Here is a 72089-nt window from a genome sequence, read left to right on the forward strand (position 1 = left end):
TGATGCATATGCTTTACCAGTTTCAATTCCTTTTCTGGCATCAAGTTTTCGTTGCCAAACGTAATCCATAAATGGTCTTGAATTTTTAGCTAGGGCATGACAGTTGCTAAACAGTGTATTCAGGGTTTTGAAAGCTTTTGCATTCAGTTTTTCCATCGATTGCTCCGCTGGAGATTCCCGAGGTCTCATTTCCTTCGCTTTGTGAAATTCCACGGCCCTAGTATGACCAAATGACAGATGATGGGTTTAAAGAGACAACTGACACTGATGACTGAGAGTGATGACAATGTGATGGTTGACAATGACAGTTGACACAGGGATAATTGACAGTGACAACTGACACTGATGACTGAGAGTGATGCCTGACACAGGCATGACTGACAATGATGACTGACCATTAAAAATGGCACTTTCAGACTTACACAGGAATGATTGACAATGATGACTGACTGTCACAATCGACACACTGACAATTGACACCATGATTGACAGTGATGAATGCAATTGACAATCAACACTGTGATGACTGACAAGAATAAGGAGATTGAGGATTTCAGCAAGAAACCTATGACATACTACATAGTACTGTAGTTGTTTCCTTCAATGTAAGCAATACCTCAATGTTCAGACTCAAGTAGAAGTTCTGTCATCTGTCAATACCTTGCAGAATTAACCCATCCCTGAAACTGATAAATTTAAGGATATTATACTACTCCACTTTAGATTAGGATGTTATAATTCCTGGATACACATAACTGATTGTTACAGGTCAAATGTATATTAACACATATCTCACAAAACTGATTGTCCCTAAGATAAACTAAGTAATATATTATACTTCTAATACATGAGTACATGAATTCATGTTTTAAAAAAATAATCCAGAAATGTGTCTTCCATCTTTCACTAGTTCTGATTGCAATAGATCACGTAGATTTATTCTGATAAATGATGGGAAACTGTGCCGTACAGAAAATATATTACAACCAAACAATATATGGAGTGTGGTATTTGAAAGTCACATAAAAATTGCTGAATTTATAACTTCCATGGTAAATTATATATTTTTTTATTAAAAAAATAATAATTTAGCCAATGACATAAAAAACATTTTTCAAATGAAAAATATCTGTCACTTTTATAAAAGTCAAGCAGGCTGGGGACGAGCAACAAAGATACATCATGCCACACTTATATTGATTTATCCGACAGGTGGTTATTGATGACCATAAGCTGACAGCAAATATTATTACTTTCCTCATTGCTGACGCTACGGTAGTGTTTCTACAGAGTCACGCTTGACAAAATATGTGCTGATTGTGTTGCCGTAACAGCCAATCAACTGGCAACCTGTTATGAATACACTGGTATCATGCTGTATCAACCAGCTACAGCACTGAGATCAAACTGTTTTACGCCTCTTTTAGCAATATTCCAGCAATATCACGGCAGGGGACACCAGAAATGGGCTTCACACATTGTACCCATGTCAGGAATCGAACCCGGGTCTTTGGCATCACAAGCGAATGCCTTAACCACCAGGCTACCCCACCGCCCCTGAGATCAAAGACTGACTGAGTTTGGTTTCACGCCGCTTTTAGCAATATTCCAGCAATATCACGGCGGGGGACTGAGATCAAAGAAATGATTGAGCAAAGACTGAATAAGTAACATGTTACGCAGGTTTTAACAATATTCCAGCAATATTTTAGCAGAGGAGTAACAATTGGGCTTCACAAATTGTACCCATCTGGGGAATTGAACCAAGGTTTTCAGCATGACAAATATGCGCTTTAACCACTTGGTTACCCCAGTGCTCCGATGGAGTGAGAGAGAATATGGTTTTATGCCACTTTTAGCAATATTCCAGCAATATGATGTGGGGGACAGCAGAAATGGGCTCTTCAGCATCACGAGTGGATGCTTTAACCATATGGCTATCCGACTGAGCTAAGACAGCAGTTTGGTCAGAGAACTCATGTTGCCCCTTCATGTAATGATTACATTCCTGGGCCTCTATCCATACATATCTGCAGCAATACAACCTTGAACTATGAACTGTACTGGGGTCCCCAGCCTTTCTAATGATGCAACAGCATAGTAAAAAGCAGTATTTGAGATTACTTTCTTAATGTTGGGCATAAGGAGAGTGGAAAATGATGACACATGATGGCCACAATCCAGTGCAGTTGCACTGAAAGCATATCATAACTGACAAGTTGAGTCTCCCCAGGACAAGATCACTCCAACATTCAAAGAGGGAACAATTATAATTATGATTAGTGGGTTCACACAGGTAACAATTACCTGTCTGGGGACATCAGTGGGTTTGCACAGGTAACAAATACCTGTCTGGGGATATTAGTGGGTTCACACAGGTGACAAATACCTGTCTGTGGATATTAGTGGGTTCAGACAGGTAACAAATGCCTATCTGGGGATATTAGTGGGTTCACACAGGTGACAAATACCTGTCTGGGGATATTAATCAGTTCACACAGGTAACAAATACCTGTCTGTGGATATTAATCGGTTCAGACAGGCAACAAATACCTGTCTGTGGATATTAATCGGTCCACACAGGTAACAAGTACCTGTCTGGGGATATTAGTGGGATTACACAGGTAACAAGTACCTGTCTGGGGATATTAGTGGGATTACACAGGTAACAAGTACCTGTCTGAGGATATTAGTGGGATTACACAGGTAACAATTACCTGTCTGAGGATATTTGTGTGTTCACACAGGTGACAAGTCCCTGTCTGGGGATATTTGTGTGTTCACACAGGTAACAAGTACCTGTCTGGGGATATTAGTGGGATTACACAGGTAACAATTACCTGTCTGAGGATATTTGTGTGTTCACACAGGTGACAAGTCCCTGTCTGGGGATATTTGTGTGTTCACACAGGTGACAAGTACCTGTCTGGGGATATTAGTGGGATCACACAGGTAACAAGTACCTGTCTGGGGATATTAGTGGGATCACACAGGTAACAAGTACCTGTCTGGGGATATTAGTGGGATCACACAGGTGACAAGTACCTGTCTGGGGATATTAGTGGGATCACACAGGTAACAAGTACCTGTCTGGGGATATTAGTGGGATTACACAGGTAACAAGTACCTGTCTGGGGATATTAGTGGGATCACACAGGTGACAAGCGGAGAAACATTCCAGAGTTCATGACTGCCAAACTCGTTACCAACATAAATAGCATTATGAAAAATGGGTCCAGCAATCACATTTCCACCCCAACAAAGACAACAATGTATCTGTTTCGGTTGTTTTATTTCACCAGTCCCAGTAACAGTGGTCCCCAAACAAGGCCTGACGTAATGCACGACTGGCCCTTGTGGTAATCAATGATGAACATGAGACTTCCTCTCCTACAGGAAAAAACACAGGGAACACTCCTGAACACATACATTTCTGTAAAACTCATCAAGCTTGCACATTCCATTCAGAACCCTCAGATGTCCCTGTAGACTAACGGTTAGTCTCTGAATAAATAATTTGATAGAAACTAAAAAAATCCTTTTAAATTAAACAGAAGCCCCATTGAGATGGGAGATTCAGAACCTGAGGACATCTAGACTTGCTTCATTTACAGCTTCAGTATTGCAGAAAGGGTTGGGCGGATGAGAAAGTAATGTGGTTGAGGGACTGTGAGACAGACTAAGGTCCCTGTAACCAGTCATTAAGATGTAGCAGACCAACACACATGATTACACCACAAACACATCACCCAAGATTTATGATCACCATCATTCTGACAAATCTGAAGTTCTACAGGCTAGCTATTCTCGAAATGTTCGTAGCCCTATGAACTTCTTAAGCCCATTCTTAACACATTGGTTACAATCAAAGTTAAGAATTCTTAGGGCTACAAACGTTTCGTGAATAAGGGCCCAGCTCTGTATTTAGTGACTAGCTCCCATACAGCCAAATGTTATGTTCAACAAAGTCAACAGCACCTACTTCAAGCAATGTCTAAACTTGATAATGACGCTACTGATTTCAACTGAGATTTCTATTGATATTGCTGTTAGGATTCTGAAATCTTGACAAGGTAACAATTATATTTCCCAACTATACTTTATTCTTCATATTTAGTTTGAATTACTTTGCCCAAAAGAAAAATAACATTTAACGCATGGTGGTAGATAAACATACTCTGTTCCTGTTTAAACGGTTTTCAAGTTGGTTCAGTTAATCTATGTTTTTTGCCGTATTTTTTCAAGATTAATTTTCCCCACTCAAAAAACAAAATCCTAATGCTTTTATTGGCCAAAAATGTAAACTTACAGAAAAAGTTTTTTTCAGATTGTCTTTTGCCCCATATACACTTCATAAATTGACAAAAGTAAAATACTGTGAGTATTTAGAAGGAATATTACTTTGACTAGTGATTCCCCCCCATCCCCCCACCCCCACGCCTTTAGGTTTTCTGAGGGCAAAAAATCCATAAAACAAGAAATTAAATTGGTCTGGCCTAATGAATGAAAAACGGGCATGTTTCAACTTTCATATCGTACAGTGGTTATCAAGTGTCAGTAAGTATTCAGGGTATCGACCTCATATTGGTCCAGCTAAACTGCAGTCAGCAGGTTCATCGCCATTATTGGTAGGTATTCAAGTGTAGCCATGGTTACAGTTTGCAATGATGAGTAACATGGTAACAGACTGCACCATCTGTCACTATGAAGTCAGAGACAACTCTGGGAGCGGGATTATAGGAGATGACAAGACAGTATCGACTGTAAGTCAACACAGAAGACTATTTCAAGTAAACTGCTATCAACAACCTAAGAAATATATCCATTTGGCACTTTGTTAGAATCCTTAAAATAATTTGTACAGAAGTTGAAAATTTGCGTTCCAATACCAGTACAGTCACATAGGGCAAAATTACAGACCAATACATACTGACATTATTCCAAAGTAAAAACATTAACATAAAAACTATATTTTATTCTTACGAAGAGCAAATTGATGATTATGGTTTGGCCAATGTGTCGTCATATTAGCAGCAGTATCTTGGGAAATATTATAAATGAATACAAACTATTACCTTCATGTTTCCTGCCAGTACTTTCACTGACAGAAAATAACACCCGGTATTAGTCATATTTTAGTGTCAAACATGTATGCTATTATACAAGTGTATATGACATGACCTACATTAAATACAAATCCAATACCTTCAATAAGTTTATTAATTCTGAATTGTGAAGCAGCTGCTCTCCAGATTGCCCCAATAATCCACTGAGCCCTACAACCAAACAATGAACCTGAACAATATAAGCCAGATACATTTTGTTACACTGCCAAACATTCTGACTCATAAGACTTCCAATTTGCCCAAAGCTGTGACTATAATTAATTTTTAAACCACTATTTTGTGTTTCATAAAATCAATACATATGTTTTGGAGACATTAAAATTGAATAATGTTCAGGGAATTGACGAATTTATCAGAAACACATTTCTCAAATCTGGATCTCTGGACCTGATTAGTATCTTATAAACACCAAGTAGTTTTTGACAGTGACAATCTTTAGAAATACATCCAACAAATGACAGAAACTCAATGAAATATGAAATTCTCATATTCCAGCAGGAGATTAATAAATAGTGTGTTACCATGGTTACAGAAACCATTTTCAAAATGCCCTGAATTATCCATGCCATTTTCATCGCACAAATTAATAAACAAAGATTAACGATTAATCATGGACAAACAAAATATTTAAGAAAATAAGTGACACAATGCAACAACACTATCCAGTCTGTCCAGCCTGTAAAAATATAACAACCATTCGTCAGTTACACACTTTCTGCTTTTCGCCACTTCCGTAAGTAGTTAACAATGCCCAGAGCTCCTCCGATGCCAAAACGGACAAAGTTGTCACTGACCAGAGGTCCGAGGGCAAAAAGCCCTGGTTCATAGACGGATTCGTATGTGAAGGGGTTAATCTGAAATGGGTTGTGTTTACTGTCAATTTGCCAGTTTTGAACCACCCCCAAATTGCGCCCTCCGTTTGGCAAGAATGACAGGTCTGACCTCGACCCAATCATTACAACAACAATCGAGGTATCAAACGAGGAAATCGTGTCACCCTGTACTGACTGTATCAGAACTTTCTTGTCATACTTAATTTCCACAACCTTGTGTTTGGAATATGGTTTGTATAACTCAGTCTCTGTTTTGCCACGCATCATGGAGTGCACACGGTGATACTCAGGATACATGGGCACCGGCAGTTTCCTGAAGATCAGAGACGGATCATTCGGTCCACGACGGAACACATGAATCACCGGGATATTGTACTCAGTTGCCATGAGAATAGTGTCCGCTGCACTTAAACCGGCACCAATCACCAACACAGGGTCACACGATCCAGTCAGTTCCCCTGATTTCATGATCTTCTCGAAGTCTGGTAGGGAATGGACCACATGGGGCAAGGTCTCCCCTGTAATTGCAAGACGGTTTGGAATGTCGTATGTCCCAGTGGCCAGTATCACGTAATGAGACACAAAGCAAAACTCCTCCCTGATCGTGTTGCCATTGTCGAAGTCACAGTCTTCAGCAATTAGTCTGTAGCCTCGAACCTCCCACAAGTAACCATGATTCTTCTTGACGTTCTTACAACACGGTTCCACCTCCCCACTCTCACTGTCGGCACAGGCTCGAACCTGGAACACCTTCTGAACAGATGTTACAGTGTGATAGTCATAGAAATGGCGTTGCAGATTCTTTTCCTTCACGAACCGGAGTAATAATCTTTCACGTCTCCGACCGTGGCTCTCCCTGAGTGATTACCCGTATGTATAGATGAACTCTTGCGATTGGCCAGCCACTCTCGGAAGGGAACTGTGGGTAACTCCATCCAGTTGTTCTGGCTCACTGTTTGCATGCTGCCATCCATTCGCTGGAGGATAGAAATTATCTGAGTTAAAACTTTTCAAACATTTCAATGACACTCATTGAACACAAGGCAGAAAAATTCTAATAACAAACAGAAGAGTGAAACTGGTCTGTTATCTTAACAAGTTAGTTAGTTCTTCAACGTCGGACTCAGCAGTATTTCAGCTATATGGCTGATTCACAAGTTAGTGAATAATATCATTATCTTCTGGATGTACATGACTTAAACAAGTTAAAGAATGCATATCCACAAATTGAGGACTTGACAGATTAACTATGGTTACAATAGAAACTGTTTGATCCTAAAATTTTTGGAATATTATACATGGATGAATTTTTTTATAATAGATCTAAGCGTACCTGCCATGATCCCCCTGGACGGGTCTTGCCGAGAACTGCATGGGGTATTTCATACTGTTCTTCATGCTTCCAGTCCAAGACAGTGGAGTTATCTGCCCCTAGATCTGCTTCTGGGTGAGACAGGGCATCAAAGAGTAAGGCCACTGGGTTAGGGGATCTGCCCTCGAGACCCTCAGACAGAAACTCCAGGTCCTGAAACACACAGAATGATGATAACACAGAAAAAATAAAGAGCAAGTGATTCTGTGCCATTTGACTGAAACTATACCAACACACCCTAAAAAAGATGATGCCTACAAATACACAACTGTTTCTTGATTGGTTGATGAGATTATGGGCAGGGCTTTGATGAGAGAATGGGCAGGGCTTGATTTGCATCACCGTGCTAAAGGATGTCACAGATTTCACAACATTGTCTACAGTTTGGGCATATTAATGATCAAATGAAAAGTCTGTGAAGTTATTAGCTTTGATAAATCTATAAGTACTGATTTCCAGTACGACTGCAGTTGTAAACTGGAAAAATGATGCACACACTTTTGTAAATCCAGCACACAGATATTCACCTCGTCAATGCTTAAATATACAAGAGCAATACTACCACAGCTGTTGTAATTGAGTGAGTGAGTGAGTTTAGTTTTACACCACACTCAGCAATATTCTACCTGTATGGCGACAGTCTATAAATAATCAAGTTTGGACCAGACGATCCAGTGATCAACAGCATGAGCATCGATCCGCGCAATTGGGAACCGATGACATGTGTCAACCAAGTCAGCGGGCCTGACCACCCGATCCCATTAGTCGCCTCTTACGACAAGCATGGGTTACTGAAGATCAATTCTACCCCAGATCTTCACGGGTTCTGTTGTAATTGAGCCTAGAGACGAGCCACTATACCTGATCTACAATGGAGATGTCCTTAGCTTTCTGAAGCTTTCTGGTAAGAATGTCATTTGGATGTATTGCACCGTTGAAGAAAGGCCGGTTCCCCCGAGAGCATGAAGGACAGACTGATGGCTGACGGGCCATTTCCTGAAAGAAAGAAAAGATTATGAGTGAAACCATACACTGATGTGAGCACCAACTACGACGAGCCATGTGATTCTGATGCTGTGAACAAACACCTGAATGTCTCCTGCACGTGTTCTGATCCTTGCTTACTCTTTCCAGTAAACACTTCCACATACATAATCCCATTTTCACTCAAAATATTCATTCTCACTTGCATTTTTTTAGTTTTTTGCTTCAGCTGCTGCACATATTCCAACCTTCATTTTCGTTGGAATTTTTTCCACTTTCTGACGCGGTTATATAATATCAGCTCAAAGGGAAAAAGACACCACCAGTGACTAAGCATAAAGTGAGGATGCAACCTGAGTAGGACATGACCTGACATTGTTGCAGTCAGTTGAATTTAACTCTGACTATGGTCTCAACCTTGTCCAGCACAGCAGGGCAACAAGTGCCAACTAAATACCACGTATACAGCATTGCAAGGATACAAGTATAAGGTATACACCATGTATACAGCATTGCAAGGATACAAGTATAAGGTATACACTATGTATACAGCATTGCAAGGATACAAGTATAAGGTATACAACATTTCAAGGAAACTAGTGCAAGGTATACACCATGTATACAGCATTGCAAGGATACAAGTATAAGGTATACACCATGTATACAGCATTGCAAGGATACAAGTATAAGGTATACACCATGTATACAGCATTGCAAGGATACAAGTATAAGGTATACACCATGTATACAGCATTGCAAGGATACAAGTATAAGGTATACACCATGTATACAGCATTGCAAGGATACAAGTATAAGGTATACACCATGTATACAACATTGCAAGGATACAAGTATAAGGTATACACCATGTATACAGCATTTCAAGGATACAAGTATAAGGTATACACTATGTATACAGCATTTCAAGGATACAAGAGTATAAGGTATGCACTATGTATACAGCATTTCAAGGATACAAGTATAAGGTATACACCATGTATACAGCATTGCAAGGATACAAGTATAAGGTATACACCATGTATACAACATTGCAAGGATACAAGTATAAGGTATACACCATGTATACAGCATTGCAAGGATACAAGTATAAGGTATACACCACGTATACAACATTTCAAGGAAACTAGTGCACATATATGCACGTGACAATTCACATTCAGCATTACCGAGTGGCCCCTAGAACAACCATATAGAGCATGGCCTTTATAGGTGGGGAATATATACCAGTAACACGCCTATGTTCATAGTTCTAAAAAACAGGTGGAGTATACACTTGACAAAAACACGGCCATGGAAATAAACATCTCCTTATGAATTCCTCTCTCATATGACTAAGCACATTTTTGCACAGCATTCTTGCACTACCTGTAGTGAATAACTAGAACATTCTTGATGACTCAGTACAAATACAACCGAACACATTTACATCCACCCTCCTTCCCTTTAACCCGAGATAACCAATGTTCGCCGTGCATCATTAAACAGGACACTGCGATACGTCAGACCACAGCAGATGACGAGTGGTACCAAATGTATAGCGCAACTGAATGAGCGTTCCAGTGGATGGGTTTCATCAAAGCTCATGTTTTTTTCCCATAGCAGGGCCTCTGACCTATAAAGCTAAGTATGTACTTTTATGATATCACATGCAGATATCAACCTGCCTTGTCATACTATAGAACACTGCCATGATTAAAAACACTTACTCACATGCCAATTACAGACCATGCAATTCCATGTACAGCTATTTCAAATGACATTTGTTTCAAGGACAAAGAAAGATGGTAAATTTACATTTTTTCATTTTTGCATTGCTGAGTCAGAATGACTTGCATCTGCAGCGTTACTCAGCGTTCCACTCAACCCTGTAAGGTCATTAAACACACCCCAAAGTTACATGTCGGGTAATCAAGCATGTATCTCTGTCATTCACTCACTACAATTACTTCCACAAGGAAAGGAGATACCTTCCACAGGGATGGGCATCTCAAACTTTATATGTCTATTATTGAAACCTCTGCACCAACTAGCCAGGCAATACTTTCTTGTCATTGTTATATCAGCTAGGGTGGAGACAAAAATTAGAAAAAGACAAATACACTTGTTTAGGTCAATGTTTTTTTGTTTGGCAGTTTGATCACTGGATTGTCTGGTCCAGACTCGATTATTTACAGACGACTACCATATAGCTGGAATATTGCTGAGTGTGGCGTAAAACTAAACTCACTCCCTCATTTGGCAGTTTAGGGGTGTGCTTTCAGTTGGCTAAACAATCACTACAGCTCTAGAAAGTTGACTATTTTTACAGCAAATACAATACCAGAAATACCGGGATTTATCCATGCATCCAAACTGGTGTCCTCAGCAAGTTATATGGGGAAAATATTATCATTACACTCAAATTGGTCAGTAAAAAAAACAAATAACCCGTACAAAGCTATAACAAGATTTGGAAAATTTGTAATTCCAATTTGGACATATTTGTTGACCTTCACAGCAGACTAGTCATTCCTGGTATGCATGTTAACTTCACACAGTCCTGTGTATGACATTATGTTGGTTTGGTCAAGACTCGATTATTGACAGGTCATTGTCGTATCGGCATTTAACCACAAACAAACTTAAGATATTCCCAATACTGCCACACCATTATGTCTAACTCCTGCAGCCCGTAGGAAGAATGTTGAGTTAGTCCTAGTTCAGATGAGTAACGTTCTTGATGTATATAGCAAATACACACTGATGAAGAGGCATTCCATCAACCGACCAGTCTGCAACAGATTGTTGCCCTTAAGCTGCCCATTTTCCCATGTTTACATGCAAATAATTTACTAGACTGTGGAAGTGGCAACACACTTTCTCTGTTGCCATAGAAACCCTAATTACAGTGTAATATTCCAATCCATTACCACAACAGCTGGTGGAGGTTTTCTTTCATGTTGTTTCCAATTCTCTTAGATCTAATGTGGAAACATAACATTGTTTTTGTGCCTCTGCTGCTGACATAGGCTAGGTTCCACAGCTCCTAATCCATCTGAAGATCTGGGTTACTGGTAGGTCCATACTGGATTATTTACAGCAGTATTCAACAAACAAACAAACAAACAAAATTGAAACTCCATTGTTCTGTCTGGTACTAACAGTCTACAATGAATGAACATGCAAATAAATGTAAAACAACTTTACTGATGGTGACATGTTCCCCTGGAGTGGAATACTACACCCAGTGTAACACTGACTGTTCATTCAGTGAAGCCAGTCATACCTGCTTTTGTGATATATGCAGTAAATAAACACTGATAGCTCACTTCCCACATGTCGAGCTGCATGTCACACAGAATGGGAAGTGTGGAATGGCAAACACTGATCTGTTTATTGCATCATAAAGCTCAGTGCACAGCTTCTGCCTTTATATTATCCCAGGTATCAGCTGGCCATATTATCCCATGCTATATTACCCTTAAAGAGTACATGGCTATGCAACCCACAATATTTTTCCATATCAGTTATCAGATTAGTATATTACTCAATGTTAGGTGGTCCAGGCTATACTAACCCAGGCCATGTTATCCCAAGCTAGGTGGTACAGACTATACTAACCCAGGCCATGTTATCCCAAGCTAGGTGGTACAGGCTATACTAACCCAGGCCATGTTATCCCATGTTAGGTGGTACAGGCTATACTAACCCAGGCCATGTTATCCCAAGCTAGGTGGTACAGACTATACTAACCCAGGCCATATTATCCCATGCTAGGTGGTACAGGCTATACTAACCCAGGCCATGTTATCCCATGTTAGGTGGTACAGGCTATACAAACCCAGGCCATGTTATCCCATGCTAGGTAGGTGGTACAGGCTATACTAACCCAGGCCATGTTATCCCAAGCTAGGTGGTACAGGCTATACTAACCCAGGCCATGTTATCCCATGTTAGGTGGTACAGGCTATACTAACCCAGGCCATGTTATCCCATGTTAGGTGGTACAGGCTATACTAACCCAGGCCATGTTATCCCATGCTAGGTGGTACAGGCTATACTAACCCAGGCCATGTTATCCCATGCTAGGTGGTACAGGCTATACTAACCCAGGCCATGTTATCCCATGTTAGGTGGTACAGGCTATACAAACCCAGGCCATGTTATCCCAAGCTAGGTGGTACAGGCTATACTAACCCAGGCCATATTATCCCATGCTAGGTGGTACAGGCTATACTAACCCAGGCCATGTTATCCCATGCTAGGTGGTACAGGCTATACTAACCCAAGCCACGTTATCCCATGCCAGGTGGTACAGGCTATACTAACCCAGGCCATGTTATCCCATGCTAGGTGGTACAGGCTATACTAACCCAGGCCATATTATCCCATGCTAGGTGGTACAGGCTATACTAACCCAGGCCATATTATCCCATGCTAGGTGGTACAGACTATACTAACCCAGGCCATGTTATCCCATGTTAGGTGGTACAGGCTATACTAACCCAGGCCATGTTATCCCATGTTAGGTGGTACAGGCTATACTAACCCAGGCCATGTTATCCCAAGCTAGGTGGTACAGGCTATACTAACCCAGGCCATATTATCCCAAGCTAGGTGGTACAGACTATACTAACCCAGGCCATATTATCCCATGTTAGGTGGTACAGGCTATACTAACCCAGGCCATGTTATCCCATGTTAGGTGGTACAGGCTATACTAACCCAGGCCATGTTATCCCAAGCTAGGTGGTACAGGCTATACTAACCCAGGCCATATTATCCCATGCTAGGTGGTACAGGCTATACTTAACCCAGGCCATGTTATCCCAAGCTAGGTGGTACAGGCTATACTAACCCAGGCCATATTATCCCATGCTAGGTGGTACAGGCTATACTAACCCAGGCCATGTTATCCCATGCTAGGTGGTACAGGCTATACTAACCCAGGCCATGTTATCCCATGCTAGGTGGTACAGGCTATACTAACCCAGGCCATGTTATCCCAAGCTAGGTGGTACAGGCTATACTAACCCAGGCCATGTTATCCCATGTTAGGTGGTACAGGCTATACTAACCCAGGCCATGTTATCCCAAGCTAGGTGGTACAGGCTATACAAACCCAGGCCATGTTATCCCAAGCTAGGTGGTACAGGCTATACAAACCCAGGCCATGTTATCCCAAGCTAGGTGGTACAGACTATACTAACCCAGGCCATATTATCCCATGCTAGGTGGTACAGGCTATACTAACCCAGGCCATATTATCCCATGCTAGGTGGTACAGGCTATACTAACCAAGCCATATTATCCCATGTTTGGTGGTACAGGCTATACTAACCCCAGGCCATATTATCCCCATGTTTGGTGGTACCCAGGGCTATACTAACCCAAGCCATATTATCCCATGTTTGGTGGTACAGACTATACTAACCCAAGCCATATTGTCCCATGTTTGGTGGTACAGGATATATCTAACCCAAGGCCATGTTATCCCATGCTAGGTGGTACAGACTATACTAACCCAGGCCATATCATCCCATGCTAGGTGGTACAGGCTATACCAACCCATGCCATGTTATCCCATGCTAGGTGGTACAGGCTATACTAACCCAAGCCACGTTATCCCATGCCAGGTGGGTACTAACCCAGGCCATGTTATCCCATGCTAGGTGGTACAGGCTATACTAACCCAGGCCATATTATCCCATGCTAGGTGGTACAGGCTATACTAACCCAGGCCATATTATCCCATGCTAGGTGGTACAGGCTATACTAACCCAGGCCATGTTATCCCATGCTAGGTGGTACAGGCTATACTAACCCAGGCCATATTATCCCATGCTAGGTGGTACAGGCTATACTAACCCAGGCCATATTATCCCATGCTAGGTGGTACAGGCTATACTAACCCAGGCCATGTTATCCCAAGCTAGGTGGTACAGGCTATACTAACCCAGACAATATTAGCCCATGCTATGTGGTACAGGCTATCCTAATCCAGGCCATACTATTCCATCCCTTATCTAAAATCTAGATCCACAAATTCCATGAAACTGTTCACATTGAAGATGTACTAACTACACATAACCAGAGACCATATAACAGATCTTTTATATGGTCTCTGACATAGCCTAACCTTTAAGACATCTTGTTGACCGTAGGAAATAGTAGCTCCATATTAGGCCTGCTTATTTGAATCTACATAGGTCTGAACAGAGTACAATGTCAACACAAAAACACCGGTATAAAACTAAGCCTGTCATAAATCCAAGTCAACATGAACTAGTTAGATATCACCTCAAGCAATGCATGACAATTCCCTTGTTGTATGATCTACCTACCAAAACATTTACAAATGTGAAATAAAACTACTTCTGTTAACCACGTTTACACATATTTTAAGTAAAATGTGCTAACAAACTTCATACTTTTAATTGAAACATTATTTTATTTCCACTTCAACAACAACTTTAAAACTGTAAGAAGGCTTAACAAAAAGAGAGACGTTTCTAATTTTATATTCAACTGGTTTTGGAAACCATGTCATAAAAATCACTGGCCTTTTAGAAGCGCTGATTTGGTTTTGCAAACACATTACAATTTGTTTATTTAGTGTTTAATATTGCACTCTGTATTACAACAGTTAACTAAACATTATCAAGTCTGAACCAGATAATGTTGTGATTGACATAATAAGTGAAAGTCCATACCATCAGCATACACAGACACCAAACCTGACCACTGAATCCATTAAGCCTCTCTACAGACAAACATTGGTCCCCAGTGAAGCTCAGAACACCTACCAGGCCCACTCTTAATCTGTACCAGGATAACCACATGATCATTTCTAAACACAAAAATATATCCCTAGGACACAGTGAAGAGTTTGAATATCCATTGTGTTAAATCCATTATATTAATCCATTGTAAGCCCCCAAAATGGTTGGAAACTACTTTCAACAAGTTAAAAAGAACTATATGTTCACTGTTTGTCTATAAATGCAAAAAATGTCCAGACTTCCCCCACCACCCCCCATCCTAGAAAAATATACATTTGTTCGACTATACACACCTGAATTGGAAAAGAAATGCACATATCCTTGGCTTGAAAACTACACAGTGATGAACCTCATAACTACTGCATGAAAAAGTAAATAGTATGGGCCTTATGGCAGGAAGTGTTTATCATCGTCTCACTGATCATAGGCTTGCCCTGAAAATCAATATCATCAGAAATCAATACTGCAGTGTGTACGTACCAACAATGACGACATCCGTGTGGACAGCCCCATTGACACAGCAAGGCGAGGATGAGGTCATCTTGGTGCACGACTACCCACAATGCAGCAGCAGCAGCAGCAAAACCTCACCACGCAGCACCTACACTGTGGGCCCAACTGCAGCTGAAACAACCCAAACTGGCATAAGCTTTTGGAGAAAGTTCTAATGAGCACAGCACAAACTAATCAAACATTACAACTACAAGCGATGAGGATCCAATTACGTGACCCACCTTAAGATGAGTTGCAATTTTAATGGGGGTTTTGAAAGTGGGACACACTGTTAGCGATGAAAATACAAAGCAAACGTAAAATATTTATCAAATTACAAAGTATGTTTACAGTAGCTTTCCAACATAGCTGTAGTGTTACTAAAACCTTTTAAGAGATATAGGTGATAACTAGGTAATATAACAAGGTGATAACTAGGTAATATAACTAGGGTAATATAACTAGGTGATAACTAGGTAATATAACTAGGCGATAAAAAAAGATGAAGATCTTTCAAAGACAGAAAAGTTTTAAAACACATTACATCCTTCCAGTAGGAAAATGGTTTCCCACACCAAAACCAAAACAACTTTGCATGTCTCAGATTTTGACAAGATAACCTGCATCACTACCTGGCAAAAAATGACAGCCATGTTTCACAACAACCTCTATGATGACCATAACATACCCTTATGAAGGTCCCGTCATCCCCACTTCACATGGAAACATTGGCGACAAGACCGCTTGTAAAGTTTCAAGCCCATTAAGGTAGTCATAATGGCTTCAACCAACAATAACATGCATGTTTTATATATAAAAAAAATACATTGACCATGACCTTTGATCAACATGTTTTCCAAACAGGACTTCATTATTTCAAATGGTGGAACAACAAACTGAAACTTTATGACAGGTCAACAACATTTTGTTGCCAATATTTTGTGACCTTGACCAGTGATTGGTTTCAATTAATCAATATGTATGGTAAGCTAATCCACATGAATGGTACATAACCTCATTTGTTACACAAATATGTCTTGATGTTTTACCCTCTACCAGTGCTGTAGGCCATGGTGGCTACTCTTACATGAACACACATGAACATATCGTTGTGTTCCAGACATCGCTGACCGACTTTACTCACAGACATCCATGGAAGAAACGATAAACCCTTCCAAGGAGGAGCAATAAAATCTGGATCACTTTGAAAAGACGTATATCACTATTGGCCAAGGGGTCATGGATATAGGTCAAACTATTCACCGGATATCTCAATCATATTTTACCCACTGACAGTTGCTACCTTGTTTCATTTACTGCTTGTCTGTTTGTTGCGCTCAGTAATATTCCAGCTGTATGACTGTGGCCTAAAAATAATCAAGTCATGACCAAGTCCAGCGACTAAAATCATCACAGGTAGATGGATGAGGCTTTGTGTTTGTTTGTTTGCTATTTCACCCTTCAGGACCATACAATCCAGTGAGTCATTTTCTAAAAACATTCATGCCAGTGTAGTATTAGGACATGTTTTCAGACAAGTAACCAAGTCCAACCAGCCATTCTATTTCATCACCTCTTCCAACCAGAATACAGTATTGGGGACCTATCGTACCTGTTGTAACCAAGAATACCTACAGATATACATACTGTAGTAAATAAGTGAAAATGCCATGATTTAATGCACAAGAGGCCAAAGACGGTTAAATGGGTCCAACAGAACTAATATCTTTACAAATTGTCCCAAGTTTCTACATTTGATTAACAAAAATTGGTTAGCTTTTTCCTCTTCAGGTTGTTATTGCAGGTAAGTACAGAGAAAAACCATGTGGTTCTGTATTGTTTTTTGTTTGATTTAGAAACTGCGCAAATTGCATTGGCATATTCAATGTCAAATGAAAGTCACTCACCATTTCATGGAACTTGCACAATGAATTCACTTGGATCAAAATCTGATTTTCTTTTAAGTTTCTAGATTATTCTCTAATTACCAATATTTTGGTTGTCCATATTTGGTTCGAACATACCAAGAACTTAAAAACACTGAACAGTATGCCAAATTAAAATACCTTGCATGTATAGAATATAAATAGCACATAAACAGGGCTACAGATAAGGGGCGTACAGGCGTAATGCACGCCTAAAAATCAATGAAGTACGACATAATGTAAGACTTCAAGCGTATCATGTACGCACATAAATACCTTTGTACGACTAACATATCTGAAGTTTAATAGCTGAATATGTGTTGAATATTATAAATCACAAACCACAACACCAACTCGCTCACACAAAAACATGTCAGTACTCCTTCAAAATTCTCAGTACACCTCCACTTGCAATATTAGGTGTAAGTACAGCCACACCCCAAAAAGTTATCTGGAGCCCTGTATAAATGTATTTATAGTATAACTCACGTTTGCATTTAATTATAGAAACAGTATGTGTGTACATTTTAATCATAAAAGTATATATTTTAAATAAACATAAAAAGTGACCTAAGAATATGTTTAATTCAAAATCTGCCTTTTTAGAGTAATTTTAGACCAGCTGCATACTTGGCATGTTGGATGCGTGCCTAACAAGGTTGACATTATGACCAGGTCAGTCAGGTTATCAGACCCAGCTGTCGTCACGCTGACACATCCCACATAAGATGTCTGTCTTAGATATGAGAACAAGGACAGGTAGCAGTGTGGGAGTGGATGACGTGGTCAGTATTCCCGACACTGGGTGACTGGAGCATGTACTGACATGTATAAACAAACATGTACTTACATTTAAGGAACTCCAATACAGCTAGCGACTGTCCATATACTAACACAGGTTATAATCGTCGATATACTTGCACAGGTAATAATTGTCTATATACTAACCCTGCTAACAGCTGTACATACACTAACACTGCTAACAGCTGTCCATATACTAAACTGCTAACAGCTGTCCATATACTAACACAGGTAATAATGGTCTATATACTTGCACAGGTAATAATTGTCCATATACTAACCCTGCTAACAATTGTCCATATACTAAGACTGCTAACAACTGTCCATACACTAAGACTGCTAACAGCTGTCCATACACTAAGACTGCCAACAGCTGTACATACACTAAGACTGCTAACAGCTGTCCATACACTAAGACTGCTAACAATTGTCCATACACTAAGACTGCTAACAGCTGTCCATATACTAAGACTGCTAACAATTGTCCATACACCTAAGACTGCTAACAACTGTCCATATACTAACACAGCTAACAGCTGTCCATATACTAAGACTGCTAACAACTGTCCATATACTAACAAAGCTAACAACAGTCTGTGTACTAAAACTAATTTCACTGTACAAGAAGTGATAGGAAGGAGTCAGTTTGACAAGTAGATTGACAAGGCACAGGTGGCAGCTGTAAACTTCAGGGACTAACAAATGATTAACTTGTTTCACCTGAAAAGAATTTAACACTAAACAGATGACAAAGTATACGCAGTTGTATGGAAAACAACATCTTCATCCTTCGGTTATAGCGGCACTTAGCATTATTTTTCGACACCATTGTCATACGCCACAGTTATCAGATCTATCCTGAAACATTGCTATAATAGTATAACGCGGAATTTGTTATCTGTAAAAGTGTGGTTTTGTAATAATCATCTTTTTAATGCTTAAAGACAAATTCTTTACCGTCCAGAACAGACCATCAATCAATCTCTTTAGTTCACCGTAAGGTATTTTTTTCAAGAATGAATGTAAGTACACAGTGCAAAAGCTACTGAAACAGTGGAGATCCTGTTCATGGCGCCAACATGTGAGGACAAAACGTGATGACCGACGATCACAACTGCATCTTGCTTAAAAGGGGTGAACATCTAGTATCATCCCTAGCGTTGTGATTGGTTCCAGCCTCTGGTTGCTAAGGCTAAGAGCATTGTTTTAGGACTGTTAAATATTGAAATATATTACCTCATACCTGTCATCTCTCATGCATCTTACCTCAATGTCTCATTACCTCTTTAAACTCATGCATTATTGAAAACGTTTATAAACTAGCACCAAATGACATAAAATCTTTTTTTAAATAACCTAAACACCAATTTTTCTGGCAGGGCTTTGCTGTCTGGACCCTAGCTTCTCACTCATTGGAACTGTCAGAGGTTGACAGCTATTACCTTTAAAGGAGGAAAGATTGTATGAAATACCATTATTTGCACAAGTGCATTTTATCAATGCATGACTTAGTCAGTTGAAGTGCTGTGACATCACAATGTTTCAGTATTGAAATAATATCATGATCCGCTGTTCATGACATCAAAAGTTGATAAAACAAGAAGACAAAGTCATCAATATTCCCCGCAATGGCAAAATACTCTTCATGATTATGTCTACAAGTTATGATTATGTCAAATATTTAGGTGTGTATATAGAAAAGTGAAAGGAGAGTATTGAAAGGTTTTTTAAAGTTCTGATCCAGAAAGGAGCAATATCACCAATTTCAGTCTAAGTCAAACTTCTTGCCATGGAAATGCCAAAAATATTTTATTCAGAATTCCAAAACAACCAAAAGGCACCAGTACACCACCAGATCCATGTATGTGCCAAGTTTGGTGAAGAAATATTGAACGGTTTTAGAGTTCTGCTCCGGAAAAGACAAATGTACACGGACGGACGGACGGACGGACGCACGCACGGACGGAGCCCATTTTAATAAAACCTGCAAAACACGTTGAGGGGGATAACACTATCACTACAACAACAGGCTCACTTCAGGTCTATTGGGTAAATCTTGATGTTTCCGTTCACTTCATTGAGTAATATATAACATAAAGTACTAGAAACAGATTTAATTGTCTCTGATCAATGAATGCATTGTTGATGAGGGTACATACATTAAATGACTATAAATATGTCAAATCGAATTGATAATGAGTGTTTGAATAATCATGCACGCCTGCCTTCTCAAAAAAAATCAATGATTTTAACATATTCTCTGCTATTGTCAGAAGCCTCCGAATTACATAACATTTCAGCAAACCCATTCCCTCAAGAAATTTAATACCATAACACATCGGAACGCTTTTCCCTATTTTTATGAAAATATCATCTGGTGCAAGTCAAAACCACAAACCATGCATGGAATTAATAGTGGCTTTTATCTGTGAAAGTACATGATAAATCAAGCTAAAACCTATAACCAGGACTGCCCTCCATACAAACCATTCACCGTCTATTGTCTTCTTTATACCATGGGCGGATCCAGGAATTTTGAAAGAAGGGTGGGGGGAGAAAACAAATTTTATTTTTTTTTCAATGTGGTCTTAAGTCATTTTCAGAGGGGGTTCAACCCCCGACCTTTGATCCGCCACTGTATACATTACGTAACACACCTCTACTAGTACAACAATTTACGCTTATGCATTCAATGTGGAGCAAAATTGCTTTTAAAATTTCCTATTCAAAAATTCTTGTCATGTTCACTTCAATAATGCCTGTGATGTTCAAGTCAATAATGAGTAAACATGTTGATAAATAACATACAACTACAATTAAAACATACTATTGATATGTATGTCAGATATACTTTTCATACTTATCTGGATATTAATATAATAATAAGTGCTGGTATCTTTTCTCAAAGAAATATCTTACCTTAGACACAAGTGGCGTGGCGTATCTTGTCTGTCAAGACACACAATCACAAACTGAGGACAAATTAACTGCACATGAGGAATATACTCTGGGTTAATTATTATGTACATAACTCCCTCAGCTCTCACAGGAATGCTGTGTCTGCCAATCAATAGCTGATGCCAAGCAACAAACCCCGCCTTCAACAATGATTGACATAACCGACCCTCCTTTCAAATATGCTTACTCATGTTTTACCACTACATCTAGTTCACAGTGAACATTTCACAGAGATAAGCCAATCTGATAGAGGAGGTTTGAATGAATTTGCCAGTGAGGTTTAGGCTCACGCACTAGTCGCTTTAGCATAAGCATAGAAAATCTGTCAAACTTAAAACAGCTGCTTTTCTCACAATATCTTTTTATGTCGCATAAACCGTCAAAATTGATCTACACCAGTTGGCTGTAAATCACTGTATCTACCATTGTAAAATATAAATTTATTTGGTAGGTTAATGTTTTGCTTAAAGAATGTACTGTATAGGATTCCTTAAACCCTCTTTTAGTTTGATTTGGAGAGGTAGGTTATAAAAAAATTACTAATTACTTTCCCCAGTTTCTGTCCTTGAACAGCTGCATAGCAGCGTTCATACAGTTCAGACCTCACTCTGTGAATGTTCATACTGTACTGAACTCCCAAAACGTGAATGTCAATTCTCAATCCAACAAAATATACATATCTATTTTTGTCTTTCATAAGGCAAGCAGTACATGCTTCTTTGAACAATAGATAACCCCAAAAGCTATAAATATCAAAATCAGACACTAACACTTTAAATTTATTGATTGCTTGACCTAACAGTTCACGATCATGATAAGAGATATACTTGTCTAGTAATAAAAACATCTTGGTGGCAAAAATCATTTTCAATCAAACAAAACTGAATTTGATTAATTCTTGTCACAAAAAAACTTAGCAGTCAACAATATAGAATAACTTGTCTCAGTACAAAAATTCTTTTCAATTTTCTAGTTAGGAATGAAATCCACTATGAAACTTATTGGCTCAAATCGTTGGAACACAACTTGGTTCTATATGTTTTTAACAAAGTTTGTTACGACTGATTGACTGACTGAGTTTTGGTTTTACGCCGCTTTTAGCAATATTCCAGCAACATCACGGCTGGGGACACCAGAAATGGGCTTCACACATTGTAACCATGTGGGGATTCGAACCCGGGTCTTCAGCGTGACGAGCCAACGCTTTAACCACTAGGCTACAACACCGCCCCAAGTTTGTTACGATATCAAATGAAGAATGGTTTCTATTTGTGAACATGCAGAAGATAGAATTACCCTATAAATATAAGCAAATTTCAAATAAGCGAGAAATTATTTTGTAAATCCAACACATTGTGTGAATATTAGTACATAGTCATGTCACAAACAGTTCATATTTAATGCTAAATCATGAAGATACATACAATTGGTTGTTTAATAAATATATTACTATCACTACATTCAGCCAATACATTGTCGCCAATGCTTATCCAAATTGCGTAGTCGATGCTCATGCTGTTGATCACTGGACCACAGCCATATAGCTGGAATATTGCGGAGTGTACGTGGCATTAAACAACAAACCCACCAACTAGTTGTGGCTGGGTTTTTGTTGATTAGGTTTGATTAGATGATGGTAAACTGCAGGGATGTAGTAATCTACTGTAACCCTCTCCTACCCTTTGTCTATCCGTCTTATAGCCATTATCTATATACAACACTATTAGTCATGTCTGATCACACTGTACAGCAACCTCCTCAATTATCCTTTATGTACATATCCCCCTTGTGCATCATGCCGTGTATCACTTGCTTGATATCAGTGTTGGTATCTATACCATTGCAATAAAGAAGTTGTCGATCCATATAACTTGTTCGTCTTCATTCAGTTTCTTTCTAAACAAATTTCAAGATGAGAGCCACATGGCTCGATCCAAGGATAACCTTAATTATGAACAGGGTTCCAGATAACTTTTGGGGTGCGAGTGTACTTACACCTCATATTGCAAGTGGAGGTGTACTGAGAATTTTGAAGGAGTACCGACATGTTTTTGTGTGAGCAAGTTGGTGATGTGGTTTGTCTGGACGATTCATCGATCACTTATTCCAACCATGTTTTTGTATTTGAAGACGAGTGAGAAATAGCTGAGCGACCGTGTGATTCGCGAAATGTCAGGTCCGACTGGATATAAATAGGAACAGTGTGGTTTTTAGCCAATCAAAAAATAGTGATGCATATCAATGCATGGGATTCCCACTGCCGTGGTTTTCTCATGTGTCAAATCGCGTTTCACAAAAGAAACTCTTGACAAGTATTTATCCAAAATAGATTTCCATTTGCACGATATGCACGGAAATTAAATGTTAGACGTACAAAGGTATTTATGTGCGTACATGATACGTTTGAAATCTTGTGTTATGTCTTATGTAATGTTCATTGATTTTGAGGCGTACAATACCCCTGTATGCCAGTTATCTGTATCCCTGATGAAGACAGAATGGGAGGCATGTTTGAAGCCTGACTGGAATTCTCTGTGCAACTTCTGAAGACACCATTAATGGGATCATTCATACAAAGTTTCATCTCTACACCAAGTAACACTAGAAAAACTAGGTTACTTTAAAGTAATTAGTTATTGATTGATCAAAAAAACAAAATACACAAGAAAAGTACATTGAACATTTTACAACAAACCATACATGTCCTGCAAAGAAATGTCATGATACATGCAGGAATGGCTGACTACTTGGCAAAACTGACATTTTCAAGATGGCAGTTCCTTAGCGGCCATGTACGTCAGGTCAGAACGGTTGTGACTAACTGTAGCTGGGATCATTCATAGTGAGTGATGGTTTTACACTGCTTTACCAATATTCCAGCAATATCAAAGGAAGGGACACCAACAAAGGGCTTCACACATTGTACCCTTGTGGGAAATCAAACCTAGGTTACGGCATGACGTAGAACACTTTAACCACTAGGCTACCCCACCGCCCCAAATTATGAGTAAGAACGACAGACAGATGGACATACACGAAATAATGTACAGAATATCTGTCCTGAAATGGCAAACATGATTTGAGTTGATTTCAGTTTACTATTCCGGACTTCCATACAGCAAACTGATCCATTTTATCACGATAATGTTCCAAGAATTTGAATCTATGGCCCAACCGCCCTGGTATAAATTAAAAAGGGTGTGGTTCACAGAGCAACAATTAAGCCACTTCAGGAGTGGAAACTGCATTTCAAAACCTATTCAGTCTGAAAATGCCTATTGAGTCCTACAATACCTACGGAGTGTCACACTGCCTATTTTCCCCCGAAAACAAATTCACCTCTGTCATTATGTCTGCTGCGTGAGTGCACCATTACAATTACAACTATGAAACTCTCATTCTGCAGCACTAAACCCAGAGTTCTCAATAGCGTTAACAGCATTCAACTATTGATGTGCTGTTCCTTCTTTCAAAGAATGACTCACTTCTCTGTAATATTCACATGTAAATATTAATATTTCATGCATACAGCCCACAATAAATTAACCTTATTCATGGATCTCTGATCCAGGAAGAAATAGTTGTCGAATCTCGCTTACATAACAGAGAAACTAGACGCTCAGATTTGGCTGAATCATTGTTTGTACAATCTTCCTTGGCGGGTAGAATGTAAACATGTGCAAAACTTCACGACTCACATGCGCATGTTTATTTTTACTCAACTGGGTCACTTGCTATCTCCCTGTATTCTTGACACATTTCTGGGAAACGTGGGGCGACATGTATTTAAAGAGGCAGTGTTGATATCTCTACAAGTACAGATCAAAGGTCTTGGCATATCATTACATCATGTGGCGGCAGGTGTTGTAACAAATGTACTGACATACTTAGATAAATGTGTGCTGCAGGTGATTTTCCTGCCAAGGAGATTTCTGGTCGTGCCCTAGACAAGGAGCACTATGAACTGTAAGACCAATGGAACTCAGAGCGGGACATTTTTAAAATGTTACAGTATTTTGTTGCTTGTGCTTGACAATTTTTAAGTGAGTGAGTGAATATGGATTTACGCCGCTTTTAGCAATATGCCAGCAACATCAAGACGGGAAACCAGAAATGAGCTTTACACATTGTACCCATGTGGGGAATTGAACCCGGGCCTTCAGCGTGATGAGCGAACACTTTAACCACAAGACTACCCCACCACCCCCTTTTATAACTGGGACTATTTACAAACTACTACAATGTTTCACAATACTTAAGAAATACAATACAAAACACAAGTACATTGGAAGCGTACAAAATGAACCAATACAATAAAGGAGACAAAACCTATCCAATTCATTAAAAACACCTTTGAGAATTACCAGTCTTGATTTTCCATTTGGCATAACTTGGAAACTAATGCTGAAACTTAGAGATGGGTCTCTCCAAATCAGGATGACACCAGGAGCTGATGAAAGGATTAGCATGTCCTGCGTGACTGCTTGCACCCAATACTCACTAGTACCTCAAACCAACATCAGTTGTATAGCATACAAGGCCATGTCTAACATGATGCTGAAATTTTAGAATTTACAAACAATAATTCAGTTAAAAAAGTCAATAGCCCTCACGAGGTACTTACTAAATGCAAGTGTATTGTGTTTGAGCGGTGTTCTGATTCAGGACACCGTGGCCATCAGCAGTGTGTTCGAAGACTTTGAACCTCTCTACCCAGTCCTCCACAGCTCTACACACCATGTAAAAATGGATCACTATCTGACCAAAGGCCTCTTTTAAAAGTCCCTGACCTCCATGTACGAGCCATCATGACATGATCTAGTTATTATTAAAGTCCTACCTCAGTAAAGCAAGTCTGTGGTGTTTATTCACAGACATCTCCAATGGACATTAAGGTTGTATGTTTTGTTCATTACTCATTGTCTTCTTTATTACAGGTTGGCCCTAATGGGTGACCTGGGTTGAATATGTCCCTGTGTGTGTGTTATAGTGAGGGGGAACCTGCTGGAAAGACCTGTCATAGAGGCTCAGCATGCTCTGTCCACACAGTGAAGAAGTGTCCATGATTCAACAGCTTAAAGGAGGTCACAGAACAGGTCAAAACTACCTCAGGTGTAACATCTCTTTGGCAAACATGATCTGTTCTAGTTTCTGTGACGGAGGAAATAAGTGAATGTGAGTGAGTATGAAACTAAGTGTGAAAGCGAGAGTGTCAGCTTAATGTTGGAGTGAGTGAGTAAGTTTAGTTTTACACCGCATTCAGCAATATTCCAGCTATATGGAGACGGTCTGTAAATAACTGAGTGTGGACCAGACAATCCAGTGATCAACAGCATGAGCATCGATCTGCGCAATTGGGAACCGATGACAAGTGTCAATGAAGCCAGCGTGCCTGACCGCCAGATCCCGTTAGTCTCCTCTTAAGCTTAATGTTGGAGAATTTGAGGCAGGCTACAGATGCAGGAAATTTGGGTTAAACCCACAAACATCAATATTGTGCTGACCCACCAACAAACATAATCAGGGTTAAGTGGGATTTCTCATTCACAATCACAGGCTCCTGGAATGTCTAGGGGATGCAACTCCGCACAGCCTCCTGTGCCACTTCAAGTAGTTCATGATGCAGCAATCGGCAGTGTGAAAACAACATTGATTTCTTCCTAATCTGGAAGAACACTTCTTTCAATGTGATAAACTCTGTGTTTTACATGCTATCAGTGAAAAACAGTTAACCTTTGCAAAAACAAAACATGACATATAAATACATGAAGAAGTTATCAAATAATAAATTCAAACCAAATTACACTTTAGACCTAGGTGAGAGATAGAGTGAGTTGGGTTTTACGCCGCTTTTAGCAATATGCCAGCAATATCACGACAGGGCACAGCACACATTGTACCCATGTGGGGAATCGAACCCAGGTCTTTAGTGTGATGAGCAAACGCCTCAACCACTAGGTTACCCCACTGCCCCTGTAGACCTGGGACTGAATATTGGCCTTGAAAAATGCTAAGAAGAACAAAATCTCGGAACAATGAAGTGTCAGGCTTGAGGTTTTAGAGAGATGCAGGAACAATATGGATACTAGGAGTGAATGTTTTATGCCACTGAGTCAACAATTCTGCAGCTGTATAACAGCTGCATGTATGCAATCAGGTTAGGACCAAGCAGATTAATGACGGGAAACTTGTACACATATGACAAACTATCAGTCACAAATCCTGATAGCCTAATTCAAGAAAGATTCTGGATGACAAATAAAACATCACCGTCATGTCAGTCAACTGACCATCTTGCAGTCAATATGAGTACAACACCCTAACAATGCCGATCTCCTGACTCACCACAACATATTGTCACATGCTGCGTACTTTACAATGAATAAATTTCATGACTAAGGAGACAAACAAAACCCAAATCAATATTCAGTTGCAAGTTTGTATGAAGTTAGACATGCTTGACAAAGCATTTGTCACACATTATAAATTAGTACATAAGATCAGGCTTATGTCTATCATAAACATTTTTTTTGCCAAAGCAACAAGTTCGCGTGACTATCGCAATAAATTCCTGATCAGTGCATAACATTTATGCTCAGTTAGATATATATCCAGTGTATTCATGGAGAGGTGGCTTTTTAACATAATTATGGAAGACAATGAGTCTTCATGACTATCTCAAACATATTTTTTTTGTACATCACTCAGACAACTGATTTTATTATTTGCCTGCATATCAGGTTTTACCTTTATATGACCTATGGCCCTGTAAGTTTTGATTTCACACATTGGTTTTCACAACAGCTTCAGCTGTATGGGTAAGTGAGTGAGTTCAGTTTTACGTCGCTTTTAGCAATATTCCAGCTATATCATAGCAGGGGGATACCAGAATGGGCTTCATACACTGTAGCCATGTGGGGAATTGAGCCCAGGTCTTCAGCGTGACGCACAAATGCTTTTACCACTAGGCTACACCACGGCCCCTTCAGCTGTATGGAGTTTTGAGAGTGTAAACTGGCCATACCAAACCATGATTTATAGACTTATCCATCCAGTACCATAAAGATAATGAGGTATGTATGACGCAAGTGGATAAACTTGCAGGACAAAGTTCTCTCCCTTAGCTGCAAAAATTCAGCTTGTCACATTTCAAATCCCAGATTTAACCTGAAGACGATCCATGTTTTGTCACCAGCATGGCCATAATAGTGAGTGAGTTTAGTTTTACGCCGCTTTTAGCAATATTCCAGTAATATCACGGCAGGGGACACCAGACATGGGCTTTACACATTGTACCCATGTGGGAAATCAAACCCGGGACTTCGGCGTGATGAGCGAACGCTTTAACCACTAGGCTACCCTTCCGGCCCTATATAACATGAAACATAGAGGGAGGGCTAGTTTAAGGGGTAAGCTTGGTCTTGTCACCTTTTGGCAGAAATAATACAAATGTGACATTAATTTTTAATTTACTTTCTTGAGGGATTTGGATTTGTGGCTGAAGTAGTAACTTCATCTGAAGTCACATATTGTACTAGCTTCTGCCCATGTAGGTATAGTGGCTGGGTAGACATGACGATGTCATGCGCCTTGCAAGCTTGACTAGGCAGTCATGTTTGCGTGAGATTAGTTTTACGCCGATTTTAGCAACATTCCAGCATAAGCGGCGGGGGGACACCAGAACTGGGCTTCACACATCGTACCCATGTGCGGAATAGAACCCAGGTCTTCAGCGTGACGAGCGAACACTTTAACCCATGGCTACCCCACCACCCTGTCACATTTGAGGTGAGGTGAGGTGAAATTGGGTTTAACGTCGTGCTTGAGAATATTTCGCTCATATGACGACATGCATGCGTGTGTATGTGTATGTGCGGCTGCTTGTACTAGCCCAGACTGAAGCTGGTTTTATAGTGCTAGCCCACTGAGATACCATACCGCAGTGAAGCATGAATACCCCACTCAGACACATTATACTGACTCCGAGCCGACCAATCCTTGTTGTACCCATTAATGCCGAGCACCAGGCAGGGACCAACAAGTACCATATCTTAACGTCTTTTGGTATGATGCGGTCGGGGGTCGAACCCGCGACGTTCCGCTCTCTGGGAGGACGCTCTAACCACTACACCACGGAGGCGGTCCGTCATGTTTGAGAGACAAGACATAAGGAATATGGTAATAGATTGTTTCATTTTCCTAATCACACGGTCCATGTGTCACAACCTTGTGTGGTGAATCATCAGTCATCCTGTATCTAAAATGGGGGACATCTCAGTCGACTTGTGCAAAAACCTTTCATTTTAAGTTTTCTATTGGTTTTTTTTTCTGGAATAATTGTGAAATGAGTGATAGTCATGGGCAGTCTAGAACCAAGAGAGAATTGAACAGGCTTATTTCTGATATTTTATTACAGGTGTTAAGTTAAAAGAATTAGGTATCACTGGGTATAATATAAAACCCAAGAGTTGGTTTTCAAAGACAGGAAAGTGGAAAGTATGTAGTGATTCTTTATTCAGCTCATGGAGGTTAAGCAGGGGTGGAAATAACCCATTGCCCGACGCCCGAGTCCAGTGTTTTTTTCTGTCGGGCAAGCTACTTTGTATATCACACTGTACTGGTGTCCAGTTGATATTCCAATGTTAATTATGTTGTTTATTTACAAAATCAACAAAAAAACGGCCGGTATAGTGGAAAAATGATCAGGGCAAGTGATTTTACATGTGCCACTGTACCGAAGTACACTAGCAATTTTAAAGTTATTTCCACCCCTGTTAAGCCCCTTATTTCTATCTAAAATATATTTATAATTAAACTTCATCACTCTCACTGTGTGTATATAACTAAAAGTGATAACCCAATCTTGGCTTCACTGAACATGAAAGCAATGAATAGTGCATAGGAAAGGAGAACACAAAATCAGTAAATATCCAAACACTGACATAATCTATTATGTCACTGAGCACCTATTGGAGATTTTAGGCATCTACTACAATTGTTATTAGATTATTTAGCAAGGAATTCTTGTCTTGCTTGATACACAGAGAACTGTTTCATTGTAGTCAGTTGTCTACTTTAAGGTTACTACTCCTTAGAATCCCTTCAATCTGACAGATAAAGAAGGGACAACATTGGCAAGAAAAAGTTGATACTGCAGTTGAAATTTCATTCTTCCCAGTGGGTATAAATATATTATTCTTGGGGAATATTCAAAGATGCAGGCTTTAGAAACAAGAAAGTTATTAAGAAAGTCAGCACGCATTACATGGTGTGGGCATATATAGTGTTTTCAGTGTAAGTTCATTGGTCTTATGTGTCCTAAAAGTCAAGCTAACTCCACATCAGTCAGCAAACAATGAACAAAGACGTGTGTCATGCTTGTCGGAATACTGCTTTGCAAACCATCATCAAACTATTTTCTCTCTGAACAACCTCAAACCACAATGTCCGTGTCTTATGTAACCATGTTGACGACCAAGACCAATATTAGAAATAAGACTACAAAAGTTCTACTGATTAACGATCTGGCAACATTAAACAACATATTTCAAGCCACAGGACCATTGGTCATGATCGTTTGATAACACCATGATAAATTCCTTGTCATGAACCGACACACGGTAACGAAAGTCGGAAGGATCCAAATTTACGTAATGCTTGACAACACGATGAATTACCTGTGGTTACGGATAACGATCTTAGAGCCAAACTCCGTCTTTCAGACTCTTTCTATTAGAAATACATACCATGGTACATAAAGTGAGGTGTGATATTACACGACCACATCACACAGACAACCATCTCAGTCAGTCAGTGATAACTCTCACCCCACCGCTCGTAATGTCAGTGAGGCACACGTGTGTGTCCATGTGTGAAGGCCTATATACATATCTCATAACCTACGGAACAGCTTAAACCTTACCCGCGAGTCATTCGAACCCTTTGTATCTGTCTGCGTCACATTATGCCAGATATCTCCATCCACCCGACTAGAAAAGAAGCGCCGTACATCGGAACATTGCCAAGGCAGATGACACTGCAATATTTATCACTATCGTGCGTGATGATTGGTCCGTTTTCACTGCCTGGTTGTATCGGCATGGTTGATTGGCTGGTACGCAGTGCTTATATTCTCATATCGCCCAGCGTGTGGCTCTTGCATAAGTTACCTACACAAATTGTTTCCAGACGAGTGAATATAATTACGGCCACATCTGTCAGATGGTACAGTTAGTTAAAATTCAGCCATGGTTTTGTATGGATTTATGATACCACTGAATCATAACCTAAAACCGAAACATAAATCAATGTATTGGCAAGTTATAAGGATTTGGAATTGTTTTACAAATTACTATTTCATCACATTCTGAAATTCGAATTCCTTCACATACAAACTACGTTGTCTCCACTTGTGATATATACAACCAATGCATGTCGTTAACTAAACTAAATGTACATAGACAATTTTCTAGGTTTCATATTCTTTTAATTGTTTGGTACAATGTTTCAGGGCTTGTTCTAACCCCATCATCAGGCAGTTGTACCAAACAATATAAAGAATATGAAAACCCAGAATTTTTTTATGTTCATCAAAATATCATCTTCTAAAATGCCAATTAAACTAAATGTAGTTCATTCGTGCTCATGATGGTAGGGTTAAAATGGAATAAAATAACTACTTGTCGTCTTGATCTTATTAGTTGGTATTTTTTACCCAAAAACCAAATTCTTTATTTGTCAACTCCACGACCAGATATGAACATTTAAGGTGTATACTAAATAGATGCTCAACCGTTTCGGGGAGAAAATGTTACACTGCTCGTATCCTGGCTATTCTAGTTACAACATCGCTGTGGTAAACCGCGACATGTTGTTATATATCGTATATTGACATAATATACTCATGCCAATAATGGTTGTCACACCCCACCCCAACCCCACACACACCTCACACCCCCTCTCCAATTAAAAAAGTTGAAGGGGGTGACAACCATTATTGGCATGAGTATATATTGAGATTGAGGTGGGGTAGTCTAGTGGTTAAGCGTTGGCTCGTAGGGTTCGATTCCCTACAAGGGTACAATGTGTGAATGTCCCTGCCGTGATATTGCTGGAATATTGCTAAAAGCGGCGTAAACCCAACTCACTCACTCACTCACTGAAATGCCCACGAGGTGTATACGGTGGCGCCTTCGTCTGAGGCACCACAATTCGCTGCCAGAAAACTATGGTCGAATGGTCTCTTAAAACTGAAGAAACATATTTACAAATACAAGTACAGTCTAAATACAATTGCATTCACAGTTATAATACAACCACGACGTACGATCAACTAACAACTAGACTAACAACTAGTCTCTGAAATGAACATATTTTACAGACAAAAAAAACCCAACAGTTCTAAATTATTTGAATTTAACATAACACTCGAAAGCCAAGAGACTTTCGTCATTTTGCAACTACATGTATTAATCCCGACATGCTAAATATTATATACTTGCTTGGGCTTTTCGGATTATATTTGTTTCGGGTATGAATGACAGACATCAGTACGATGTGTGTATCTCTTGTTGTATTCATGCTGAGAGCTACTTCTAAATAAGGGCGTGACATTGTTGCACCACAGTTGGAAACAGAAGCCAATCCTTGTCGTGACCTGCTGGTGGATATATGTGCTCCTACCGTATAAAAGATCACAACAGGTGCAATACGCATCAAGTAACTCCTTTACAACTTGCCCGAATAGAATTTATGTTTCATTACCTCCGAGCGTTTCACTAGGTTAAATAAACAACTTAAAGTCATTAGGGAGAAAGAAGACATACAAGCTCTCTTGGATGTTGAATACAAATGAACAGGTACATTCCATTTATTTAAATGGAATCTTTACCGGACAGGCACAGAAATAATCCCGTTATAACAATATGGCAAACACTTTGCTTCCAAAATGAACAGGAACTACTGGATTTGTGAACTATCATCAACCTGAACTTCAGTCATTGATATACCCAATATTGGTCCCTATGTATTCGTTAAACGATGTAACTTAATTAAACACCGTCAGTTCAATTAAACATATTGTTCGCAAAATATACATTCAACAATGTTACTACAGTGTCCCGATACATTCACTAAAAACATTGCCTCACATGATATACACATCTAGGTTGAGTTCAAGTGTCTGGATATTTCATTTATAACGCGGGGTGTCAATGTGATATGGGAGACTGAACATGAGATTGATTCGAGCTGATAGTCCAGCGATTAAAACCTGGCTTTAAAACCTTCAGTCAGCGGATACTGGCGCCACGTTAAGACGTCATCGTTCACAGATATTTATTTGTGTGTGTGTTGGGGGGTGGCGGGGGAAGGGTGGTGGAGTGGTGGCTGGATTGATGAGAGAGAAAGGAGGCACCCTGACAATACTGGTGTTCAGTTAATAGCGGTCCCAATATATCCCCGTCAACGATCGTGAAGGCCACTGGGGTATGATGGGTAATGTAAAATATGACGATTATGGATCAGAATCCCACTGGGGTATGATGGGTAATGTAAAATATGACGATAATGGATCAGAATCCCACTGGGGTATGATGGGTAATGTAAACTATGACGATTATGGATCAGAAGTGCTTGAATTCAGTCGACGAGGCATAATACGTATGAGTGTCCAAAAGACGATGTGAGAGACTGTGCCCCACTCCTCTAGCAACGCCTGCCCAAGCTCTCCCAACGTGGCCGTGTCCCATCATGTCGCAATCTTTTTCAACGGTGAAACGGCCTGGGCCCATTGCATTATATATTTTTTTATACTGGACGTGAGCATTGGCGATTTGTGCACGGAGATTCGTCGTTTGAGCTTGATTTCGTGAAGCCTGGTTTCGGATAAGTCTATAATTGTACTCTTGTCGTTGGTATGGAACTCCCTGTCCGGGATCTTTTGTCAACATTTTGGGTTTATTGATACCTGTTCCAAAGTGTGCTAATCGCAGACTGTGAAACGTTGACAGTACTGACCACTACACGCTGACTTCTACTTGCTATTAGCATGCCAACATCCCATAGACGCCCAGAGCGTTCCAGACGCCTTATCAGTTGTTCAAACAATATAATGAACGAAATCAAGTAAATCACAACTGAACGATAAGCAAATATCAGTTAGATGCATAGAAATAATGGTCCTCAAAGATTAATCGACCATTCTTTCGGAACGAAGGACGGCTGGTAAATTGTTCCAGAGGAAGGGTCCTGCTCTAGAGAATGACCTGTCTCCATATGACTTGGTTCTAGTTTGTGGTATTTCAAGGAGAGACTGGTCTCTTGAGCGGAGTGATCTAATTGGGTGATATGGTGTCAGAAGATCCGAGAGGTATTTTGGAAATAGACCGTTTAAGTGTTCGCTCGTCACGCGGAAAACCCGGGTTCGATTCCTTACATGGGTGCAATAGGTGAAGCCTATATCTGGTTTCCCGTGATGTTGCTGGAATATTGCTAAAAGCTTTGTAAGAAAACCTCACTCACTCAAGAGCTACTTTATAACCCACGTTTCAGTCTTGCTGAGTAACATACTGACTAACCTTCCCAAATTTATGGAGGGTTCTTCCGATATATGGGTTATAATGTAGGGAAGCATATAATAAGACGAACAGTTCTCTCACATTCTATATTTCTACTCAGTCTCTATTTTATTTAGAGGAATTACCTCGTAAACATCGATTTTTTAAGACTGAAGCTATGTCACTACGATCCTTGCGTGTTTCCAAATTGTAATTATGAAATGGCAGTATTTCCAGAGACTATCAAAAGGTAGAGTATTATTCTATGGTTTCAGGTATCATCAACATGTTTATTGTTTCCATCGTCATAACCGTCATCAATTTCATGATGTTATCATTATCATTATTAAAATATCTGTGTTTTAAAATGATAATGTATTCAGTTACTTGTAATAACCAAGAACCTGCTGAGATCCACATTACAATTGGACTAACACAACCCCTCCTTGTCGAATAGTCGACTTACGGCATCGGGGGTATCCTTGAGGAGTGAAGGTATCGGAATATGCCGAGCGCTGCCGAATGCTTCCGACTGCTGACGAGTGCAACCCTGTGCCCGAGAACTGCATGTTGTTGACAAAGTCCAAGGATTTATCTTCCTGTTAAATAGCATTACATCGATCTTGCACAACTGCAGTGAACAATCATTCGGTAATTGCACAACATGTGTCTTTCCTCGAATACTCCATTGTGCGCCTGGATAATTCATAGACCAGGGATTTGTGTTGGACATTGTGACGCCGGACATAAATAAGGATTGTCTTAGATTAGAGGATTATACAAGAACACACCGCCTATTTCGAATTAACGCTACTTTGCCCAGAGTATTACTGGACAACTAAACGCCTATTTCGAAATAACATTACTTTGATCAGAACATTCCTGGACAATAACACCTCATTCCAATAAAAGCTACTTTGACCAGAGCAGTATTGGGCAACATATGGTGGCATTGGAATAAACGCTTCTTTGACCAGAGCATTACTGGCCAACATGCCACCCCATTCCAATAAACGCTAGTTTGACCAGAGCAGTATAGCACAACATAACACCGTATAAGGATATACCCTGTAGTTTGATTAGAACGTTACTGGACAATATGCATCAGTAGCATTAACGCTACCTTGAGCGGGGAATATATTTGAGAATAAGCCGTCTCACCCAAATAGACACTGATCTTGCTCTATGTGGGAATAGTGGAACAATGTTCATGTGCACTAAAATACACATTCTTATGTGAGTGAGTATGGTTTTACGCCGCTTTCCAGCAATACCACGGCTGAAGACACCAGAAATAGACATCACACGTTGCAACCACGTGGAGAATCCAACCATGTGTGTACAACGAACTCTAAGCTAACCCAACAGCCCTCTTAATGTAGAGGAAGGTAAGGAAAGAGTATACTCGGTAATTCAAATAACTGCTACTTTGTGTCGGGAATCGGAAGACGATAATTGGGGTCACACTCGGAATTAGTGTGTCTCACAGTCCCTGAACCACATTATTTTCCCTACAGCCTAGCCTTCCCTGTAGTGCTAAATCCCTAAACGAAGCAAGTCTAGATTTCCTCAGGTTCAGGAATCTCTGGTCTCCCTAGGGCTCCTTTTCAATTTAAATGGGCTTGTTTGGTACTATCAAAATTATATATATTCAGAGACTAAGCTTTAGTCTAACTCGGAATGTTCAACGCCGCGAACAGTTTGAGAAGGTTCTTTATCAAAGATATTTTTCAGCTGTAAAATAACTTTGACAATCTCAACGGCAAAAATGAAAACATGAAACTATTTCATGATGTAGACATTGGAGCATATTACACACCTTGTGTGACAAACTTTTGAACGAAAGTTGCCATATTTTGCCATAAACCCCCCACCCCCCAACCCCCAACAATACTACTGTAATTTTGACAATTCGTATGACAGAAAGAGACACCCAAAAGACAAGATTAAGTACAATGTACACCAACAAGTGAAGATCAACTTGAAAGACACCAATATGACCTACCTCGACAGTGAACGGTGTCCAGGTGTTCAGGAGTTAAGGTGCCTAACGGTGGTTCTAACTGGGACAGAGCAGAAGAACATTCTAGCAACAGTTCGACAACAAGAACGCTTTCACCTCTACCGGTAAGAAAATTGCACGCGACGTCGCAAGGGCGCTTTTACCACTCTCATTTCGGAGAATATGATCCGGATATGTACGACAAGGGCCGGAGGCAGTTTGGTTTATATCTCAGGAAAAGGGGATTTCCATTAAGTGGGTGACGTAAGCTGTTTACGATGGCTATAAATAAAACATACATTCTGTGATTGGTTACACTACACCTGTTGTTATTTATCATAGTATACATGCACAGCTACATTGTATATGGCCCAATCCTCAGGGAACCCTGGGCATAAAACATATAGTTACATTTGACAAATAGGTTACTGAAGATCCATATTCTTGGGGGGGTATGTATCCCACTGGAAATGTTAATCCCCACGTTTCACCACACCCTCTGGATCCGCGCATGATCAAGTAACCTATAAGCAATGTGAAACGACCGCTGAATACGTAAGTAATTACCTACATATATGAATGAGTTACCTGAAACGCAGTTCCACAGATTTCGGACTACCGGGCTGTACTGACTGACACACCGGCCTGTGTCAAGCGAGGGACGGTTAGTCTGACATATTGCGATACGTGTTCAGATAGCAGGATCATGCTGAGATGTTATCATACGTGGTCCGTGATAATCCATATTATCCAGGTATTACTCAGATATTGTGTTTGCGAAGCTTGCTGTGTCTTCAAAACCGCGGATTATTCTGTAAAATCGTCCTGTGTGTTCACAAATCGGGCTAGCCTGAAACATCGTCCTATGTGCTCCGAGATCGGGAGCCGCTGCACGGAAACATCGTCCTATGAGCTCCGAGATCGGGAGCGGATGCACGGAAACATCGTCCCATGTGTTCACATATGGGGCTACATGTTCACACATTCCCTACACAGACGCTACTTTTCTTCAAGGACAGTCATTATATTGTCTTCTGTAGGTATGTTTATCAGTCATTAAACAAAATGCCATGTACTTATCTTTTACAACACAACAAAATGCCTTTCCAATATCTGTCCCCGGCACCCGTGTTAAAGACACCGGACCCGACGGTGCCGACTGTGCAAGTGCTAGCGGCATGTAGCACCAGGTTCCCAGCAACGTAGAAGTGAGTGAATGAGTAGTGTTTTACGCCGCCTTTAGTAATATTCCAGGAACACCAGAAATGGGCTTCACACATTGAACCCATGTGGGGAATCGAACCTTGGTCTTCGGCGTGACGTGCAAACGCTTTAACCACTACGCTACCCCAACGCCCCTCCAGGTTGCTTGTAAAGAGCCCTGAGTAGAAAACACACACATAATAGGGTATTAGAGCGGTTACACACACATGACGAGCGAACGCTTTGACCATTAGGCTACCCCACCGCCCCTGGAACGTAGAGTAGGCACACATGATGACCTCTTGGTAGCCTAGGGGTATTGAACCAGGGTAGTCCGCGAGACGAGTCTTCTATTACAGTATCATCACCTTTGAGTGAGTGAGTGAGTATTGGTTTACGCCTTTCTGGGGAGAACAACGGAAATGTGGCCTCAGTGTATCCCATGGGAATCGAACAAGGTCTTGGTGGGACGAGCCAACGTTTTACCACTTGGCTACCTAAACGTCCTACCTTATGGGAAATGGCACATGTAGCAGCTAAGGTGGGAGCGGGCATTGCCCTGACAAGCACAACAGCTGACAAGCACAAGTGACACACAGTGATGTGCTTCATAGATATGCACCTTATCACTTAGCAGTGACCTGGCAATGACCTGTGAAGGTCAAGGCCAAACGTCATTGACATAACTTGACTGGTCGCTGATAATCCCACTGACATTTATCAATAGAAAATACACTCACCCTGTGTTCAAGTGTGTAGGTTCATTTCAACTCCATGTTAATTTTTATGATACTCGGAGTCAAAACACGTATTAAATGTTTTTTCCGTCGGAAAAACAACTGTAAATCCAAAATTTAATCAAGCTAATTTAAACAAAAACCTTCTGGATTTTGGGCTTCGTAATTTCAATCTATTTTGGGGCAAATACTATTTTGGGAGATAAAAGTGGTGTGCAAAATGTGATGTTGCCCCACTTCCGGGATCCTGTTCGATAACCGTGAAGATCCGGGTTACAGATAGTCGCGTAAGAGTCTAACGGCATCGGGTGGCTGGGTTCGGTGGCTTGGTGGCTGCGTAAGAGTCTAACGGCATCGTACTTCACGTCAGCCACTGGGTAATGAATACACACATATTTTGGTTGTGTGGTACAGAATCGATTATTTGCAGACCGCCGCCAGATAACGTGAGTACAGACTACAAAGAAAGAAGGAAAAGTCTTATTTTCACCTGAAACCGAAAGTTCATTTATAGGCAACCCACATGCCATATTCCATTGCCGGGGAACTAGTGGCGCATATAGGCTAATAAACATACCGCCGCCACAGCTGAAATATTGCTGAGTGCGGCGTAAAATTCAACTCACCCACTCACTTGAGTTCAGCGTCTGTTTTAAGTAACCTTTGCATTATTTATACTGACGTTTTGTTTAATCTTTGATATGTGTTCATTGAGATAAACATGAGTAAATGTTCTTCTAAATATGTTCAAAGTTTGTGAAATGAATATATTTTAGTTATTTTTTTTAATGGTAAATTGACAATTGAAATGATTTCAATAAATTTTGAAAATACAGAAAAGACCAAATGAAAGTAAACGACCGATGCATATGTATTGCAATATATTGCAAGAAGTTTTTTTTTGTAAAAATAAGCTCCTTATTATCGAGTTAATGCTTGATTTATAAAGCAAAAACACAACAAAATCACTATTCTTGATTAAGCTTTAATAAAAACTTTTAATCATGACAATATAAAAATGTAAATAATATTTGGCATATTTAACATCAACACAGTGGTTACTAGTTTGAACTAGTTTCTCCACTCTCAAAAAAGCCCTGAGATTTTAGACAGCAACTTGACCTGGTCAGGACATATCAGGGATCATTGGTCATTAATGAGTAAATATTTACAACATTCAGATCCAAAACATTGCGAAACACTTGAACAAAAATTAAGAACACAAACAGAACCGAACTAAACAATCCAGTTAAATGTAAAATCTTTGTTTTTTAAATGTAATTTTCACCACGATCATTCCCACCACCATTACCACAGTTGCCACGATCATCAAGGTTTCCGAGTGTTATGAAGTTTTCCGAAAGCATGTCAAATACCGGTTTTCGATCAGCGTAACGCAATACGTATCGTTTTTATGTCTGAACAGGTTAATACCGGTAAACCGGTTATATTGCGCAGCCCTAACAATTATATTATCATTTATGAAGATGTGAAAGTACCATCCTCATAGATATAAGTATCTTCCATACAGATGTTAGTATCATCTACGTATCAGATACTTTCTCATCTTCATATACAATAAAATACAGTTATAATGATCTCAAAGTGACCTCTAATTTTAGTTCGCTATAACCGTTGTTCGTTCTTCGACTAAAACATGCCAAAACCCCAAACAATTTTGCTACGCCCCATTAACTTTGTTGAAAATACAATTTACGGTATGATAGTATAATCGTGAGTACCGTGATAATAAATGGTTTTAAGTTACATTGTGGCGCTAACACGCTTCCATAATGACAAACGCTCGTTGCACACGCAACAACTGGCCAGGACCTCAAAATAGTTCGCTATACCCCTTCACTTTGTTATAAATATAATTTACTGCATGATATAATCGTGAGTACCGTGATAATAGATGGTTTACATTGTGGCGCTAACACGCTTCCATACTGACAAAGGCTCGTTGCACGTCATGTTCACAGTGTATCCACAGACCGCTTGCTGTAGGGGCCTTATGTGGAAGATGTCACGATGACCTACAGCACGTGTCAGTACGTGACAGGGAGACGTTGATATCCCTCTACCCATTGCGGAGAAATAAACAATTAAACATTTTGATATCGTTTGTTTTTAGTCAGTGGAAGGAATTTATTGTGGTCAGTTTGATTATCCCTCAAATGCAGTGCAACTTTTATCACTTACAGCAGTTTCATGTAGTCTTGTGTGATGGTTGGAGATGCGTGAAGATTCGGGTTAGCAACCTAGCATAGGTCTTCAGCAACCCTTGCATGTCCTCAGATGCGAGTAATGGGATCATGTGGTCAGACTCGCTGACTTGGTTGACACATGTCATCGTATCCCAATTGCAGTGTTGAGGCTCATGCTGCTGATCACTGGATTGTCTGGTCCAGAATCGATTATTTACAGACTGCCGTCATGTAGCTGGGATATTGCTGAGTGCGGCGTTAAACAACAAACCAACAGAACCAACGAAAGATCATCTCCCAACCCAGACCCTCGACCTCCTAACTTAAACTTGCAGATGACACGAAAACTGCTGTTTTCTATGACCTATGATTATGTGGCCCTTGCACAATGGCTTGTGTGTGTGTGTTGTAGTAATCGTGAAGTAGATTTCATGAAGTTTGATAAGCTGATTTCATACCTCACGCATACATTAAATTGGTTATTGACACAATTCTTTCATGCATGGTTTCTTTTGGGTTTCTTTGTTGTTGTTTTTGTTGTTTTTTTAAGAGTTAACAGAAGAGAGATATCAGTGGGTAAGAGAATATCCATTTTAACCAATCAGACTCAAGCATTGTTTAACATTTAATTAGAGGGAGTTCCTGTTGTTAATCTACATCCATGGACATCCCGACCACCAGTACACCCTGTACATCAGTACACCATTCCATCAGTACACCAGTACACCGTGGACGTGTTGTTATGTTTATATGTTTATTATAGAAGGCTTCAGGCCCTAAAACGTGCTGTCTATACCACATAGCGCAGAATACGTATATATTAATTATATTTTATTATTATATAAATACATTTGCACTTTCAATTAAAATTTACATTTATTTTGAAAGTATGCTTGCAAAGATAACCTGATAATTTCTGGCTTGTAGAAAACAATCAAACTCTTGGACTTGAAAATATTTTGATAATATTTTGTATGTATTGCTTTTGAATTTAAGGGAGGTACCGGGTTAGTAGATCTTAAGCAACCCATGCTGACGACTAACGGGATGGGGTGGTGAGGCTCGCTGACCCGGTTGACACATGTCATCGTATCCCTAATTGTGTAGATCGATGCTCATGATGTTAATCACTGGATTGTCTTGTCCAAATCCGATAGTTTACAGGCCGCCGTCATATACCTGGAATATTGCCGAGTGCGGCGTTAAACAACAAACAAACAAACAACTTTAAGGGTGGATTAGTAAACAGTGAAATTATGTAGATCTTCGACACTGTTACAATATTCGATTAGGATGCAACATGTACGTAATCGTCCAGAGTTTGGAATGTTATTCTGTCTCCTATCAGTATTAACCCTGTTCATCCAACTCGACCACGATCAATGGGAAGCAAATATACAGTACAATAACATGTGAACTAACCCTCTGCTGCAAGTAATAATACCAAGCGTTAACTAATAAACAAAACTTCTCGAGGTCCCCTCTCCGGAAGATGGATGAAAACAGTATGCTGAAAATACCACATAGTGTACTGGCACAGTTCTACCACACAAAATATCGTTCCGTCATGGTTCACGTATATGAACACTCTAAAATTAGCCTAGGTCTGCACGGTGGTTTACAACGGTCGTGTCCTGCTGGTTAAAGGTCGGGCATCCGCTGGTTATCCCCCTGCGTTATCTATAGTTTGACGAGCATCACACGGCAAATATGAAAAAGGAACTCCATTTAGTTCATCCTCCATCTAGGCGTGTTATATATTTACATTGGACACCCTTTACAACAACATCGTTAAGAACACGACCTCTGCAACCTCTAACTACTCAAGTGAGTGAGTGAGTTTAGTTTTACGTCGCATTCAGCAATATTCAAGCTATATGGCGGCGGTCTGTAAATAATCGAGTCTGGACCAGAAAATCCAGTGATCAACAGCAGGAGCATCGTTCTGAGCAAATGGGAACCGATGTCACGTGTCAACCAAGTCAGCGAGCCTGACCACCCGATCCCGTTAGTCGCCTCTTACGACAAGCATGGGTTACTGAAGATCAATATTCTAACCCGGACCTTCACGGGTCTAGGGACAGTCAATTCTGGGGTAAAGAAATCAGTGGATAATAAATATTTATTTATACTTTTGTTTTTTTAGTTTTACCTCTTTTGTAGCAATATTCCAGCAAGCTCACGGCGGGGGACACCAGAAAAATGGGCTTCACGCACCGTAACCATGTGGGGAATCGAACTCGGGTGTTCGGCGTGATGAGCGAACACTTTAATTACTAGGATACTCCACCGCCCCGGATGACTAGCGTATTAACACAGTCGGGAACATATCAAAATTTTGTTTCAACTATACTCATGACACGTATTCGTACGTTGGTAGAACTGCGAGATACGTTAGGTGCACCTGTATCCGCAGATGTATTTATTATAGTGGATTATTGTATTGAATCACCATATATGAATCGATACTGTACATCGTTCTTCACTGACAATAGAGTGGATCTAGACATATGCCAGTTAGTTTACACTTTTATAGAACGTAAGCAAATCACAACCCTCAATACCAATAGCCTACACATTGCTACAAACAAGATGACTCCCAGCTGGTGGCTTCTAAAAATAGATTAACAGCTGTTTCGATGCGATCGTTGAAACGTTGCTTTTCACCTATCTCTATTGTAAACATTATCTCTGCGACTGATTTATGAGAAAGCCTTATGCTATTAGCCAACCATCTAACGTCAGTTTCTATGGGTGTGATTGTAAACTAGGTGAACGAGAATGAATATGTCTTAGACGATTCAGGCTTAATTAAAGCTGAGCGAGGCTTTCCGAGTACGAAAAGGACAAAGTTTCAACCATCAGTTAAAGTTAAAGATGCAGTCAGGTTTTAAAAAGAATTGAAAATAAAGATCTGATAATCAACCAATACAGACGATCGTTTGAAGAATGTTTCATGCTCAAGTAAAAATGAATCACGATGATGTCCATGATCATTTGCCAATCGATGGAGTGGATCAGCGTAACAAAACCAGAAATACACATCACATTATTTAGCATTGTATCAGTTCAGATACAAATAGCCTGGATACGCGAGTACAGTGAGTGAGATGTAAAGTATTCGGTAAAATATTATTCTGCATTTTCTTGTGAAGGTGTCAGTACGTCATTCGACTGGTGTATTTCCCGATTCGCGGACAAAAGCAATTACCACTTTCATAAGACAGGGTCGTGACAATAATAAAGTATAATCATTCAGGTATGTCTATGAAAAAGAAAAAAACACAGCAAATTCATACTGCTTTCCCTGATTTTAGAAAATAACATTATATTCTGTGCATCGCCCTAACCTTCAGCATTGCTTGCATTCAGTTGGTTTAAATGGAACAAAATGTCGAAGTTATTATGTATGTACATGGAAAAAGTATCGCGAAAACCCATATTTTACATAAACTGACGTTAAGAAGAAAGTACACAGTCACCTGATTCTTTGGTAAAATGTTTTCTTTAAAACAGCATTAATATTTTAAAAAGTGTTTTGATTCTGCCTGTCACAAACATTGTGCAAGTGTTTCCAAAACACCAGAAATTGTACCCAATAACAACATTGCTAGCGAAATATTTATGGTTTTAATGGAAATAGTCCCAAAACACCAGGTGTGTACTTTCTTATGAACGTCAGTATAGTATCGATATGTTACCATTTAACATAGGAACTTATCCAAAAATCAGTTAGGCTTACTATCTGGATAAATTTAATTTCAATTAATAATTTTATGGCAAATCTAACTGAAAAAACCCCCGAAAACCGGTTTAATCACGATGGCAAACATGGCAAAAGGATGTAGTACTGATAACTATGGTGGTATGACATTAACAAGGGCGGTCAGTTTCAAGAATCTGGCACACATACCCTCAAGAAATCAAATAAAAAACCGAGCACAATATTAGTATCTGGTGTACCTTCGCCAACAGCAATAGCATCCCTGAACCTCCTTGGCTCTTTCAGACGTTGCATTTAATGTTGTGGGATTGCGTTCCATATTTGATATAGGGCTTGTCCCAAACATACACTATGGGATTGAGATCTGGGCTCCTGGCTGGCCAAGGTAGTGTTGCTACCACCGATGTCTACCATGAACAACTGGCCTTTGTGTTGAGAGGATGGTCATCAAAATGTGGTACAACAACCCTGTCTGTGATGTCAGTGATGTACCCTTGTCCATTCCCATTTCTCAGATCGAGAGAGGCACATCGTCACCACCTAAGAACCCCTGTCAAATGGTGCCTGCTCCAAAGCATTCCTTTGTGCAGATGCAGTGTTTCTGCGGTGCCAAACACCATCCCGGCAATCGGCGACAAACAAAGGAAGTTGATCGTCGCCCGACCAGTGGCACTTCCCAACAACGTAAAATTCCAGTGACGTCGAGCTTGACACCAAGCTAGCCATGCTGGTAGGTCGTCGGACCTTATACCCGATCGATTTTAGGCGACTTCGGACCACTGTTTTCAAAACGCCAGAGCAGTTTAATGAAACTTGATATTTGCTTAAAGACGGTTACGCGTATTGCTCACCTTGATCGTTACACTAGCGTGTCTAAAATCATTGTATGGTTTAGAATAATCATAAAAACAAACATAATAATGATATGAAAATAAATGGCTATATAGGGGTTCAATATCATAGGAGTTGTGATGCTGTTTGTAAAAGTAAAAACGTGTGTGAGAGGTAAAAAGTTTTTTTAAAGATTATTTTTAGTGTCCAAGTGGATTAAGGCAAGCTGCCAGGCTAATTCTATATTTTATCAACGAATTATCACGAGAAAGTTTAACAAACGAAAAGTATGGAGTGCAGTTGTTTCTGAACTATGAGAAATCTTGCTACTTATACTTGTTGATGATGTCATCATGGTATCTAACGCAATGTGAGAAGTACAGAAGCAACTTCGTATTCTCGGATCGTACGAAGATCTGTGGGGTCTAACGGACCAGAACAGACAAAACTGTTGCCTTCAGGAGTAGGTGACGCTTGTCGGCACAGAATAGCTGTTTCATAAAATGAAACAATATATTAGAGGAGATGACACCTACAAGCAGCAAAAATCTATGACATTATGAATAACATCAGAAAAGAGAAACGTAAAATCATATACCAGATACTAACAAAATATAGAATTACAACTCATGCTTAATATATTTCCATATGATAGGATTTTGAATACTAAAGATTCAGTTGTCATATGGTCCACAAATGATGTCCAATTGCTCTTACTGACACAAACTGTGACTTTTACATTATCTCTGTAATTTGAATTAATTCATAATTACCCGACGACAGACGGTCCGTAACTTCCGTACTTTGTAATTCAAATGACACCAGTTAACCAATTATTCTTAGCCTATATATTATCATTTCATATTTGTTAACCATTACGGTATTAGCATCTGTAACCAAACTGCAGATAAACGCCAAGTCTTCTAATTAAACACCTCTTCTTGAAACTTGATCATATTCCTGGTTCATAGGTCGTCTATGTTGGATTTATAGAGAAATCAAAATGAATTTTTTAAGCTGAGCTGTTTTGATGACAAGACAAGACCCTAGTCTTTAAGCACCTCTTCTTGAAACTTGATCGTATACCTGGTTCATATGTTGGATTTATAGAGAAATCAAAATGAATTTTATAAGCCGAGCTGTTTTGATGACAAGACAAGACCGTAGTCTGTCTCACAGTCCCTGAACCAAAGCTCTCTCTCTCTCTCTCTCTCTCACACACACACACACACACACACACACACACACACACACACACACCGCTACACTATGTACAGAAGCAAGCAGGTACCTTTGTCCAAGTAGAACAGATCCTCGATTCGTATCGTGCTGTCCATTCACTTCATAACTCGGACACCGAACATCTACCCTCCTGTCGGACAGTCGAACAAGTCTCGATGACACTCGCCCTGGCAACTGCCATGTCTTGGGTCACTGATAGCCACAGTTTAGGTCATTGGCAAGTGACACTCCCGGTATATTTACAGCGTGATGCAACACCGCGCTACATACACGCTTGAGACCTTGGCCGTGCATAGCTTTATCGACTTACCGTCGTTACAACAATCAGGCCGGCCACAACACATGGACTGAACACGTGCTCTCACTGTGAATGGCCTTTGACTTTTCACAGTACTGTCATTTTCAAGTGTCGGGCTAATATTCCCATAGCGTTTGTGCCATTTGATGTAAGATGTTTTAATTTGAACATATGTACGTATATGTACGTACGCGTGGACTTATAGTATTCCCAGAAATTATTGAGAAAGTTTTTTCGGCAAATATCTAATACATGTATGTAAACAAGAGACGTTTTACTTATAAGAATATGTTGAGATATCATTCTCTTACAGTCTAAATGTGTTTTCAGTACTTTGTGAAAAATCTGAAAACCTTTTCTACATTGGTTCCCAAATAGGCTGTAAATCCCAGGGATGAGAAGCTTCACACAACATATGGATGACAATTTGGATGTTAAAGAAACGTTCATTACATCTTGTGGCCAGTTTGTGAGTTCTATGTATGTACCAAATAATCCAGTGATGTCTGTAGATGAGACAAGATATTGAATGAAAACTTCCCAGCAACATCCAACAGTCTAAAACATCACATTGAGCGAGTAGACTACGGAGTACATGTTTGGAAACAGCCTCTGTAAATAATCATGAACATTACTTCACCAGTTGACCATGGCTGGAGAATTTGTGATGGTCAGCTTAACCCTATTCTAAAGTTGAAAAATCCTGCTCCCCATGGATTGGTTGAACTGACATCGTGTTAATGCAAAAGTCAGCATGCCAGCAGAGTCTATGTCAATGCAGACATAATGATCTAGTGTGCACAGAGGCCTGCATGTCTTTGTACGGAACACCTTTGACTTGTTGTTAGTAGATGACTCCGATTCTGACATGGAGTAACATATGACATGAAAGAAAGTGAAAAGAAGGGTTAATTGTAAGCTTCTGAATGTATCAAAAGTGATTAAAGAGTTATATGATAGAACAATATGAATAGCTACTACCAGAGCTTAGACGCAGTTATTGGTCATGAATCATATTTTTCAAACACTTTTGGATAATGATATTTCATCAAATATGTTAGGAGTGTGAAGCTTTCATTGACCATATCATTGAAATTTAGTTCGATTCCAATACTGTATTGAACATTTGACACCAAATGAATTGTTTGGTTTTTATATCAGTAGATATTTAGTCCTCCACTATGTATATGTAGTAAAACTACAATGGTGGCCATTTTGAATTTTTGGAAACATATAAAAATTCCTAATAACGTGCTGTCACTCTAGAAGTAAAGAGGAAGTAAACAGAACTTGTTTTAGTTACAAAAACAATGTTAACTTTCAATGAATAAATCACTACCACACATTTTCATGAAAAGTCGGAGAAAAGCTAAAATACCCCCTCTCTCAAAGAATAAGCTGTAAAACATTACCATGATATGACCATACACAACCACTTGTGTTGTGCCCAAGCCATCACTCTAGAAGAGACAAGTGTCAAAAAACAATAAAAGTATCAACTTTGGATGTAAATGGAAACGGCCATTTTGATTTTTTTTCAAAAACAAAGAAGTCAAAATAGAGGTGATCAGATTGATAGAAGTAAAAGTACCCATGATTAACTTTGAGGTGTTGTCGGGCAGCAAACCAAATGTGACGAAAATGCTCGGAGACCCCACCACATATATGATGGCCTGTGAAAAAAACCTGATACCACAATCTGAGAGTATTACAGGCCATTTCATGAGCCCAAGACATTATACTAACTGAAAATAGTGTCAAACAATATCAGTACTGGGGGAGGCTACGATTTCATAATTTTCAGCTGCCTCCTCCTGGACTATTCGGGCCGTTGGAATGAGGTGATCATCTAAGATGTCAAAATATCGTTCCTTCCAATTTCAAGTGAAAATACACAACGGCATCACTCAACGTGATGATATCCCATCCCACATGTGAAATTTGTGGCAATGTTTTGGACGTTGGTAGATAGGTTTCTTTTGTGCAGATTTTCACACAGTTCGGCAAAAGGCGGACAGAACCTTCATCAGAAAAGAAAACATTATCCCAGTCTGGACTTTTGTGAGCCCTACACCAGTTTAAACGTCTTTCTTTTTGTGCATCTTTCTTCAATGGTGAGGGAATTCCGCGTTTTTTCACCCAGTTAAGTCTTTGTAATTCTTGTCTAAGGTTTTCATTACATACCTGAGGACATCCTGTATTAATCATTTCATTTCTGATATTCTCAACGCTTTTCAATCTTCACCTTCTCACGATCTGGCCAAGTCGCTGGCGATCCGTAGTAGGCTACTGAACTTTCTTGCTCCCTGACCCTGTCTTGTGCACAATCTCAACTCCTGACTAATTATTCTTCAAAGTTCTGTACACTGTAGACAGAAGAATGTCAACCAGCTAACTCTTTTGCACTAGTCACACCCCTTGCAAAGTCATCTAGAACCAGCTTTCTTTTCTCTTCTGCTGTCAAATCTGCCATGTCAACAAAGGAAGCCGTCTGTTACACCAGGGGAAATAACTCTTGATATAGTAAGGTTCATTCTTAAGCCCACAAGAGTGACCTCCCATATTGAGTACCTTACTACTTAATGTAATGCCTATTTTAAAATTCTATTATCAATATTAGGAAACACGCAGCTTTCCCACAGCCACCCTTAAACTGACAAAATAAAGTAGAATCAAAGTTATAGATGCTTTGTATTCGTCTCTGATGTAGGTATGAACAAATCTAGATTTTGCAATTTTGATTTAATTATTTTATTGTAAACCGACCGACCCAACTTTAGATGACGTTTGCCTTGTGAAACACATAAAAAAGGGCTGCCTGACATATGCCATCTGTTAGTGCACTCTCCATGTACACCATTACTGATGCTATAAATAGCCCAGGATACGGCAGCACTCAGTCCGGAACAACGATGACTTGACATTTATTACAAACTAATTTACATATCACGTGATCTTGTTTTTGTATATCATCAAGGCTTGGATGTCTGTGAGTGGAACTGTGCAGTCACCGTCAAAAAAGAATAAACACACAAATGAAATATGTTTTGTTTTGTTTTAATATATTTTTTCAATGAATACTAAAGGTTTCATTAATATGGTTTCCTGAATGTGAAGAAAGACGGAAATCATTGTTATCTGTTTATTGCACTGTAGGAGTTGTGATAAATGTTATCACGCTTTCTGCGGCAGATAACCAGGTACCAGGTTGACTGTATTGAGTGAGTGAGTGAGTGAATGTAGTTTTGCGCCGCTTTTGGCAATATTCCAGCAACATCACCAGATGCGGGGTACACCAGAATGGGCTTCACACATTACACCCATGTTGGGAAACGAACCCGGGTCTTCGGCGTGACGTGCAAACGCTTTAACCACTAGGCTACCCCACCGCCCCTACAGTCTGACTGTAAAGAGCCCTGGGTAGAAGACACACACATAATAGGGTATTAGAGCGGGAACACACACACTCGGGTAGGAGAACAGTGACACACGCAATCTGGCTCTAGGAGAATGGCGACACACACAATGGGATAGGGGGTGGGGACACACACAGTCGGGTATTAGAACGGCGACAAATACAACTGGGTATTCAATTCAATATTCTTTATTAATAGTTTTACAACTTATCAAATGTATTTTTAGTTGGTCTGATAATAATCGTTTGTGAAGGATAATGTATTTTCCTGTTTCTAAATTAGTTGAAAGGTCATTGGCCTCCGAGGCCAAAAGGATGCTGTCATGATGATAATTCTCGTTCCAGTCATCCCGAACTTGCATATATCCGCAGGAAGCTGTGGCAGCCGCGCGAGGTCACTTGCGTCTTCCATGTATACTGTACTCTTGCCATCGTCGTATAAAACTCGGATACACACAATCGGGTAGGACAGTAGCGACACACACAGTGGGGTAGGAGAGTAGCGAAACACACAGTGGGGTAGGACAGTAGCGACACACACAGTGAAGTAGGAGAGTAGCGACACACACAGTAGGGTAGGAGAGTAGCGACACACACAGTGGGGTAGGAGAGTAGCAACACACACAGTAGGGTAGGAGAGTAGCGAGTGGGGGTAGGAGAGTAGCGACACACACAGTGAGGTAGGAGAGTAGCGACACACACAGTAGGGTAGGAGAGTAGCGACACACACACAGTGGGGTAGGAGGTAGGAGAGTAGCACACACAGTGTGGGTAGGAGAGTAGCGACACACAGTCAGGAGAGAGAGAGTAGCAGAAACACACAGTTGGGTAGGAGAGTAGCGACACACACAGTGGGGTAGGAGAGTAGCGAAACACACAGTTGGGTAGGACAGTAGCGACACACAGTCGGGTAGGAGAGTAGCGACACACAGTCGGGTAGGAGAGTAGCGACACACACAGTGGGGTAGGAGAGTAGCGACACACACAGTCGGGTAGGAGAGTAGCGACACACAGTCGGGTAGGAGAGTAGCGACACACACAGTGGGGTAGGAGAGTAGCGAAACACACAGTCGGGTAGGAGAGTAGCGACACACAGTCGGGTAGGAGAGTAGCGACACACTCAGTGGGGTAGGAGAGTAGCGACACACACAGTGGGGTAGGAGAGTAGCGACACACACAGTAGGGTAGGACAGTAGCGACACACACAGTAGGGTAGGAGAGTAGCCACACACACAGTCGGGTAGGAGAGTAGCGACACACACAGTGGGGTAGGAGAGTAGCGACACACACAGTGGGGTAGGAGAGTAGCGACACACACAGTCGGGTAGGAGAGTAGCGACACACACAGTAGGGTAGGAGAGTAGCGACACACACAGTAGGGTAGGAGAGTAGCGACACACACAGTAGGGGTAGGAGAGTAGCGAAACACACAGTGGGGTAGGAGAGTAGCGACACACACAGTGGGGTAGGAGAGTAGCGACACACACAGTTGGGTAGGAGAGTAGCGACACACACAGTAGGGTAGGAGAGTAGCGACACACACAGTAGGGTAGGAGAGTAGCGACACACACAGTGGGGTAGGAGAGTAGCGAAACACACAGTCGGGTAGGAGAGTAGCGACACACACAGTGGGGTAGGAGAGTAGCGACACACACAGTCGGACAGGAGAGTAGCGACACACACAGTAGGATAGCAGAGTAGCGACACACACAGTCGGGTAGGAGGGTAGCGACACACATAGTGGGGTAGGAGAGTAGCGACACACAGTCGGGTAGGAGAGTAGCGACACACACAGTAGGATAGCAGAGTAGCGACACACACAGTCGGGTAGGAGAGTAGCGACACACACAGTGGGGTAGGAGAGTAGCGACACACACAGTCAGGGTAGGAGAGTAGCGACACACACAATGGGGTAGGAGAGTAGCGACACACACAGTCGGGTAGGACAGTAGCGACACACACAGTGGGGTAGGAGAGTAGCGACACACACAGTGAGGTAGGAGAGTAGCGACACACACACACAGGTAGGAGTAGGAGAGTAGCGACACACACAGTAGGATGGAGATAGCAGAGTAGCGACACACACAGTCGGGTGGGAGAGTAGCGACACACACAGTGGGGTAGGAGAGAGAGTAGCACACACACACAGTAGGATAGCAGAGTAGCGACACACACAGTCGGGTAGGAGAGTAGCGACACACACACAGTAGCGACACACACGGGTAGGGAGAGTAGCGACACACACAGTCGGGTAGGAGAGTAGCGACAGCGACACACAGTCAGGTAGGACAGTAGCGACACACAGTAGGGTACAGTAGCGACACACACAGTCAGGGTAGGACAGTAGCGACACACACAGTTGGGTAGGAGTAGCGACACACACAGTGGGGTAGGAGAGTAGCGACACACACAGTGGGGTAGGAGAGTAGCGACACACACAGTCGGGTAGGAGAGTAGTGACTCACACAGTAGGGTAGGAGAGTACCGACACACACAGTAGGGTAGGAGAGTAGCCACACACACAGTAGGGTAGGAGAGTAGCGACACACACCGTAGGGTAGGAGAGTAGCGACACACACCGTAGGGTAGGAGAGTAGCGACACACACAGTAGGGTAGGATAGCGACGACACACACAGTAGGGTAGGACAGTAGCGACACACACAGTAGGGTAGGAGAGTAGCGACGCACACAGTAGGGTAGGATAGCGACGACACACACAGTAGGGTAGGAGAGTAGTGACACACACAGTAGGGTAGGAGAGTAGCGACACACACAGTAGGGTAGGATAGCGACGACACACACAGTAGGGTAGGAGAGTAGCGACACACACAGTAGGGTAGGAGAGTAGCGACACACACAGTAGGGTAGGAGAGCGACGACACACACAGTAGAGTAAGAGAGTAGTGACACACACAGTAGGGTAGGAGAGTAGCGACGCACACAGTCGGGTAGGAGAGCGACGATACACACAGTCGGGTAGGACAGTAGTGACACACACAATCGGGTAGGAGAGCGACGACACACACAGCCGGGTAGGAGAGTAGTTACACACACAATCGGGTAGGAAAGAGGCAACATACACAATCGTTTAGGAGCGTAGCGAAACACAGAATCGGGTAGGAGAATGGCGATGCACACAGATGTTATTTTGAGAATCATATTCAGATTCAAGGTCATGTTCATTGTGTGTGAATATAGTTTTACGCCGCTTCTAGCAATTTTACAGAAATATGACTGCGAGAGACACTACAAATATGCTTCACTCATTGTACCCATGTGGGCAATCGAACCCGGGGCGTTGCCGTTACAACCGAACGCTTAACCACTAGGTTACTCCAACGGCCCAGATTATAATGTACCAGTTTAAATATCACTGTCAATTATTTTTTTCTTCTCCTATACGATGCAGACAGGTGTATGCGGTATCAGTCTACAATGTCTGACTTGGATGAGATTGTTTGAATACTAAAATAATTTTATTATCATTCACTTATTGCATAATTCATCCGTGCAGGCCATATTTCCCGTAACCAGCATTCTTAGTCACCCTATCACATAAACCAGTTTGCCGTTGACGTCCAGTAGAATGTGCTGCAGTGGACAATCGAGACTGGTTAGTGTCAGGCCTTGACGTTTTATAACGGGTGAATCAGTTGGCTTTTACGCCGCTTTTAGCAATATCATGATAGGGGACGCCAGAAATGTGCCCATGTGAGGAATCGAACCCGGATCTTTAACGTGACGAGTGAACGCCTTAACCACTAGGCTACCCCACCAACCCGATTTATAATGACTGGATTCAACCTACACCAGTGTAAACTTGGTTCAGTCAGGGTTAATCAATGATAACTTGGCTCAGTACCCGAATTAAACACTATAAAATGTAACATTTGATATAATTAAGAATTGAATGTCACTTTGTGTGTTTGCACTGAAAAATGAACGATGTCAAAGCGTTGTTCAAACTCGTGTGAACGAGCGAGTTTACGTGGCGAGCATATCAAATGTGTAAACTTCAAAGTAAGAAATTATTTCAAAATGGCCACTAGGTTGAGAAACACACCAGTCGCTAGACTAACGCTTAGTTCCTGAATATACATAATTTTGATAGTAACAAATAAACCCATTTAAATTGAAAAGGAGCCCCAGTGAGTTGGAGATTCAGGGGAAATCTAGACTTGTTTCATCTCTTTCAGTGTTGTCACAACCCCTAGTGTACAGTTCACATCCCTGTTCACTTAAAAGAACCCACGAATCCGTTGGGTATATGACCAGATGGTGGCCACATGAATACGTGCAAACACCAAGTTGCGGGTACAGCAACGTGCAGTGAACTTGGACAAAGTACTGTGACTATGTGTCCCAGTCCACCCAGCTGTGAATGGGTACCTCGTTAGGATGAGAAGGCCACAATAACTCGGTGCGCCTAGTGGCTGCAAGACTTGTATGATGCCCAGGGAGTTGAGATTGATAACACGATGTGCCGTTGAGACTGACATCCAATGAACGAGGGAAGAAATACCAGCGCCTTGAGCAAGCACTAGTTGCCTGGATATGTGCGCCATATAAATATCACATAATAATATGAATATCATATAATAATAATTTAGTTCTTCAGCATTGCAAGGAGGTCTAGGCAGTAGGGAAAATAATGTGGTTCAGGGCCTGTGAGCAGTCACGTGTTTGATTGCTTTACCATACAGCTATTAGAGGTTAGCACGTATTTTATTGTTTGACAAAGCTCCGATTGTACCTTGTCTATTTAATGCCTGTTTAAAGGGCAGAATTTCAATAACGCACATGGTGTGAAACAAGGTACCCTAAAGGAGTATTTATCAAAATACATATACACTATCGATAGCTATATAATAACGGTGTTATTCACAACTGAATCATAAATGAAACTCGCTTTAACGATGACGTCACATAGTGTAGGAATACTGCACCGAGGGGTCAGTAACTGGGCACACCTGAGGTCAACCGGGGCATAACGTATTACCATGTGCTTACACTGGTCAGCTTGGGTTAAACCGGGGTTAACATAAGGTCAAGATTTGAAAAGAAACGCAGTCACTGAACTCATTGCGCAATATGAAGTAGGGACATATATAGGTTGTGCATATCAAAGCACCGCCCCAGCTAAAGCCTTGACCTGGCTGAGCAGACTATGTACACAGTGACTAGGCTGTTTGGTGTACACATACCTAACTTTATTAACACTACGCCATAGTTACTGCACGGCGGTTTGTTGACGTTCATCATGGGCTCTCAAGTGGCGTACTCGTAATGCTCGCATCTTAAAGAGGATAATGTATGGATATATTACTCCATACATCCTCCTTATCTCCACGGCTGGCATTTCGGCAAACATACAATAACCTACGTAGGTGTGCCGATATAATTACACAGGACCTACTGAATACAGAGTGTCTCAATTCTCGATGCCAATTTCGAGTCTCTGTTTACCTCAACAAACTCATTGACGGAGAGTTATGAAAAACTATTGAGCAAAAAACGTTATGTATAATTATAACTAAACGCGCACGCACGCACGCACACACACACACACACACACACACACACACACACACACACGTATGTATGTATGTATGTTTGCTTGCATGCGTGCGTACGTGTGTGTGTCTATACCGCACGCAGTAGTAGGACACAGGATCATGTGACAGGGTTTCATTCCAGAGTTCCATCAGGTAGATCGATTAATCACCACGAAACATTATTTCTGTTGATCTTATTGATTATGTTTTTCATACTGTTGTGACGTACTTGATATCGTGCGTGTACGGGCTAAACGAGCAAAACCCAACCGCACTGTCAAATACGTTCAAGGTTACACAACCTGAAATTAGCAGGCAGGTGTTTACAGATCAACATGTTAACAATCGACCCAGTTCAAGACGTCACAAGAGTACAGTATCGTCTGACCCGAAAAGAGGCTGTGCGATATCAGGGATAACCTACCTTATATAGTCTCCCTGACGATATCAAGCTCAAAGGGGGAATCAAATTGCTGAACAAATGGCTGACTCCTTGAGTAAGAGTAACGGGTTAATCGTTGACATACAGGCCATCGCCATGACCAGGTGTTGTGTTACAAACTGGCATACTGGCATGCTGGCATACTGGCATTCTGGCATACTGTAATTCTGGCATACTGGCATACTGATGCTGGCATACTGGCATTCTGGCATACTGGCATACTGGCAACAGGTCTAGAGGGTGTACGGGGGAACTTGGCGATGATCATGCGCCATGTTTTCAGACGAATCCAGATTCACTTTGCGCTTCCTTGATGGCGACGTCGAAATGACCTCATTACAAACGTGGCTGTAGATCGGGTATATATGGTATGGTGACGTGGCTGTGGATCGGGTATGGTATGGTGACGTGGCTGTAGATCGAGTATATATGGTATGGTGCCGTCTCTGTAGATCGGGTATATATGGTATGGTGACGTGGCTGTAGATCGAGTATATATGGTATGGTGACGTGGCTGTGGATCGGGTATATATGGTATGGTGCCGTGGCTGTAGATCGGGTATATATGGTATGGTGACGTGGCTGTGGATCGGGTATGGTATGGTGACGTGGCTGTAGATCGGGTATATATGGTATGGTGCCGTGGCTGTAGATCGGGTATATATGGTATGGTGACGTGGCTGTAGATCGAGTATATATGGTATGGTGACGTGGCTGTGGATCGGGTATGGTATGGTGACGTGGCTGTGGATCGGGTATATATGGTATGGTGCCGTGGCTGTAGATCGGGTATATATGGTATGGTGACGTGGCTGTAGATCGAGTATATATGGTATGGTGACGTGGCTGTGGATCGGGTATATATGGTATGGTGCCGTGGCTGTAGATCGGGTATATATGGTATGGTGACGTGGCTGTAGATGGGGTATATATTGTATGGTGACGTGGCTGTAGATCGGGTATATATGGTATGGTGCCGTGGCTGTAGATCGGGTATATATGGTATGGTGCCGTGGCTGTAGATCGGGTATATATGGTATGGTGACGTGGCTGTAGATCGGGTATATATGGTATGGCGACGTGGCTGTAGATCGGGTATATATGGTATGGTGACGTGGCTGTAGATCGGGTATATATGGTATGGTGACGTGGCTGTAGATCGGGTATATATGGTATGGTGACGTGGCTGTAGATCGGGTATATATGGTATGGCGACGTGGCTGTAGATCGGGTATATATGGTATGGTGACGTGGCTGTAGATCGGGTATATATGGTATGGTGACGTGGCTGTAGATCGAGTATATATGGTATGGTGACGTGGCTGTTGATCGGGTATATATGGTATGGTGACGTGGCTGTGGATCGGGTATATATGGTATGGCGACGTGGCTGTAGATCGGGTATATATGGTATGGTGACGTGGCTGTAGATCGGGTATATATGGTATGGTGACGTGGCTGTAGATCGGGTATATATGGTATGGTGACGTGGCTGTAGATCGGTATATATGGTATGGTGACGTGGCTGTAGATCGGGTATATATGGTATGGTGACGTGGCTGTAGATCGGGTATATATGGTATGGTGAGGTGGCTGTAGATCGGGTATATATGGTATGGTGACGTGGCTGTAGATCGGGTATATATGGTATGGTGACGTGGCTGTAGATCGGGTATATATGGTATGGCGACGTGGCTGTAGATCGGGTATATATGGTATGGCGACGTGGCTGTAGATCGGGTATATATGGTATGGTGACGTGGCTGTAGATCGGGTATATATGGTATGGTGACGTGGCTGTAGATCGGGTATATATGGTATGGTGACGTGGCTGTAGATCGGGTATATATGGTATGGTGACGTGGCTGTAGATCGGGTATATATGGTTTGGTGACGTGGCTGTAGATCGGGTATATATGGTATGGTGACGTGGCTGTAGATCGGGTATATATGGTATGGTGACGTGGCTGTAGATCGGGTATATATGGTATGGTGACGTGGCTGTGGATCGGGTATATATGGTATGGTGACGTGGCTGTAGATCGGGTATATATGGTATGGCGACGTGGCTGTAGATCGGGTATATATGGTATGGTGCCGTGGCTGTAGATCGAATTATATATATGGTATGGTGCCGTGGCTGTGGATCGGGTATATATGGTATGGTGACGTGGCTGTAGATCGGGTATATATGGTATGGTGCCGTGGCTGTAGATCGGGTATATATGGTATGGTGACGTGGCTGTGGATCGGGTATATATGGTATGGTGACGTGGCTGTAGATCGGGTATATATGGTATGGTGACGTGGCTGTGGATCGAATTATATATATGGTATGGTGACGTGGCTGTAGATCGGGTATATATGGTATGGTGCCGTGGCTGTAGATCGGGTATATATGGTATGGTGACGTGGCTGTAGATCGGGTATGGTATGGTGCCGTGGCTGTAGATCGGGTATATATGGTATGGTGACGTGGCTGTAGATCGGGTATATATGGTATGGTGACGTGGCTGTAGATCGGGTATGGTATGGTGACGTGGCTGTAGATCGGGTATATATGGTATGGTGCCGTGGCTGTAGATCGGGTATATATGGTATGGCGACGTGGCTGTAGATCGGGTATATATTGTATGGTGACGTGGCTGTAGATCGGGTATATATGGTTTGGTGACGTGGCTGTAGATCGGGTATATATGGTATGGCGACGTGGCTGTAGATCGGGTATATATTGTATGGCGACGTGGCTGTGGATCGGGTATGGTATGGTGACGTGATGGGCAAGAATTGTATGTTTGTTTGTTTGTTTAACGCCGCACTCAGCAGCTTTCCAGTTGTATGACGGCTGGTTGTAAATAATCGAGTCTTGTCCAGACAATCCAGTGATTGGCAATATGAGCATCGAAATGAGCAATCAGGACACCATTACATGCATCAACCGAGTGAGCAGGACCACCATATCTCGTAAGTCGCAAGTTTTGGAATCTCCATTCTAATCCTGATCGTCACGAGTATTATCTAAGGACGGGTCACAGGGAGTACTATCGACACTAGGTACTGTTGTCCCGTTTGGTGCAGGTCGACGTTTTGTCTTGGAACACATGCCCTCGCCGCGTTAGAATCCCCAATACTCACCTCCATCAGTACGACATCCAAAGGTTACTTGGCTCGTCACGCCGAAGATCCGGGTTCGAATCCCCACATTGGCACAATGTGTGAAGCCCATTTCTGGTGTCCCCCGCCATGATGTTGCTGGAATATTGCTAAAAGCGGCGTAAAACCAAACTCAGTCAGTCAGTCAGTCCAAAGGTTACCGCGTCCAGCAATGAACCACTTGGCTTCCTCTATGGAACACGTCTGGGGCATGATGGGGAGAGGTGTGCGTCAACGTTTCCGCCGATATTGCTGAACTTGGCCGGGCGCTGCTAGAGGAATGGGACAGACAGCAAATCGCCATTGGCGAAGATTGTTAATCGCGGTGGGTGGTATTACGTACTACTGATCCCAAATCGTCAACTTATAAGTTTTCAATCTTGCCCTATCTGGGCGATCAAAACGTGTTCTTTCATCCTTCACTATCGACTCTAAAGTGTTCCCAGTTCCTTCATCACATTACCGACCGTCATACCACTATTACTAGAAACTAATCTCTCTGCATGTCAATATCCAAATCCTGGAACTGAACTGACACAACACGCCTGCCCATGACTTTCTTGAGCTCCAATTTGGTAAGTTTCAAGTTATTTCCGGTTATGTTCATAAATCATCTTCCAAAATTGAAGACGATAATCGGAAATAACTTGAAATTTACATAATTGTACTTCAAAAAATACATGCGCAGGAGTTCTGTGTCGACAGATCAGTTCCAGGATTGTGGTCGAGATGGGCCTGGGATTGGAAACTACGACCAGCGGATACTGACATGAATATAAGGGACGCAACTCTAGCAGCGTGTTGCGACGTTTCAAACCTATGGATGTCTCGTTCGACAGTCCCTTGGGTTTATAAACATTTCTTTCGTAGTTTTAATTGTATTTTAAATAATGCTGCAAGCGACATACCTTCGTGTTCACTCACTCACTCTGAAGCAATGCAACCACTACATTTGTTTGTTTGTTGTGTTCAATACCACTGTCATTTTAGGTATATGACGGTGATCTGTAAATAATCGAATCTGGGTCAGATAATCCAGCGATTGACATCGATCTACTCAAAGGTGGTGGGTTGACAATCAATCGTTGATCACACGACTACTAGTATATGTTCACAAAAGGAAGTTAGTTTTATGGATGTCAGTTTCTTTATTATGAGCAACACAACGTTTCGGAGTATAACCTTACTCCCTCACCAGATGTTCACGTTAATAATGGAATCAGGGCTGCCAACCATGCAAGTCACAGTGCCTGGCCACCCGATTCATTATGTGGCCTCATAACGAGACCAACTTTATCCCCAAATCCCCCTTAATACAATGTTAAGTAGATAACTGCATTTGGTATCAGCTATAGCTCACTGTTTGTTCCTGGTCAGTCCTACTTTACTCAGCTAAAACAACCGTTAGATAGCACAGTGGCAGGTCAAGGCCGGGAGCCCTAGGCGTCAGCGCCATGTGCAGTGCCTTTATCATTTTACAAAGAACGCAGTAATTGATAGATCTAGTAAGGCTTTTTATATAAATAATTAGACCTACAGAATGAGACAACGGATTGTCGTAAGTCCTTCAGTGAAGGAATTCTTCGCCAAGATCCCAATCATAATTTAACTTCAGTGTGACCTTCACCTTCACAGAAGCACGCTACAGACATGTGCTGACGTCCCAGACTGGTTTACGAAGACCTTGATCACGATCAGCACTCCTGCAAGAGTTAAAGCGACATCGCCGTGGGGTTTGGCTGTATGTAGAATACAGAGAGATTAACCTACGAGTGAGTGTGTGTGTATGGTTTTACGCCGCTTTTAGCAATATTCCTGTTACGGAAGGGGACACCGGATATGGGCTTCACACATTGTACTCATGTGGGGATTCGAACCCGGGTCTTCGGCGTGACGAGCCAACGCTTTAACCATTAGGCTACCCCACCGCCCCGATTAACCTACGAGCTACATGGGATTGTGGATTATATCTATAGGCTGAATTAGGATTATTGTGAGCCATTGGGATGATCTTTCAACGATACTTCACGATGGAGTGGTGAGTGATGAGTGAGGGAGTTAGTGCGGCTGTACGCCGATTTAGCAATATTCCAGCAATATCACAGCGGGGGAACTGTGATAAGCTTATTCTTTATTGCATTACTACTGCTTCTCTTCATTTTCCTTTTTGAAAACTGTTATCAAATTAACTCAGCCTATTTTGGGAAAGAATTTACATGGTGCCAAGTTGCTGTGGGATTCAAGCCATGCCATTAGCAGGAGGGAAAGTACATAATACCTACTTATTGTTATTGAAAACACTTATTCATCAGCCATGACCATATGAGCAATAACTGGCCATGCTCGATGTTGCGGACAGATATGAATTCCGGTGTTTGCACATGGATGTATAGAAACACAAATCAATTAACATTGTATTGTAACAGCAGCGTAACAGCTGGTGCCTAGACGCATATGTATCATCATCCAGAAATGTATACGAACATGATGGTATCTAAACAATATATTTCGCAGCATTTCTTTCGGTCGTCTACAATTTGCTGTAAATTAGTAAGATTAGTAGATTATTCAGTTCACCAGGTCAATCAGCATGTCACTTGATGTGAAACTTGTCCTACTTAACTAGATCAAATAACACAAGTCTAACTGAAATAAGAGGAATGACAGAAAAATGGTTCTTAAACTAGCTTGAGTTGTTTTCAGTTTTTGGAGTAACCTAGTAATATAGGGTTTCTATCACAAGCTCATCAACCAGGCGGTTATTTACGTTGATCATGTTGGGAATAATTCCAGGCATAAAACTGCCCCGCGATTACGAGGACCTGTCTGTTGGAACATGTGTTGGAACGTCTGTTGGAACATCTGTTGGAATGTCTGTTGGAACGTCTGTTTGAATGTATTTTGGAACGTCTGTTGGAATGTATTTTGGAACGTATGTTGGAACGTCTGTTGCAATGTCTGTCTGTTGGAAGGTCGTTACGATAGTTATGGGACGAATTCCAGGCATAAAACTCGCATATAACGTCTGTTGGCATGTCCATTTCTTGGAACATGTGTTGGAACGTCTGTTGGAACGTCTGTTGGAACATCTTTTTGAACGTATGTTGGAACATCTGTTGGAACGCCTGTTGGAATGTCTGTTGGAACGTCTGTTGGAACATCTTTTTGAACATCTGTTGGAACGTATGTTGGAACGTCTGTTGGAACATCCTTTTGAACGTCTGTTGGAATGTCTGTTGGAACGTATGTTGGAACATCTGTTGGAACGTCTGTTGGAATGTCTGTTGGAACGTCTGTTGGAACATCTTTTTGAACGTCTGTTGGAACGTCTGTTGGAACATCTGTTGGAACATCTTTTTGAACGTCTGTTGGAACGTCTGTTGGAACATCTGTTGGAACATCTGTTCGAACGTCTGTTGGAACGTCTGTTGGAACATCTTTTTGAACGTCTGTGGGAACGTATGTTGGAACATCTGTTGGAACGTCTGTTGGAATGTCTGTTGGAATGTGTTGGAACGTCTGTTGGAACATCTTTTTGAACGTCTGTTGGAACGTCTGTTGGAACGTATGTTGGAACATCTGTTGGAACGTCTGTTGGAATGTCTGTTGGAACGTATGTTGGAACGTCTGTTGGAACATCTTTTTGAACGTCTGTTGGAACGTCTGTTGGAATGTCTGTTGGAACGTCTGTTGGAACATCTGTTGGAACGTCTGTTGGAACGTATGTTGGAACATCTGTTGGAACGTCTGTTGGAATGTCTGTTGGAACGTATGTTGGAACGTCTGTTGGAACATCTTTTTGAACGTCTGTTGGAACGTCTGTTGGAATCTTGTCTGTTGGAACGTCTGTTGGAATCTTGTCTGTTGGAATGTCTGTTGGAACGTCTGTTGGAACATCTGTTGGAACGTCTGTTGGAACGTCTGTTGGAACATCTTTTTGAACATCTGTTGGAACGTATGTTGGAACGTCTGTTGGAACATCTTTTTGAACGTCTGTTGGAATGTCTGTTGGAACGTATGTTGGAACATCTGTTGGAACGTCTGTTGGAATGTCTGTTGGAACGTCTGTTGGAACATCTTTTTGAACATCTGTTGGAACGTATGTTGGAACGTCTGCTGGAACATCTTTTTGAACGGCTGTTGGAACGTCTGTTGGAACGTCTGTTGGAATGTCTGTTGGAACGTCTGTTGGAACGTCTGTTGGAACGTCTGTTGGAACATCTTTTTGAACGTCTGTGGGAACGTATGTTGGAACATCTGTTGGAACGTCTGTTGGAATGTCTGTTGGAATGTGTTGGAACGTCTGTTGGAACATCTTTTTGAACGTCTGTTGGAACGTCTGTTGGAACGTATGTTGGAACATCTGTTGGAACGTCTGTTGGAATGTCTGTTGGAACGTATGTTGGAACGTCTGTTGGAACATCTTTTTGAACGTCTGTTGGAACGTCTGTTGGAATGTCTGTTGGAACGTCTGTTGGAACATCTGTTGGAACGTCTGTTGGAACGTATGTTGGAACATCTGTTGGAACGTCTGTTGGAATGTCTGTTGGAACGTATGTTGGAACGTCTGTTGGAACATCTTTTTGAACGTCTGTTGGAACGTCTGTTGGAATCTTGTCTGTTGGAACGTCTGTTGGAATCTTGTCTGTTGGAATGTCTGTTGGAACGTCTGTTGGAATGTCTGTTGGAACGTCTGTTGGAACGTCTGTTGGAACATCTGTTGGAACGTCTGTTGGAATGTCTGTTGGAACGTCTGTTGGAACATCTTTTTGAACGTCTGTTGGAACGTCTGTTGGAACATCTGTTGGAACATCTTTTTGAACGTCTGTTGGAACGTCTGTTGGAACATCTGTTGGAACATCTGTTCGAACGTCTGTTGGAACGTCTGTTGGAACGTCTGTTGGAACATCTTTTTGAACGTCTGTGGGAACGTATGTTGGAACATCTGTTGGAACGTCTGTTGGAATGTCTGTTGGAATGTGTTGGAACGTCTGTTGGAACATCTTTTTGAACGTCTGTTGGAACGTCTGTTGGAACGTATGTTGGAACATCTGTTGGAACGTCTGTTGGAATGTCTGTTGGAACGTATGTTGGAACGTCTGTTGGAACATCTTTTTGAACGTCTGTTGGAACGTCTGTTGGAATGTCTGTTGGAACGTCTGTTGGAACATCTGTTGGAACGTCTGTTGGAACGTATGTTGGAACATCTGTTGGAACGTCTGTTGGAATGTCTGTTGGACCTGTCTGTTGGAACATGTGTTGGAACGTCTGTTGGAACATCTGTTGGAATGTCTGTTGGAACGTCTGTTTGAATGTATTTTGGAACGTCTGTTGGAATGTATTTTGGAACGTATGTTGGAACGTCTGTTGCAATGTCTGTCTGTTGGAAGGTCGTTACGATAGTTATGGGACGAATTCCAGGCATAAAACTCGCATATAACGTCTGTTGGCATGTCCATTTCTTGGAACATGTGTTGGAACGTCTGTTGGAACGTCTGTTGGAACATCTTTTTGAACGTATGTTGGAACATCTGTTGGAACGCCTGTTGGAATGTCTGTTGGAACGTCTGTTGGAACATCTTTTTGAACATCTGTTGGAACGTATGTTGGAACGTCTGTTGGAACATCTTTTTGAACGTCTGTTGGAATGTCTGTTGGAACGTATGTTGGAACATCTGTTGGAACGTCTGTTGGAATGTCTGTTGGAACGTCTGTTGGAACATCTTTTTGAACGTCTGTTGGAACGTCTGTTGGAACATCTGTTGGAACATCTTTTTGAACGTCTGTTGGAACGTCTGTTGGAACATCTGTTGGAACATCTGTTCGAACGTCTGTTGGAACGTCTGTTGGAACGTCTGTTGGAACATCTTTTTGAACGTCTGAGGGAACGTATGTTGGAACATCTGTTGGAACGTCTGTTGGAATGTCTGTTGGAATGTGTTGGAACGTCTGTTGGAACATCTTTTTGAACGTCTGTTGGAACGTCTGTTGGAACGTATGTTGGAACATCTGTTGGAACGTCTGTTGGAATGTCTGTTGGAATGTTTGTTGGAACATCTGTTGGAACATCTGTTGGAACGTATGTTGGAACGTCTGTTGGAACATCTTTTTGAACGGCTGTTGGAACGTCTGTTGGAACGTCTGTTGGAATGTCTGTTGGAACGTCTGTTGGAACGTCTGTTGGAACGTCTGTTGGAACATCTTTTTGAACGTCTGTGGGAACGTATGTTGGAACATCTGTTGGAACGTCTGTTGGAATGTCTGTTGGAATGTGTTGGAACGTCTGTTGGAACATCTTTTTGAACGTCTGTTGGAACGTCTGTTGGAACGTATGTTGGAACATCTGTTGGAACGTCTGTTGGAATGTATGTTGGAACGTATGTTGGAACGTCTGTTGGAACATCTTTTTGAACGTCTGTTGGAACGTCTGTTGGAATGTCTGTTGGAACGTCTGTTGGAACATCTTTTTGAACGTCTGTTGGAACGTCTGTTGGAACATCTGTTCGAACATCTGTTGGAACGTCTGTTGGAATGTCTGTTGGAATGTTTGTTGGAACATCTGTTGGAACATCTGTTGGAACATATGTTGGAACGTCTGTTGGAACATCTTTTTGAACGGCTGTTGGAACGTCTGTTGGAACGTCTGTTGGAATGTCTGTTGGAACGTCTGTTGGAACATCTGTTGGAACGTCTGTTGGAATGTCTGTTGGAATGTCTGTTGGAATGTCTGTTGGGATGTCTGTTGGCACGTCTGTTTGAACCTCTGTTGGAATGTATTTTGGAACATGTGTTGGAATGTCTGTTGGAACGCCTGTAGGAATGTCTGTTGGAACATCTTTTTGAACGCCTGTTGGAATGTCTGTTAGGATGTCTGTTGGAACGTCTGTTGGAATTTCTGTTGGCACGTCTGTTGGAACGTCTGTTGGAATGTATTTTGGAACATGTGTTGGAATGTCTGTTGGAACGTCTATTGGAACATCTTTTTGAACGCCTGTTGGAACGTCTGTTGGAATTTCTATTGGCACGTCTGTTGGAACGTCTGTTGGAAAGTTTTTTGGAACATGTGTTGGAATGTCTGTTGGAAGGCCTGTAGGAATGTCTGTTGGAACATCTTTTTGAACGCGTGTTGGAACGTCTGTTGGAATTTCTGTTGGCACGTCTGTTGGAACGTCTGTTGGAAAGTATTTTGGAACATGTGTTGGATGTCTCTTGGAACATCTTTTTGAACATCTGTTGGAATGTCTGATGGAACGTCTGTTGGAATTTCTGTTGGCACGTCTGTTGGGATGTCTGTTGGAACGTCTGTTTGAATGCTGTTGGGATGTCTGTTGGAACGTCTGTTTTAACGCCTGTTGAAATGTCTGTTGGAACGTATGTTGGAACGTCTGTTGGAACGTCTGTTGGAACATCTGTTGGAATCTTGTCTGTTGGAACGTCTGTTGGAATTTCTGTTGGCACGTCTGTTGGAACGTCTGTTGGAATGTATTTTGGAACATGTGTTGGAATGTCTGTTGGAACGACTGTTGGAACATCTCTTTGAACGCCTGTTGGAATTTCTGTTGGGATGTCTGTTGGAACGTCTGTTGGAATTTCTGTTGGCACGTCTGTTGGAATGTATTTTTGAACGCCTATTGGAATGTCTGTTGGAATTTCTGTTGACAGGTCTGTTGGAACGTGTGTTGGAATGTATTTTGGAACATGTGTTGGAATGTCTGTTGGAACGCCTGTAGGAATGTCTGTTGGAACATCTTTTTGAACGCCTGTTGGAATGTATGTTGGGATGTCTGTTGGAACGTCTGTTGGAATTTCTGTTGGCACGTCTGTTGGAACGTCTGTTGGAATGTATTTTTTGGAACATGTGTTGGAATGTCTGTTGGAACGTCTATTGGAACATCTTTTGAACGCCTGTTGGAATGTCTGTTGGAACGTCTGTTGGAATTTCTGTTGGCACGTCTGTTGGAACGTCTGTTGGAAAGTATTTTTGGAACATGTGTTGGATGTCTCTTGGAACATCTTTTTGAACATCTGTTGGAATGTCTGATGGAACGTCTGTTGGAATTTCTGTTGTCACGTCTGTTGGGATGTCTGCTGGAACGTCTGTTGGAATGCTGTTGGGATGTCTGTTGGAACGTCTGTTTTAACGCCTGTTGAAATGTCTGTTGGAACGTATGTTGGAACGTCTGTTGGAATGTCTGTTGGAACGTCTGTAGGAACGTCTGTTGGGACGTCTGTTGGAACGTCTGTTGGAACGTCTGTTGGAACATCTGTTGGAATCTTGTCTGTCGGAACGTCTGTTGGAATCTTGTCTGTTGGAATGTCTGTTGGAACGTCTGTTGGAATGTCTGTTGGAACGTCTGTTGGAACGTCTGTTGGAACGTATGTTGGAACGTCTGTTGAAACATCTTTTTGAACGTCTGTTGGAACGTCTGTTGGACCTGTCTGTTGGAACATGTGTTGGAACGTCTGTTGGAACATCTGTTGGAATGTCTGTTGGAACGTCTGTTTGAATGTATTTTGGAACGTCTGTTGGAATGTATTTTGGAACGTATGTTGGAACGTCTGTTGCAATGTCTGTCTGTTGGAAGGTCGTTACGATAGTTATGGGACGAATTCCAGGCATAAAACTCGCATATAACGTCTGTTGGCATGTCCATTTCTTGGAACATGTGTTGGAACGTCTGTTGGAACGTCTGTTGGAACATCTTTTTGAACGTATGTTGGAACATCTGTTGGAACGCCTGTTGGAATGTCTGTTGGAACGTCTGTTGGAACATCTTTTTGAACATCTGTTGGAACGTATGTTGGAACGTCTGTTGGAACATCTTTTTGAACGTCTGTTGAAATGTCTGTTGGAACGTATGTTGGAACATCTGTTGGAACGTCTGTTGGAATGTCTGTTGGAACGTCTGTTGGAACATCTTTTTGAACGTCTGTTGGAACGTCTGTTGGAACATCTGCTGGAACATCTTTTTGAACGTCTGTTGGAACGTCTGTTGGAACATCTGTTGGAACATCTGTTCGAACGTCTGTTGGAACGTATGTTGGAACATCTTTTTGAACGTCTGTGGGAACGTATGTTGGAACATCTGTTGGAACGTCTGTTGGAATGTCTGTTGGAATGTGTTGGAACGTCTGTTGGAACATCTTTTTGAACGTCTGTTGGAACGTCTGTTGGAACGTATGTTGGAACATCTGTTGGAACGTCTGTTGGAATGTCTGTTGGAACGTATGTTGGAACGTCTGTTGGAACATCTTTTTGAACGTCTGTTGGAACGTCTGTTGGAATGTCTGTTGGAACGTCTGTTGGAACATCTGTTGGAACGTCTGTTGGAACGTATGTTGGAACATCTGTTGGAACGTCTGTTGGAATGTCTGTTGGAACGTATGTTGGAACGTCTGTTGGAACATCTTTTTGAACGTCTGTTGGAACGTCTGTTGGAATCTTGTCTGTTGGAACGTCTGTTGGAATCTTGTCTGTTGGAATGTCTGTTGGAACGTCTGTTGGAACATCTTTTTGAACATCTGTTGGAACGTATGTTGGAACGTCTGTTGGAACATCTTTTTGAACGTCTGTTGGAATGTCTGTTGGAACGTATGTTGGAACATCTGTTGGAACGTCTGTTGGAATGTCTGTTGGAACGTCTGTTGGAACATCTTTTTGAACATCTGTTGGAACGTATGTTGGAACGTCTGTTGGAACATCTTTTTGAACGGCTGTTGGAACGTCTGTTGGAACGTCTGTTGGAATGTCTGTTGGAACGTCTGTTGGAACGTCTGTTGGAACGTCTGTTGGAACATCTTTTTGAACGTCTGTGGGAACGTATGTTGGAACATCTGTTGGAACGTCTGTTGGAATGTCTGTTGGAATGTGTTGGAACGTCTGTTGGAACATCTTTTTGAACGTCTGTTGGAACGTCTGTTGGAACGTATGTTGGAACATCTGTTGGAACGTCTGTTGGAATGTCTGTTGGAACGTATGTTGGAACGTCTGTTGGAACATCTTTTTGAACGTCTGTTGGAACGTCTGTTGGAATGTCTGTTGGAACGTCTGTTGGAACATCTGTTGGAACGTCTGTTGGAACGTATGTTGGAACATCTGTTGGAACGTCTGTTGGAATGTCTGTTGGAACGTATGTTGGAACGTCTGTTGGAACATCTTTTTGAACGTCTGTTGGAACGTCTGTTGGAATCTTGTCTGTTGGAACGTCTGTTGGAACGTCTGTTGGAATCTTGTCTGTTGGAACGTCTGTTGGAATCTTGTCTGTTGGAATGTCTGTTGGAACGTCTGTTGGAATGTCTGTTGGAACGTCTGTTGGAACGTCTGTTGGAACATCTTTTTGAACATCTGTTGGAACGTATGTTGGAACGTCTGTTGGAACATCTTTTTGAACGTCTGTTGGAATGTCTGTTGGAACGTATGTTGGAACATCTGTTGGAACGTCTGTTGGAATGTCTGTTGGAATGTTTGTTGGAACATCTGTTGGAACATCTGTTGGAACGTATGTTGGAACGTCTGTTGGAACATCTTTTTGAACGGCTGTTGGAACGTCTGTTGGAACGTCTGTTGGAATGTCTGTTGGAACGTCTGTTGGAACGTCTGTTGGAACGTCTGTTGGAACATCTTTTTGAACGTCTGTGGGAACGTATGTTGGAACATCTGTTGGAACGTCTGTTGGAATGTCTGTTGGAATGTGTTGGAACGTCTGTTGGAACATCTTTTTGAACGTCTGTTGGAACGTCTGTTGGAACGTATGTTGGAACATCTGTTGGAACGTCTGTTGGAACGTATGTTGGAACGTCTGTTGGAACATCTTTTTGAACGTCTGTTGGAACGTCTGTTGGAATGTCTGTTGGAACGTCTGTTGGAACATCTGTTGGAACGTCTGTTGGAACGTATGTTCGAACATCTGTTGGAACGTCTGTTGGAATGTCTGTTGGAACGTATGTTGGAACGTCTGTTGGAACATCTTTTTGAACGTCTGTTGGAACGTCTGTTGGAATCTTGTCTGTTGGAACGTCTGTTGGAATCTTGTCTGTTGGAATGTCTGTTGGAACGTCTGTTGGAATGTCTGTTGGAACGTCTGTTGGAACGTCTGTTGGAACGTATGTTGGAACGTCTGTTGGAACATCTTTTTGAACGTCTGTTGGAACGTCTGTTGGAACATCTGTTCGAACATCTGTTGGAACGTCTGTTGGAATGTCTGTTGGAATGTTTGTTGGAACATCTGTTGGAACATCTGTTGGAACATATGTTGGAACGTCTGTTGGAACATCTTTTTGAACGGCTGTTGGAACGTCTGTTGGAACGTCTGTTGGAATGTCTGTTGGAACGTCTGTTGGAACATCTGTTGGAACGTCTGTTGGAATGTCTGTTGGAATGTCTGTTGGGATGTCTGTTGGCACGTCTGTTTGAACCTCTGTTGGAATGTATTTTGGAACATGTGTTGGAATGTCTGTTGGAACGCCTGTAGGAATGTCTGTTGGAACATCTTTTTGAACGCCTGTTGGAATGTCTGTTAGGATGTCTGTTGGAACGTCTGTTGGAATTTCTGTTGGCACGTCTGTTGGAACGTCTGTTGGAATGTATTTTGGAACATGTGTTGGAATGTCTGTTGGAACGTCTATTGGAACATCTTTTTGAACGCCTGTTGGAACGTCTGTTGGAATTTCTATTGGCACGTCTGTTGGAACGTCTGTTGGAAAGTTTTTTGGAACATGTGTTGGAATGTCTGTTGGAAGGCCTGTAGGAATGTCTGTTGGAACATCTTTTTGAACGCGTGTTGGAACGTCTGTTGGAATTTCTGTTGGCACGTCTGTTGGAACGTCTGTTGGAAAGTATTTTGGAACATGTGTTGGATGTCTCTTGGAACATCTTTTTGAACATCTGTTGGAATGTCTGATGGAACGTCTGTTGGAATTTCTGTTGGCACGTCTGTTGGGATGTCTGTTGGAACGTCTGTTTGAATGCTGTTGGGATGTCTGTTGGAACGTCTGTTTTAACGCCTGTTGAAATGTCTGTTGGAACGTATGTTGGAACGTCTGTTGGAACGTCTGTTGGAACATCTGTTGGAATCTTGTCTGTTGGAACGTCTGTTGGAACGTCTGTTGGAATTTCTGTTGGCACGTCTGTTGGAACGTCTGTTGGAATGTATTTTGGAACATGTGTTGGAATGTCTGTTGGAACGACTGTTGGAACATCTCTTTGAACGCCTGTTGGAATTTCTGTTGGGATGTCTGTTGGAACGTCTGTTGGAATTTCTGTTGGCACGTCTGTTGGAATGTATTTTTGAACGCCTATTGGAATGTCTGTTGGAATTTCTGTTGACAGGTCTGTTGGAACGTGTGTTGGAATGTATTTTGGAACATGTGTTGGAATGTCTGTTGGAACGCCTGTAGGAATGTCTGTTGGAACATCTTTTTGAACGCCTGTTGGAATGTATGTTGGGATGT

General features: G+C 41.4%; 1 protein-coding gene and 1 long non-coding RNA gene across 2 annotated transcripts; one reads left to right on the top strand and one right to left on the bottom strand.

Moving 5' to 3' along the window:
* Positions 1-4960: 4960 nt before the first annotated feature.
* LOC124261902 (oxidative stress-induced growth inhibitor 2-like) lies at positions 4961-31294 on the bottom strand. Its single transcript, XM_046696266.1, is given in 7 exon segments — positions 4961-6777; positions 6780-6936; positions 7293-7484; positions 8193-8285; positions 8287-8327; positions 15578-15721; positions 31196-31294. Coding segments are annotated over 6 exon segments (1491 nt in total). The 5' UTR covers positions 15639-15721; positions 31196-31294; the 3' UTR covers positions 4961-5830.
* Positions 31295-46806: 15512 nt separating this feature from the next.
* Positions 46807-58606, top strand: LOC124261912. The gene is made up of 4 exons (XR_006894461.1): positions 46807-46820; positions 47596-47687; positions 55763-55766; positions 58596-58606. It is a non-coding gene; the product is annotated as an uncharacterized LOC124261912 (long non-coding RNA).
* Positions 58607-72089: the final 13483 nt, after the last annotated feature.

Source organism: Haliotis rubra, unplaced genomic scaffold (genome assembly GCF_003918875.1).
Source record: "Haliotis rubra isolate DU_JTF1 unplaced genomic scaffold, ASM391887v1 Scf815, whole genome shotgun sequence".
Classification (NCBI taxonomy): domain Eukaryota; kingdom Metazoa; phylum Mollusca; class Gastropoda; order Lepetellida; family Haliotidae; genus Haliotis; species Haliotis rubra.